The 72089-nt window shown below is 39.1% G+C and overlaps 1 protein-coding gene across 1 annotated transcript; it reads left to right on the plus strand.

Annotated features, from left to right (window-relative positions):
* Nucleotides 1–3634: 3634 nt before the first annotated feature.
* Nucleotides 3635–29587, plus strand: LOC126354859 (major centromere autoantigen B-like). Its single transcript, XM_050004848.1, has 2 exons — nt 3635–3933; nt 29256–29587. The coding sequence occupies exons 1-2, from the start codon at nt 3684–3686 to the stop codon at nt 29510–29512; spliced, it is 507 nt and encodes a 168-aa protein (XP_049860805.1). The 5' UTR covers nt 3635–3683; the 3' UTR covers nt 29513–29587.
* The last annotated feature ends 42502 nt before the right edge of the window (nt 29588–72089 follow it).

Here is a 72089-nt window from a genome sequence, read left to right on the forward strand (position 1 = left end):
GGTTTCAGATGCTGAATGTATCTGATAAGCATTATGAGCCAGATGCAGTCACTTTTCCTCTTTCAGGGAAAGCTTTTCAGCCTGCAAGCTCTGGGCACTCACGGAGAATGAGTTTACTGGTAGTATGGAGCTCCAACATTAGGTGCATAATGAAGCCACCTAAAGATATGGCTGCTAAGAAGGGGAAGGAATCCAGTATGCACTTTGTGGACATACCAGGAAGAGTCATTCCAGATGTGGATGCCATGAAGAGCACAGGGTACAGCCAAATGCAGGTACTGCCTCATATCAGTACTAACAGCTTGTGTCGCTTTGGACTGGAAGAGATTGTCTCTGGTTTCCTCTGGACACTAAAATATGTTGTTATGGCCAATCTACACAGGACAAAATTGTCGCCATAATAAAATAAGATAAATCAGAGCTTGCACAGAAAAATTTAAGTGTTTGTTTTTCCTATGTACTATTTGAGGGTGGAACAGTACAGAAATGGCATGAAGGCAGTTAAGTGAATCGTCTCTGAGGCACCTGATTGTGAATTGCAAAGTAATCATTTAGTTGTAGATACTGTACTAATTGCATCCTGGTCATAAAATGACATGTGTCTCTTCCAAATGTCTTCCACTTATTTTGGAGGTTTCAGGGGGTACACTGGTCAAAAGACTTTTTCAAATGACAGTGAGCTTCAAGAGAGAGTGATGAACTGTTCAGGGAGTACACCACATTTCTGTGAGACTAGAATTTGAAAAAGGCTGTACTTAGGCTCATAAAAATTTTAGATAAAAACTTTGTGAGAAAATAACCGAAGGTGTGGTTACATAGACACCAAGTTAATAAATTTAAAGATGAGCCTCACACATTAAATAAGGGAAAGACTTACAGCATGTCTCGGTAAGAAAGAGAGAGAGAGGGTTGGCACAAATGACAGGCTTGATTAACCCGGTCATTCATTTATACATTGTGTGCCATGAATCCCATCATGCCTTCTGGAATTAAAAATCAGAAGCAATTGCTGAAGACCACTTCTGTAAATTGTACAAATAACAAATTATGACTAACGCAAAATCCACCCATGCCAAAAATTATTGGAATTACTGCTACATTAGTTTTTCAATGTTTATGGAAAATAAAGTGCCATACAGTTAATACTGAAAGGAACTGAAAGCTTGTGACACATTTTTAGGCAAACCAATATTTACTTAGCTATCATTAAAATTTTGCACCTCTCAAAGAACGAGTCAGAACATGAAATTGACTAATTTATATGTGAATTTCACTATAAATACTTCATGTCATGATAAATATTCCATGTCGCTATAAATATTTCAAGCAGCTGCTTCGTCTAAGCACATTGTTCATAAAATGCACACAAATTTCAGATGTGAACCAAGTGAAAGAGGGTCGTAACTTTGGAAAAACTATACTTTCTACAAGCTTGGCATTACCTGCCTGTTCTTCTCACTGAGTGAGTATGGCATACTTTTCCATGTACATAACCACTATATGGTTTCGACATGAACTGGTAAGAATCATGCGTTGTTGCTTATTCCAACATATTATGCTTAAGGTTAAATCTGTTCCAGCGATAGGCATTTCATAAAAGTTGTTCCTCTACATGATTACTCTGCAATCCACATTTAAGTGCTTGGCAGAGGGTTCATCGAACCACAATTATACTATATCTCTACCCTTCCACTCCCGAATAGTGCGCGGGAAAAACGATCACCTAAACCTTTCTGTTTGAGCTCTGATTTCTCTTATTTTATTTTGATGATCATTCCTACCTACGTAGGTTGGGATCAATAAAATATTTTCGCATTCGGAAGAGAAAGATGGTGACTGAAATTTCGTGAATGGATCTCACAGCGTCGAAAAACTTCTTTGCTCTAATGACTTCCATCCCAACTTGTGTATCATATCTGCCACACTCTCTCCCCTATTACATGATAATACAAAACGAGCTGCCCTTTTTTGCACCCTTTCGATGTCCTCCGTCAATCCCATCTGGTAAGGATCCCACACTGCGCAACAATATTCTAACAGAGGACGAACAAGTGTAGTGTAAGCTGTCTCTTTAGTGGACTTGTTGCATCTTCTAAGTGTCCTGCCAATGAAACACAAACTTTGGCTCGCCTTTCCCACAATATTATCTATGTGGCCTTTCCAACTGAAGTTGTTCGTAATTTTAACACCCAGGTACTTAGTTGAATTGACAGCCTTGGGAATTGTACTATTTATTGAGTAATCGAATTCCAACAGATTTATTTTGGAACTCATGTGGATCATCTCACACTTTTCATTATTTAGCGTCAACTGCCATCTGCCACACCATACAGCAATCTTTTCTAAACCGCTTTGCAACTGATACTGATCTTCAGATGACCTTACTATATGGTAAATTACAGCATCATCTGTGAACAACTTTAGAGAACGGCTCAGATTGTCACCCAGGTCATTTATACAGATCAGCAACAGCATAGGTCCCAGGACGCTTCCCTGGGGAACACCTAAACTGTATATTTTGACAGTAACTGTCACAGAAAAGACAAAAAGAACTGTAAGAGGTTTTTGTGTCTGCAAATTATCTACACATTCTGCAGGCAATGTTTCTATGAGAGTAATCCCAAAAGTAAGGTCTCATATTTCTTTATAAGTACATAGACCTGTTTATTTCTCCAATGGTTTACATCAGTTTACAACTTGAACATTTAGCTATTTTTCAACATAATCACAATTTCTGTCGATGCTTTTTGGAGATGCTGTGGCGGTTTTTGTATGCCCATGTCATACCAGCTTGCCGTCATGCTCTTCAGAAAGTTATGAACCTCTTCTATCACCTTGTCGTTGGAGCTGAATTGCTTTCTGTCCAAATGTTCTTCTAACCTAGGGAACAGGTGATAGTCACTGGGTGCCAAGTCAGGACTATAGAGTGGGTGGGTGATTATGTTCCACTGAAACTGTTGCAGCACAGCAACGTTTTGCTGAGTGATGTGTGGGTGAGCATTCTCATAGAGAATGTGTATGCCCTTGCTCAACATTCCTCTTCTCCCATTCTGAATTGCCTGTACAGCAAGGCAGTGAGCTTGTATGACATGGGCATACAAAAACTGCCACAGCATCTACAAAAATGCACCGACAGAAATGGTGATTATGTTGAAAAATAGCTAAATCTTCAAGCTGTAAAGTAATGTTAACCATTGTAGAAATAAAGAGGTCTATGTGCTTATAAAATAATAGGAGACCTTACTTTTGGTATTAGCCTCAAATATGCATCAAATGGTCACCCTGCATATATGTATGTATATTAGAAGAAAAACAGCTTCAGTGAAGAAAGTGACTGCCGCCCCTCCTTTACTACTCAACTGCTGTTTTTTGACTGAGACTTCAAACAAAGCATTTATGTAGCTTTACACAGATCACTTCCAAACTTTCTGTATGCTGCAAAATTAAGATTGGTTTAATGCAAACATCATACATCTTGCATCCTAGAGTCCAAATATTCTGATAAATTGTGGTTATTAAGGTAGTCCTTTGCTTTTTTTTAATATTTGGAGATTTTTATCTTCTTTACTGATGTCACTTTCTTATCCCATGTACAGGTGTTAATGTGCTTCTTTTCTTTTGTTCCCAGTAATGAGAAACTGGTAATCCAGTTAGACACGACTAACAAGGTACCACTACTTAACATGGCAGCTCTTGGACCATCCTACTTCAGCCTGACACCTGAAGAGGGCATCCGGGATTGTGAATACTTCTTCCCCCCAAAGGAAGAAACATTTGAGGAAGAAGAAGAGGGTGAGGAGGAGGAGGAAGGGGAAAGGGAGGAAGAAGAGGAAGATGAAGAGGCATTCCTGGCAGCTGAGGAGGCTAAACTGAGGGGAGAAGAACCAATTCCAGAAGAAGGAGAAGAAGAAGCCAAGGAAGGAGAAGAGGAAGGTATATTATTACTGCTGTTGTTATTAATTACAACGAATTTTTCATGTTTCTATGGCAACATTTCAGTTAGTGCATTTATAATATACATACTCAATGGTCTTTAGTCCGCTTTGCAGTGTGTCAGGGGAGGACTTTAAGACCTCCCTTAGTAGCGTGAGACATTCCATGTTCACGTTATGTATAAACAAATGTGCACCCACAGATTTTTTTCAGTCTAGCCTCTGGATTTGGTCACCTTCCTCCATTTTCAGTTTTCTTCTAATATCAGCCCATGTCCTGCATCCCTTTCCACAAGAAAATGAACTGTGCATATTTTGGGGTCAGCAGGAAATGGAGAAATGGTGCACCCAATCCAGTGCCCCCAATCCCTGCATTTGCATGAAAATGAAACATCACACAAAAATCTTTTTTTTATCTCAATACATTGATCAGAAGTAGCTGATTACCAAAAACTTGAACATTTGCAATTTAATTATTACTATTAAACAATGGAAAAACCAGGATGGAATAACACTAGTATTAGAAAAAGGAGGATTGATACTCACCACAAAGGAAATGTGTAGAAGTGCACACAGGCTGAGTGAAAAGACTGCTAAGCATTTAAGCTTTCAAACAAAAATGCTTTTTTATCAGAAAAAGAAAACAAACACACATTCACAAAAGCAAAACTGACCCACACGTGACCACTGTCCCCAGCCACTGTGGCTAGTTGTTGGACCACAGCAGCTGCAGACAGTGGTCATGTGTGTGTCAGTTGTGCTTTTGTGTGTGTGTGTGTGTGTGTGTGTGTGTGTGTGTGTGTGTGTGTGTGTGTGCGTGTGTGTGTGTGATTTCTGCTTCTTAAGGAGGACTTTTTCATCTGAAACCTTAAATGCTTAGCAGTCTTTGTTATAACCTTTAATCACCAATAATTGCATGGATATTCAAACACTCTCACTTAGGAACAATAGCTGGTTACATGATAACAACTCAGTATCTCGTATTCGACTGCTATGCTGTGACATGCGGCCAGCTCAGTTTGTAGCTAGGTGGCACTCCCGTGCTCAGGTGAGTTGCGGAGCGCCTCTATCGCCGTTTGCGCTTACTGTGGTGGCGGCACTGTTAAATGTCATGGCACTGTCACAACATTTTTGCCACCTTGAAAAAAAGAAAAACTCACTCCCTTGGAGACATGGACAGTGCGGAGACATCCATGGCCTCTTGTGAGACCCCAAGAAGATCCCGCGGAGAGACACAAGAGTATGGTCGAAAATGTCCAGGAAGGAAGCTCGTGCATGGAACGTACCTCCTGGACGAGATGATGGGTGGAAACTCTGGAGCAGCATCCATAGGTGTCGTGGACCTGGGGGTGTACTCCCGCGAGACGGGACCCGGAGAAGGCGGCATCGAGACTGGGGCCGGTTCTGGCGTACTCGGAAGCGGTAGCGTTGTTGGCTGCATCAACATGTATGGTAGATTAGCAGCAGCGACAGGACTGGCTTCTCAGGCTGGTGGAGGCAAAGGATGGGGTGGTGGCACCAGCGTGGCCACCACTCGTGGGCGCATCTGGTCATAATGGCGAACAACCATGCCGTCGTCTGTACGTATTTCACAAAGCCGGCGGCCGCGAAGAGCCTTGACCACCCCTGGAATCCATTTAGGGCAAGATCAATACCCTCGTGCCCATACGTCGGCACCCACTGAGTATTTTCCCGCACTAGGGGACACAGCACAAGGCCTGACAGGGTGAAGCAGGTGCAGTAGAGTGCACGGTTGGCGGCCATGCAAGAGTTCAGCAGGGCTGCGATCACCCAGAGGCATGAAGCGATAAGAACTCAGAAATTGCAGCAGAGCGTCATCTGTGGAAATATCACTAAGGAATTTTTTCATCTGGCTTTTGAAAGTGCAGACAAGGCGTTCAACCTCCTCATTCGATTGCGGATGGAAGGGCGGTACTGTAACATGATGAATCCCTTGTCCAGTACAAAAATCACGGAAGGCCTGCGAAGAGAACTGAGGGCTATTGTCCATGATGATCATGGATGGAAGACTGTCTAGCGCAAAGATTTTGGACAAAGCCAGCATTGTCGCCACAGTGGTGGGTGATGGACATCGAACAACAAATGGAAACTTCGAGAAGGTGTCAATCAACAGTAGCCAATAAGCGCCGCGGAAGGGGCCGGCAAAGTCAGCGTGCACCCGTTCCCATGACTGCGCCAGATCAGGCCACAGAGAGGGCATTGTGCGAGGTGCAGTCAGTTGTTGAGCACACTGACCACACGCAGCAACCATGTGAGTGATGTCCGAATCAACACCGGGCCAATAAACGAGCCTGTGGGCCACGGAATTAGGCCGAGAAATACCCCAATGGCCTTCATGCAACAGTTTGAGAACATCTTTGCAAAGAGAGGCTGGCACCATGACCCGTGGAGATGCACCATCCGTGGCCAGAAGAACAACATCAATATGAACAGACAGACGAAGGCACAAGGAATGGTAGTTGCGGAGGGGATCCGATGCCCGGTCCTTGGTCCTGTCCGGCCAACCCTGTTGAACAAAACGAATCACCTGATGCAGGACCGGGTCCCGCACAGTAGCCGAAGCGACCTGCAAACCTGTAAGTGGAAAACTCTCGACCGCATGACGTTCTTCCTCATCAATGTGGAAACAAAGTAGTTCATCATGATCGAAAACCAGGTCGGGGCCCATCGGCAATCGCAACAATGCGTCAGCATTGGTGTGCTGGGCTTTGGGGCAATAGTGAATCTCATAGTGAAAACAAGACAAGTATAAGGCCCAATGTTACAGGCGGTGAGCTGCCTTATCCGAAAGCGATGCCGATGGGCTGAACAGAGAGACCAGCGGATTGTGGTCGGTGATGAGGTGAAACTTAGAACCATACAAAAATATGCTGAACTTTTTTAGAGCATAAATGATAGCGAGCGCCTCCTGTTTGATTTGAGAGTAATGCCATTGCGCATCGTTGAGGGTCTTGGAAGCATAGGCGATGGGTCGTTCCGACCCATCTCATACTGATGGGTGAGAACAGCCCCTAGGCCATACTGTGACATGTCAGTCGCCAGAACCAAGTGCTGACCTGGACGGAATGTGGCAAGACAAGGCTCTGACTGCAAATGAGCCTTCAGGTGGACAAAAGCCTGCTCTCAGGTGGACAAAAGCCTGCTCACATTCGTCGGACCAACAGAAAGGAACGTTTTTGCGTAACAGCTGATGCAGAGGATGAGCTACTGCCGCTGGGGATGGAATGAATTTGTGATAATAAGCAATCTTGCCTAGAAACGCCTGAAGTTCTTCGACCATAGACGGCCGGGGTAGAGTGTTAATGGCCGCAGTGTGCTGACGTAGAGGACGTATACCCTCATGGGACAAGTGGAAACCAAGATACACAATGGAGGGTTGGAAGAACTGTGACTTCTCCAGATTGCACCTCAACCCAGCCAAATTGTGAAGGTGCTCCTCAGTGGAGGCCCCCGTGACAACAATGTCATCCAGATAGTTTATGCATCTGGGAACGGAAGCCGTGAGCTGTTCCAAAAACCGCTGAAAAATGGCTGGCGCACTAGCGACGCCAAATGGTAACCACTGGTACTGATACAACCCACAAGGAGTGTTGATGACGAGAAATTCCTTGGAAGAAGCATCCAATGGCAACTGATGGTATGCCTCCAATAAATCAAGTTTGGAAAAGAACTGGCCCCCAGTGAGCTTGGTAAATAATTCCTCAGGACGAGGAAGAGGATAAGTGTCAATGACGCTCTTAGCGTAGACAGTAGCTTTAAAATCACCACACAATCACAGACTCCCATTTGGTTTAGAAACCACCACAATTGGCGATGCCCATTCGCTGGAGGTAACAGGAAGGAGAATCCCTGAAGCTGTTAACCTGTCTATCTCAGCCTTGACAAGTGCACACAATGCCACGAGAATAGGGCGAGCTGTAGGTTAAGGAGTAATGTGGGCTTCAAAATCCTTGGCACGACCCAGACCAGCAGAGAACATGGACGAAAATTCAGAACACAATCCATCCAGCTGTTGATACGGAATATCCTCAGATGTGAGGTGCACATCATCATCAATGGAGAACCCGAACAACTGGAAAGCATCATAACCGAACAGTTTTTCAGTGCCCGCATGATCCACCACATAAAACTGAGGGCCCTAACAACAGACTCGTAGGCAGTGGAAGCATCAAACTGGCCAATGATAGGAATTTTCTGTTTATTATAAGTTCTCAGATTTCACGTAACTGGAGACAAAGGAGGGGAGCCCAACTCCAAATACGTGCGAGAATTAATGAGAGTTATTGCAGAACCAGTGTCCACTTGCATGCAGATGTCTTTATCCAGAACATGAACAGTAACAAACAACTTATTTGTTTGAGAAAGCACGCAGTGAACATCCATGTCCGATGCCTCATCCTCGTCGACAGGAACTTTAGTGGACTAACACACAGAAGCTATGTGGCCTTTCTTCCTACATGAATTACAAATGGTCCAATGTTTTGGACACGCGGCCCTGTCATGCTGTATGAAACAATGTGGTCAAGAAGGAAGTGCGGAACGAACATGCTTCTGTGGTTGCTGGTTTTGCTGCGAGCGTTGTGGCCCAACACAATGTTGTTTACATGAGTGAACCGCTGCCACATCTTCATTCTCCTGTGAAACAGGCAAATTGTCCGTGTCAAAAGTTGACTGTACAGCACCTACATCACACCACACATCTATTTGCGTGCCAGCAGAGTGAGACACTTCAAAGGATTGAGCGATGCTTAGAACTTCCGACAACGATGGGTTTGGCAGTTGTAGGGCACGTTGCCAAATTTCCTTATCAGGAGCAAGCCATAAAATAGCATCCATAACCATTGAATCAGCACACGACTCATAATGAGTGTCCATGACAAACTGACATTTCCTACTCAGACCGTGTAGTTCCACCGCCCAAGCTCGGTAAGATTGATGGGGCTGTTTATGACACTGGTAGAATGCCACGCGGGCGTCAACGACGTGGGTGTTTTTTCGGTAATAGTTAGACAATAAGTCACACATTTCTTGGAAGAACAGAGAGGCAGGTTCCCACAGAGGGGCTAACTGAGATAGCAGCTGATAGATCTGTGGGGAAATCCAAGATAGAAATAGCGACTTACACATAGGAGCATTGACAATGCCGAAAGCAAACAAGTGTTGCTGCAAACGCTTCTCATAATCCTCCCAGTGTTCAGCGGCCTCTAGGGAATGGAGGCGGAGAAGAGGAAGACAGACGATGAGTAAGCGACATCGACAATGCCTGAATCGCAGGCGTCAGCTGTGTTTGTTGAGCCTACAGCTGTGTTTGTTGTGCCTGAATAGCAGCCGTCATCTGTGTTTATTGTTCAATGAGCGCTTGCATAAGCTGTTCAATGTCTGCCCCATCACAAACACATAAATCCACAATGCAGTGAAAATATCCCATCCTCATTGCCAAAAAGTGTTATAACCTTTAATCGGCAATAATTGCGAGGATATTCAAACACTCTCACTTAGGAACAATAGCTGGTTACATGGTAACAACTCAGTATCTCGTATTCGACTGCCATGTGTTGACATGCGGCCAGTGCTATTCATAGCTAGGTGGCACTCCCGCGCTCAGCCGAGTGGCGGAGCGCCTCTATCGCTGTTTGCGCGTACTGTTGTGGCGGCACTGTTAAATGTCATGGCACTGTCATAACAGTCTTTTCCTGGTGCCCTTCTGCAACTTAATGCCTCTCTATGTGGTGAGTAGCAATCTATCCTTTTCATAATATTGCAATTGTCACTATTGCTGTATTAGCATTAATAATGAAAGTTATAAATATATTGTGTGCAATGTTTTTGAGGCAAATTTAACGAGAAAATCACATTTTCTTTTAAAAATCCTGGTGCTTCACCATAGACCTGAACTCCCCATTCAGGGAGAGCTTCACTACTGCATACTCTTTTTTCCATAATAAATTAAATTACTCAAATAAGGTATAAAAATCTCCACTGCTAAGAAAAGGCAGCTACATAATGAACTAAGATATAATAAAAGTACTGACTCTGTTGAATATGTTAGACAATGCAAAATAACCTCTAGAAAAGTTGTCAATGGAGCAAAGCAAATGGAAAATACTACTTTAATTCTATGACATGAGAATAAACCAGAGGCAATGTGGTCAGTTGTGAAATCTGCATTAGGTATTAAAGCATCTAGTCATGAAATTTGTAAAATCAAACTTGAAAATAAGGTTATTGTGAATCCAGCTCAGATTTCACTATGCTTCAGTTAATTATTCATTAATGCAGCAAAATCAGATGTCAGTGTTGCAGATTATGACAGCAAAGCAGGTCTCTTCAGACTTGATCAAATGTTGGAATGCTTCACAAAATTTAAAGCAGGATCAGCAACGGAAGTAGAAAACATTATATTAACACTGAAAAAGTGTTGGGATGGGATACCCACATAAGTTCTCACATTTGTGCATAAAATAATAGGGTGCACCCTATCTTTAATAATAAAGGGCACCCACTATCTTTAATAATAAACCAGTCTTTTGAACATGGATGTTTGCCAGTGCTGCTTAAGTATGCAGAAGTAAAACTGTTGTTGAAAAATGGGTCAAGAGAGGACATGGGAAATTATCAGCATATCTCTTCTCCCAGTACTGGTAAAAGTATTTGAAAAAGTTACTGCCATCCAGATTCAAACTATTATTGAAAAATATGAGATTATTTTGAAAACTCAATTTGACTTCCAACACAGAAAAAGTGCTACAGATGCAATAAACAAGTTTGTGGATAAGATTAGCACAACATTAGACAGTAACAATAAAGTTGCACGGGTCATTGCAGGGATCATTTTTGATCTCAGAAAAGCTTTTGACTCAGTAAATTATGCACTTCTTATCCACAAACTTGACAAGTATGGAATTAGGGGTAGTGCTTTACAGTGGCTTATTTTATAGCTGTGCAATAGGAAACAAAGAGTGGTTGTCTCTAAAAATGCAGAAAATTACTTTCCCAAATGCAAGACAGTTACACAAGGTGTCCTTCAAGGTTCTATCCTAGGACCAATTTCGTTTCTATTCTACATTAAAAACCTATCAATCAATATAAATTCCCCATTGGTCTTCTTTGCAAATGTCTGTATTAATTGAAGAACAGGAGCCAGAAAGTATTCATATCAGCATCATCAATAGAACAGATCATTTATCAACATCCCAGGAAATTAAAATAAATCACAAAAATCAAAATCTAAAAGAATTGGACTCTGTGAAATTTTTAGGATTATACCAAGACAGGAATTTAAATTGAAATAGAAGAGTTGAATATCTGTTAAACAAACTATGTATCTTTGCATTTGCAATGCAAATATTAGCTAATGCCACTGACATGGTACAAGAAAAATTGCATAGTCTAGCTACTTCCAGTCAGTTATAAGGTACAGTATTTTTTGGGAGGAAATTTGAGCAACTTGATGTGCATATTGAAATTACAGAAAAGAACTGTTAGAAAGATGTGAGCTGAACATCCAAGAAAATCGTGTCGTTCATTATTTAAAAATCTGAAATTATTAACAGTGCCTATATATAACAATTTTAATGTAACAATTTATAATTATTCCAGGAAAACTGCTTTGATCACACTTACAATACAAGAAATAAAGAAAATTTTATGCTGCCTGCTCATCGTTTAAAACTCTATGCTCATACTCCACAGTATACGGGAATTAAAATTTACAACTGACTAAAAGCCAAGAACATTCTGAGAATGAACCTAGATTCACTAGAAATATAGCTGCTTGATACTTTACTTCAGCAATGCTACTACTCAGTTTAAGTATTCAAGAATGATGAACTGAATATTTGAGCAGGATGTAGTTTATAAATTGTCTTATTATATAAATATGTGAAGGTATCTTTTCACAAAAAGTTACATTAATGTTTAAATCATGTTTTATGTCAATGAAATTGTATAAACCATACTTTGATGTGTCTCCTGTACTCTAATCAAATGATTAGTCACTGCATTTTGTGACTTTCACAGGTAATTCCTGATGGTGTGTGTGATCACCATGAGTGGGAATACATGAACTGCAAAATGCTTCCATGCTGGCCACGAGCATGCATCACTAGCATAGTTGACAACTGCTTAAGGGTCACTGGTGAATATGAACATGCTGAAACACCTCTTCCCAATGCATCCCACTAATGCTCAATGGGATTATAGTTGGGTGGGAGGGGGGGTGTGGGTGCCAAATATCCACTCAGCTCTTCCATGCATGCTGTTCAGAGCAGTCATGCACTGTCATCCTTAAAAATTTAAAAATAAAGTCAGGACCAAATGCACTACTGACTACTGAAAAGATACACATGGCGATGGACTACATGGCATTTGCCAGCTTTACTTCTTCGCTGATGGTCCTCAGTGTCAACATACTGTGTTGTGATACTGGCTGAAAAAATAGGGGGTGGAAGGACAGTACAGACTACCGAAAATAATGTAGCCGACAGGTACACAGTTGAATTTCACAGTTCTTTACTTCCACTGTTCACAACCCCACTATATTACACAGTTATATGGTCAGTGCAGTACTGTTTAACTTTAGATAAGCCTCATTAATAGTTTGCAGGCAAACATCCACATACTGCTACAATAGTTTACTGTTGAACACCTACGATCAGTAAAAGCCTAACCACAAAGTTCACAGTTCTTGAAGAATAGAAAGGTATGTATGGAATAGACACTGTCATTGTTTTAACACACAGCCTAATTGTATTACACTTATTTCACAGTTAAGTTGAAGCACTGTTGTTAATCTAACCAACACAGGTTTCTTGTCTGAAACTCAGCCACACAATAATAGATACTGAAACTACACATTGTTTAAGTTAAATTTATAGAAATTACAGTTAAAACTTAACTCATTAAATTAACTGAATACATCGAAAAATTGGATCTTTTTAACAGTTTCACCTACTACAAGAGTTAGCCCCAATTATTTGTTTAAATCATGAAAGTAACAAATATCATTACACACACAATACTTTTGACAAAACTGTTAATTACTTTGGAATTAATTAAGAGCTGACTTTGCTAACATGTTTTCGAATAGAGCCAAATAGATCCTTTAAGAATACTGTTAGTTGTTCCTTCAAATATTTATAATTAGTACAGACTTTCTATTTGTTTGTAAGTCAACAATAGAATTTAAGTTACAAAACCATTACTGATTTCACCCTATAACAAAAGATACTAACTAGTAATAGTCAAAATAAATTAGAAAACCAATTACATACATAAAACTAAGCACAGCATTATATCTGGTGGTATATTCTTTAAAACTGAAGGCCAACCTTTCTCTTTTATGGAAATGCAAATTATACTCTTGTATGTTAATGGTCATTAGTCAGACATCGAAAAAATAAATTTTAAGGAGACAGATAGGAAAACAGGAGGGGAAATAAAAATACCCTACTTGCTTCTTCACAACTAAAGTGTCAAAATAACACTGACAGATGAGTGTGCCATCATCAACAATTTGGAGGTCATAATGCCCATACAAAATTACACTTCGTCACACAATAACACCTGGACCAGCAAATGCTCAGGTTTGACAATGTTCCTATGTGGGTCATGTGTTCCCACCTCTTTCTGAGAGTACGTCCAGCATTGTCAAACACGATCATTTTGGTGGTGCAGATTTTACTGTGTGGGTGAAAGGTACGTGTTAATGTCAGTGGATGAGCTCTATTGCTGCCAAAGGAAGTGGGTGATGATATTTTTGGCTCAAGTGGTTCAGATCAATGCACATAGGCAAAAGAGAGAGGCTCATACTAGAGCTGTGTCCTTATTTACAAAGGGCCGGTGTGCTCTGGATCTATTCCATGTGTGATTCCAAGGTGACTACTGCAAGTTGTACAAACAAAGGAGGCTCTGTGACACTGTACTGCTGGAGCTACACTGAAGTGAACTGTTGATTAATGGTATAACTTGCAACATTATGAAGTCAACATTTCATTTTCTAGCTATCATATCATTACTGAGGTCACCACTATAAATATGACACAGTCTTCATTGTACTGGCTGGGTAGATAGCTGGAATTGCTCCTAACCCAGAATCAGACCTACATCGTAAATATCCTGGGACCCTATCTTATCCATTCCATTGACAAACTTACAGCTACATGAGAGGGACAGTTTTCTGTAGAGTAGTTGTTTCAACAAGTACAATAATACTGAGTAAACAGTATCATACAGTTGTAACCATGAATGTAACAATACTGGGCATCTTGCTAGCTCTGCCTCTGCTGTGCTCAGCCTTCACCTATGTTAGGCAGAGAACTGTCGACCTGACTGAATCTTCAGTACATCAGTTGCCAGTAGACTGTTGCTAGTGGGCTGGATTACCCATAGCTGATATGGAATAATTAGGTGAAATTTGGTATGGACATTGCTTTGATAACTGTAAGGAATTCATTGAGAGAATTTGTTTCCTGTAAGTAGTTATTAGATAATGCAGAGTAAATAATCTGGTAATATTACTGTGCTAGTCTGTAAGTGGTCATATGGTGGGATAAATATTCATAAAAGCCAGTGGACGAATGCCATTTAAGTGTACAGCCAATGAACCTTATGATTTAAGCTGGGTACTTGTAAGGAAACATTACTGTACACAGTTATCAGTTTGTAGGATGTATGCTGAGTCTTTCCAGAATTACCATGAGCTAAGATGTGGGGATCGCATCTACAGGAGGGTGGAGTTATGTAATGCCACCACTATTTACCAGCACTGCTGAATACAATAACAATGCTGCCACAGCTTTGGCAAGAGGCCATGGGAGCAAGCCAGGCTGTAGCTGGCCAAATGTAGTTATGTCAGGGACTTCTTGTCAATACAAGAACTGCCACTATGACACTGACCAATTATCACATTGCGGGCCAGGTGAGTGATGCCACTGTAATAATGACGACACAGCACAAAGACAGAACTGTTGCCATGCATGGCCTGATTACTTCACGACAATGCTATAGGCTCTGTTGGGGCTTTGGGACAAGAATGGATGCTTTGGCAAAACAAGTGTGCACCAGTCAAGTGTAAAGATCCCTTTTTTTAGTTAGATGGATGCAGTCTGGAGCCACAAGCCACAAGTGGAGATCAATGCTGGTCTATGAGTTGACATGTTTCTACAAGCTGCCACCACAAGACCTGGCGTCTACTAACTGTGGGCCTGCTGCTGGCTCTGAATCTGATGCTGCAGATTTAGGCCCTTGCAGCTGGTGGGCCACCCCTGGACCACTCTCAGCCTCATATCGAGGAAGATAGCTGCCCAAGGCGATGGCAATGCAGAGGACTCACTGCCACTGCCTGCATTCACTTGTGGGCACTACAGCTGAGAGCTGTCTTCCTATGTGATGTTCACAGTGGATTCCATGTCCAGGTGCACCTCATTCCAGCATTCCCAATGAGTTTCTGGCTTTACTGCAAGCTGTGGACTGCCTGCTTGCATCAGTGCCTTCACACTTGCTGTCTTCAGCACATGTCTTGGAGGGAGTTACCATCACTGAGCGTCTCCACAACTGTTGTCATTGGTTCAGAAAAAAACTTCTGATTAATAATGATGTTTCCTCCTGTGATCAACCATCAGTCAAGATCCAAACAACAGCCCAGCTCCTCATCACAACTACACCAGCATAGAGATCACCCACCACCAACTTCTACAGTGCAAAGGTTCTGATTTTGATACATAATTTCCCACATCTTGTGTTGTAATTTGTGTCTTTTCACAGTAAATCATCAATTCTCATACAGTTAATTGATGCTATCTGATGCTGAGTTAATTTATACACCTGCAGATTATAAAGAAAAGAATTAATATTTGTCTGACAGACAGCATTTACTTCCAGTTATCTCATGCAACTGTAACCAAGCCATCAACATGTGCTGTAGTGAATCACCACTTACTGTGACACAAGATCTTTGCACTCATGAAGGACTCCAAACTTACCAGCTTGATGTTAGCCTTGCTATAGAATTGCAGGTTTTCTGATTGTTTTCAAGGTCAACAAAGGAATTGTGCAGGCTCCATCCATCTCAGGAATAGAGAGGCTTTGCCAAAATTGCATTTCTTCTGGAATGAATCCTTTTGCACATGCTTTCACCCCAAAGTGCATAGGGATAATGTTGGATCACTTCCCCACTTCTAGAACACATTACTCTAATATAAACCATAAAGTCAGTGCCAGAAATAATATCATGAGGAAGCTAAATTGGGGTGCAAAATTACAAGTTCTTATAACCACAGCATTGCTACTCTGCTGCAGAATATCTGTCCCCTGTGTGGTACAGGTCAACTAGTGCCAAGTCTGTTGACCCTGCCTTGAACGAAGCTTGCAGGTCAATTGCCATGTGTCTAAAACTCACTGATAGGAAGATATACTGTCTTGATGGAACTGTTCCTCCAAGTGCTTGCCAAGAAGTTAATGCCAATCAAGAACAACTGAAGGTTAACAACATTGAAGCACACCCTACATTTAGCCTTCAACAGTCTCAACTTAGGCTGTAACTGAGGAAGAATTTCCTCTAGATGTCAAACACTTTGGAACTACATACACATAAGGCAAAACTACCATTGTTAAAATCTAAGCATGCAGACTTTACTACAGAGCTGCATGTGAATATCTTCCAGATGGTTATAATGAGGACTGTGGTGTTTGGAGGACCCTTAACCAAGTAAGAACTGGTATTAGTTGGGCTAAGTCATTGCTTTTGACATGGGGCTCCACATCAGCGAAGAGCAAATGCAAATGTGGCTGACACAAACAGAATGCCTTATGTGTCAATGCCTTCTCTGTCCACTTTCATGCTCACAACAAGGTTTGTTGGTTGCCATAACCAATGCCCTAGGTGTGGCTCAGTTTTGGAGAATTGTTATCTGAATGTAGATTTGACCAATTCCTTCATATTATTAACCTTTTTTTGTTTTTAATCTATTTTCCAGGTGAGTATAATTAAGGTGCAGCTACTCCAGAGGGCAAGCGTGAACTGTAATTATTATATGGCAGCAAAACTTGGTAGATATACAAATATGTTAATGTGGAACAGTTTCACACTGGAAAAAAAAATTAGTTCCAATTTTGGCCACCAGGTGCTAATCTGGCACTGTACATTGTTTGTATGGTGGTATGAAAGCCAAACTGTAATTTGACAATCTATAATGTGCATGAACAGTATGACTATCAAGAAGAAAGACTATGTGCTGTTAGTGAAACTGTTTTGTGTGAACAGGAGAAATTAACTGATGACATTACTTTGTACTATAATTATTAATAAAGGGTGATCCATAGCATCAGCCGAGAACCAGTAGATGTACATCTGGTAATCGGGAGCTCAAGGATGCAACAGTTTGAAAAAATTCAAAAACATGGTGCCGCACTGCCCGCTGAGCACATAGCCAGCCGGTTACGCAACCTGCCTGGCTCGGCGCTAGGTCGGTGCACCAGCAGATGCGTGCTGTCAGTGAGACAGCAGATGCGTGCTGTCAGTGAGACAGCAGACACGCGCTGTCAGTGAGACTACAGTGTGTGTACGCTATAATGGTCTCCCACTGGTGTGCACTGAGTCTAAGTCTGTTATCAGCACGTTATGTAACCAAGGTCACCCATTCTCTATATAAGTGGGCAGTGCACACCAGTGGAATCATTCTGCTACGAGCTCTATTTGCAACAGCATTGAAGCACTATGCCTCATCGACGTGTGTATCATCAACACCGCCACCGCATGCCTGTCTATAAACATATTAGTAGTCTTGAAAATAAACTTGGCATAAATGGCACCGCACAATCTGTTATTCTCAATGGACCTATATTCTTCTGTGGTTGTCGAGTTAATTTCTCACTTGATGTCACCACTGGAGCAGCTGCCAGTGGGTGGTTTACACTCGCTATTGTCCGCTGTGAAAACGCTTCCCTTCCAGGACTTGAATCTTTTGCTGACAGAGATGTCATCACCTACAAGTCCTGGCACTGTGGAATCGACCAAAGACCCAAATTAGACCTGCATTGAGAGAGTATTGCTGAACAGAAGTTCTGAGGAGAGGCCTGATGTCATTAAATAAAGAAGACAAAAATAAAATTTGAAAATGCAGATGAGCATGGTTGTGGCACCTGGCATAATGTTACAAAGCAATATGGAATGGAATGAGCATGTAAGTATGATTGTAGGGAAGACAAATGGTTGTCTTTGGTTTGTTGGGAGAATATTAGGAAAGTGTTGTTAGCCTGTAAGGGAAACTGCATATAGGATGCTAGTGCAACCTGTTGTTTGAGCATGGCTCAAGTGTTTGGGATCTACACCATGTCAGAATAAAGGAAGACAAATAAGCAATTTAGAGGCGAGCCACTAGATTTGTTACCAATAGGTTTGAACAACATGCAAAGATTCCAAAGAGCCTTCAGGAACTCAAATGGGAAATACTGGAGGCAAGGGAATGTTCTTTTCAAAGAGCACTATTGAGAAAATTTAGAGAATCAGCATTTGAGGCTGACTGCAGAGGAATTCTACTTCCACCAATGTACATTCCACCAAGGTACATTTCAGTTAAGAACCACAAAGACAAGATTAGAGAGATATGGAGGAATACAGATAGCCATTTTTCCCATCACTCTATTTGTGAATGGAGCAGAAAAGGAAATAACTAGTAGGGATACAAGTACCCTTCACCATACAATATATGGTGGCTTGTGGTTTATGTATGTAGATGTACTTGTAAAAGTAGATCCCAGTGAAAGTTATTGATGAGATTGCTGTTGCTCCAGCTGACTGTGTAGTGCATGTCCTAGTTGTGCTAGTGGCCATGCAATGTCATGAGAATTGTACATCCTTTGGTTAACAGTACAGAATTTTTTGCAGTCTGTTTTACACTGGTTCCTGTATAAGATCCACATGGTGCAGCAAGTGAGACCTCATGATATGCAGCAAAGTTCCAAATTTTCTCTTCGGTTTCTTGCATGGATCAAGCTGATGACATGTGGTTGGGCAATATTCTGTGGAATTCAAGACACATTTTACACTACAGTGTGCAGTGTATACACAGAACAGTGGAATATGAGGTACCGTTAAACCACATGTTGTGCATGAAGAGCCATTGCACTTACCGAATGTGACTGTGTGGTGTGCATTCACAAGCACCTTTATTCTCACTCCATTTGTCTTTGAAGAGAATTCCTCCAGAGGGCCTGTGTGGTGATCTGTGATGTTTGCATGTTATTGAGGCCTCATCATACAACTGTATTTCTTGCTTTTGAAGTGCACATCTGTCTGGAAACAACTGTTTTCATGCAAAGATGGGGCAACACCTCATGTTGCTCATCCAATGAAAGTCTGGTTAATGCTACCTTTCACGTTGAGTTCACCTGATCTGAATCCAAATGACTTTTGGTTCTTTCTACATGATTCAAACGTCAATATGCTCAAGCACTTTGCTCAGATTCCACCACAACTCCTGCAAGGAAATGTTGACCACATCATGTTATGGATGCAGCATCTTGTTGATATCTCTGATGCTCACAGTGAGCAAGTTGTGTAAGCAGCAGTTAATAATAAAATCAATATTAAGCTTTTCTCACTTCTTTGATCTTTTCTGCCTTCGTTCTGTCCCTAATCCATTACATATGGAAACATTTCTACACATCCTTCTTATATTCACAGTGCCAAGTTTCCAACTGGTGGCCACAACTGGAACTAATTTTCTTCCATTGTAAATTGATTGCACATTAGCAGTTAACAGATTAGTATATCCATTGTGTTTCACTGCCATACGATAATTACAGTGCTACACTGGACTTCTGTAAATAGTTGCATTTTAATTATAACCACCCAGCATATATAACTACTGTTGTTTTGTAATCATGTATATATTTAATTGTATATATTTAGCATGCTTCTGGTAGGTGATTTAAAAAATAAAATAAAATAAACATTAATCTATATCCCACAAATAAATAGAATACAGAGACATTGTACTTGCTATGACTGCTACATTCCCCTGAAAGTGAAAGAGTATTGAATCAGTCCAGTTTATGTCACAAAGAAGAACAGCTTAGATTGTTCTTCCCCCTCTCTACCTGTGTTGGGGTCACTGACCTGTTCCATCAGTGGCCAATATGATCTGTGAAATGAAAGCATATTCAATTATAGAAATAGATGTAAATAGTCTGCCTATATCAGATAGAGAGTGAATCAATCTTGCAAAAGAAATATTCTGCAAAGTTGACAAGTCTTTTCTGGAATTTCTAGTCTTAAAAGTGTGTGTGCACCTTTCCTACATATCCCAGTAATCCCTAATTTCACACAGCTCAATTTTATTGGGAATGGAACCTAAGTGAGGGGAAGTCCAAGAAAAATAATATTTTTTTTATAAAAAAGGTGCCACCCTCATGTACATATTCAGGAACTGAAATCAGATATGGACCTATTGTGGTGTGAATCCTATGCAGAGTACTCCAGAAAACGCCTAACCAACGAACAGGGTGCCTATTCCCTTTATTTCCTTTATCAGTCCTTTAAAAGCTTCATTACTTGTTAGAAGACATTGTTTGCCTTGCAGACTGCACTCTACATACGTATACTTTGAAATAAAATGTCACCTCTAGGTACTTGATTCCTCCTAGATTTTAATGAAATGGTGCCTTGAATCTTCTATTAAAAAAAAAGCTTACCAACAGGTTCTTTTAACATTCCTTCTCATCCCATAATTGATAACCCTCTTCTCTATTGTACTATGGTCATTCTTGGGAGTTTTGCAATCTCCTAACTGCTTTATGCTGCTTTACGTCATGTCTGAGATTTTATTATTGATGTAGGGAGGTATATCTGTGAAATGCTACCAGGTTAAATTGGCACACTTCAATACTTAGCTTGTTACCCATTAAATAGTTGATGGTAAAATTCAATAAATTTAAAGTTTCTCCATTAAAAATGTTGCTTGTAGTGGTTATCCTCACATTGTCATGCAATTTGAGATGCAGTAACTACAAAATTACTTGTTCAAAATACAGGATGTAACTTTAAAACATTAAACATATATTACAAATGTCTAGCATCACATAACAGTTGTGAGACCACAAAATCTGTTACAATATTGCCTGTCTTGTAGCTTCCACCACACTTCTTATATAACTTTATAATAATGAATGTCAAAACATACGTATTTTATTCGAGGACATTTTACAAATTACAATTAAGGTTTTACACTTTTGGATAGCTGATTGGTAAATGTTACTTAACCTATCTTTGGCACAGAAAGGGGTAAAATATGTTGCTATAAAACTTTTTGATAAATTACCAGATGAAATAAAATGTCTGACAGACAGTAGTAATAATTTCAAAAACAAACTGAAATCATACCTCCTTGACAACTCCTCCTATACCATAGATGAATTCTTGAAAATGAATAAATAAATAAGGAGATATAATATATGCATTTTATGCCATTTAAGGGAACGGGATAGATAATAGAAATATTTAGGTATAACACTATAATGTAAACAAAAAAAGAAAGGAAAGAAAGAAAAAAAAATTTGTTTCCTGTGCACATTTCTTGTGCATATGACACGTTCCTCATCATAACGGTTTTTCTGTGCTATTGATCAATGGAGCACGTAGATAACTAACTAACTAATGCGTTTTGTATGGACTTTCGTAAGTGATAATATTTTAATAGACTTTCACTAGTTAACTTTTGTAAATATGAGGTCTTATTTGTACATACAATGGTTTACATAAAAACATTAATTACTACAATATTACCAAAAGTAAATATTTGTAGCATATTTTACTGTAATCTTGTGCTGTCTTATTTGATACAATTATTACTTTTACATGAGTATTCGAAATATGTCTATAACTGTGTTTGTTTACATTACTTAGCAACTACAAAGATCTTTACAGTGCTGCATTCACACAGCGTTATTGAAATTACAAAGAGAGTTAACTAATTACAACCCAAACTGTTTGTTTTGTATAAACAATGCAAATACAAAACATTGAAGCTATAAAACATAGGAGTTGTATATGAAAATCTGTCAAGATATAACAGATTTTGGTTGACCTGATGATCTGTTCTTAACGTGTTGTCTCATTCTGGTACATTACAACAGGATGATACTGTCAAATTTTGAAGGGTTATAAAAACTGTCTTTAGGAAAACATTGAGGACAGGAACCTCTGTATAGTAACAGCATAGAATAATGCTACAGAATGTCAAAGTTACAGGGACTAACACTTGTTGCTAGGCGACCTCTTCAGCAACAGTTACACGCTGGTGGATTGCAACTGAAACTACTTGTAAGGAGCCTGACAGCATTCAGGGTGGAAATGGTATTGCACATGTTAATGCCTGTCACAATAACACACACTTGCTGCCAATGCTCTTTAGCATCTCATTGGATGACATTTCCACCAGATGAATGATGCTGTCCACAATTTGTTCCTTGAGATTCCCTCTATATCACCTTTATGTCTGTTAGTATTGTTTTACATCATTTATGTTCTAAATTACACTGCATTGTGGCACACACTGACATGGATGGATGCCAAAGAGAATGAGAGTGTAGACAGCATCTGGCTACTAAAAGGATTTCTACCCCTACATCTACATGGATAATCTGCAAATCACATTTAAATGCCTGGCAGAAGGTTCATCAAACCACCTTCACAATTCTCACTGATTCCAATCTCATACAGCACATGGAAAAACGAACACCTATATCTTTCCGTGCGGGCTCTGATGTCCCTTATTTTATTATGTTGATTTAGGAGTGATATTAAGGCAATTAAAAGTGTGAGAACTGCAGGTGTCTTGAGGAGGAAGAAGAGATGCCTTGTGGAAAGATGGGTGTTTGGAGACAAAGAGAAGCACAGGAGGTCTTTTTGGTACAGCGAGTAGGGTAAGGGTAACGCTTTCTAGATGTGGTAAGGGTGTTCAGAAAACATGAACAGAAGGACATAAAACAAGGTACAACTAATAAGAAAAGGAGGAAAAACAAGAGAGAAGGAAAGAGGCAGGGGAACTGTTGTTGTGTGCAAAGACAGTAAAAGTTGAAACTGCAGGGGTAAGGCTGAGGAAAGAAGAAAATGATGCAGTGAAAGAAGGGGGTTCAGCAAGATGGAATGATAAACTAGATGAGCTAGAAAAAAGAACATGCAGAAAAATAAACAAAACACACGATGATACTTGAAATGATAAAGTTGTGCAGAACGGTAAAACACTTTTGTGCAATTTCATTTTTAGATTAATTTATCTTTTCAATGTCTGTCTGATGTGGTTGGTGGGGACAAAACCTAGTGAAATTTTTATGATTAATCACTTTTCATTGTCTTTCTGTCCTAAACTTCGCATCTAACATCAGCAACCCAATCCAGCTGATATTTTTAGTGTATAATCTTGTTCTAATCTTAGAATGACTTGACAATTGCACTTAACACAGATAAGGAGGGAGCTATGGGTGAAAACCATGCATGGAGACAGGTCAGCCAAATATGGCACAAGTGGCAACAATTCATGCAGTTTTGAAGCGACAACTCCGGATGAATATTCTGGTCCATTGTCATGGTGAAACAGCAGTTCCTAATTTGGCAAGTGAGATTGTGTTGACTTAAATTACTCGTCAATATCTCACTGTAGTGGTGTCAACCAATATTCTCCTTCTGCTTTTTCTATAGATTATGTGATTATCAGACACTTTGCACTTAAAACATCACTGCCATAACTTTTCCAACCAATAGGATGTTTTTTGTCCTCTTTGGAAAAGATTCACTGGAAGCAACTCCTTTTTTTAAATTTTTGCTTCACTTCTGGGTATAATGATGAATTCAAGTGTCATTAGTGTTGTCAACTTGATGCAAAAGTCCTTCAGAACTCTGCAACTCTGCTTATATTGCTCAGATCACAGTGTGAAAGCTGACTTTTTTTTAAATTTTATGTTTGAGCCTCAGGTCGCAAAATTAACACTCTCAACTTATTATCAAGTCATCATCAGAAGGTCTATTCAAAAAGAAAGAAAAGGAGAAGTAAAATACTAGCAAATGAAATTACAGGCCATATTAAGTTCTACAGTCAACTATATGCGCTGTAATATGTTACATAATAAATTGTCAATGTAAATAAAATAGAAAGAAACTTCCACATGGGAAAAATATATTAAAAACAAAGATTCCAAGACTTACCAAGCGGGAAAGCGCCGGCAGACAGGCACATGAACAAAACACACAAACACACACACAGAATTACGAGCTTTTGCAACTGGCAGTTGCTTCGTCAGGAAAGAGGGAAGGAGAGGGAAAAATGAAAGGATGTGGGTTTTAAGGGAGAGGGTAAGGAGTCATTCCAATCCCGGGAGCGGAAATACTTCCCTTAGGGGAAAAAAAGGACAGGTGTACACTCGCACACGTGACTCCTTACCCTCTCCCTTAAAACCCACATCCTTTCATTTTTCCCTCTCCTTCCCTCTTTCCTGACGAAGCAACTGCCAGTTGCGAAAGCTCGTAATTCTGTGTGTGTGTTTGTGTGTTTTGTTCATGTGCCTGTCTGCCGGCGCTTTCCCGCTTGGTAAGTCTTGGAATCTTTGTTTTTAATATAATAAATTGTCAACTGCAGATGCACACAGAAGCACTCAAATGTAAACATATCTGCACTCTGATTGTTGGAAATGAAGGCTATAGTTGACTATCTAAAATGGTAATTCTTAAACCAGAAGCACATGATTAAAATATTCACAATCTATATTTTAAAATTACCTCTCTTATATCATTATGCAGTCAATTGTAGCTTTCAGTTCCAGCTGTCAGAGCACAGGTATGTTTCCTTTGTGAGTGCCTCTCAAACCCTTTACAACTGTTGCATAATGTACTGCAGTGTGTGTGGTTGTCTATAGAACTAAATTTGGTATGTAATTTAGTTTGTTAGGATTTTACTACACCCTTTCTTTTATTTTTCAAACAATTCATCTGATGTTCAATGTGACAGAATCACCAGCTGCAATGAATTTTTAAAATTATTTCATGATGTCTAAAGCTGACATTCTCTTAATATGATGTACAGTTGCACAATTTTGTCCTTAGGCCATTTTGAGGTATCTAAAATGGAAGCATTATGTACTGGATACATTAGTATCAGTTATGAATTTAACACAGGAACAAGTCATATCCCAAAATATGCTAGCAGAGTTATAAATTACTTTAAGGTCAATTCTTTAATGGAATATTATGCCATGTATGGCTTTGCTTCTATGGCTGCTTGTAATTCATATAAAACAAATTAGAAATAGTTTTTCATTATTTTAGGAGCAAGTTCCATTTGCACAATTGTTCCAGATCTCTTATATATAAGGTTGATGTTTTTAATTTATTTACATAGGAAGATTATAATTATTTTACAGAAATTCATTAATTAATCTATGCAAGTCTTTGTTATTTATTATATTTGACTACAGTTCATTGTTGGTGTAAATATGATTGTATGTAATTTCTTTTAAAAACTTGTAAATATTTGTTCTATCATTGTGTGAGCATGTCATTTTTAATAGTTCTTACAAAGGTCCAACCACAAAACTGTAATGAACCAATACTGAAAACCATGAAAATTGAGTAAAATCTTTCGTAATCTGATTTATGGTTGTATGATCTTTCATATTTATCAATAAGAATAGCAATACTTATTCATTCTATGGTGCTACAATGCTTTGCTGCATGACATAAATAGCTGTCTAGGAATTTTCCATTTTTCACATCTTTTTGTTCTTTTAAAACTCTGTCCAATGTATACTGCTTCTGTTTTAGATTCTTGAAAATGACCTGTGGTCAAAATTGTACGATTGTACATCAGACAAAGAGAATGTCAGCTGAAAGCATCACAAAATCAGTTTTTAAAAATCATCTGATGATGATTTGGTAATAAGTTGAAACCATTAATTATATCACTTGTGTGACCAGAGGTTTTAATACATAATTTAAAAAAAAATAACCAAACAATCGCTGTATCTCCCTAAGGCAGTATGAAATGCCTTTGCTGTCAAAACTGAAAGGCCCACGCAAATGTTTTTCTTCATCAACCACATAGAATATTAGGTAACATTCTTGTTGACATGCACAGGAGCTCTGCTATTCAGTTCATTTCCATCCATCAGTCAGGAAGAATCATGTTTTGGACTTTATCTATCATTTTTTCAGTAACCACTTCTGTTGGACGTCTTAGCTGGCCTCTATCAAATGTAGATTGGAACAATATTTAACTGTTGTCATTGATTGTGGATGTTTACCATCAGTAGTATCCAATTTCATTTTTACCCTGTCACTCTTTTCTGAATTCAAAAACGAAAAGCAAATCACTGAACAATATGTTATATCTTCCATCTCAGCAATAATCACATAGCCCAATTTGCTGATATGGCTGACAAATCCAATCGCATCTACTGATTTTGTTCCAATAAGATCAATGTCTTGAGTTCTGTCTGTGAAGAAATCCTGAATGCAGTGACAAATCTTGTCCAGTGTTCAGTAACCTCATATTATTTCACTAAATGATAGTGCAAAACTGTTTCAACTACCTTCTTACAATCAAGAAACATGGCATCAACCTGGAAGCCAATGTGTACTGTTCTCTGGTATGTTGATCAAATGGAGTCAGCTGAGTTATGCAACATCTCTGTTTTCATAATCCATGTTTGTTGTTATAGAAGAGGTGCTCCAAAATTGTCAAAATATGTAAACATACAACATGTTCCACAATTACACAACAGATTGCTATCAGTGTATAGGCCTACAATTATATGCATCTGTCCTACAACCCATCTTGAAAGCAAGGGTGACCTGGTTTTATCTCCCCCCCCCCCCCCCCCCCCCAGCCGCTAAGTACACTTCGTTGACCTAGTGATCTCTTGCTAGAAAGGGAGCAAGCTCTTTCACATAATCTCTATAGAATCTACTAATCAGTGTCATTTTTGTTTTACAGTCATCTAATACGTGGTGGAATACAACAGTAAAACCAGCATCTGTTCTTCAGCCATAGATACCAACTGAACTAACATCATAAGCACATTACATCATTCTAAAATGTGGTCACATCTTGCACTGTCATTATTTTAGGGAACCTTTCATTAGCTGTTACTTAACTGTATTTGTACTGTCATGATTTTTCATGAGCATAGCACTTAAAAACCAAACCTTACAATTCTCTCATTCTCAGGACGTTAGTCTGGTGACAAGACCTGTCAGAATTTCTACAGAGGTTCAGCCAATCACTGAACTTGTACGTTTTATTTTTAAGCAAATTCCATTCTTTATGCATAGTTAGATTATGAAAGAAATTTTAAAACCCACTTATTCTGATGAATATAAACAAGGCGACCTTTCTGGCTGTCAATTATTTTACCCTGTTACTAACTTTATCATTTAATAGTGACAATATTATGAAAAGGACAGATTACTACTCACCATGTAGAGGAGGTGCCGAGCCAAGTCAAGCAATAGATATAGTCTGCAACACATTTATGATTCCAGCTGTGATGAAGCAATCTGGGATCTTTTTTTTATCTCTTGTTTGCCATCTGCCTCCTTAAATTTGTCTTTTCACATTTAACTAATTTCCATTCACTTACATGAGTATAATCTGCATTTTCATAAAAGAGAAAGGTTGGCCTTCAGTTTTAAAGAATATAACACCAGATCTAGTTTCGTGCTTAGTTTTGTGTATGCCATCAATTTCCTAATTTATTTTGACTATTCCTAGTTAATAACTTTTGTTATAGTGTGAAATCAGAAATTGTTTTGTAACTTAAATTCTATTGTTGACTTATAAACAAACATAAATTCTGTAATAATTTTAAACATTTGGAAGACAAAACACTGGCATTCTTTAAGTATATATTTGGCTCTATTGAAAAAACATATTAGCAAAGCCATCTCTTAATTAATTCCAAAGCAATAACCAGTTTCATCAAAATTATTGTTTGTATAACTATATCTGTTAATTTCATCATTTAAACAAATAATTCAGCTTAACCCTCGTGGTAGAAGAAACTGTTAACAAAGAACCAATTTTTCAATGTATTCACTTAATTTAATGAGTTAAGTTTTAATTGTAATTTCTGTAACTTAAACATCAAACAATGTATAGTTCCTGTATCCATTATTGTGATAATATATAAAGGCCTAATTTTTGGTCCCGAGACAGGCAGTCCATTGCCGATTTTCAAGTGAGAAACCCATGCTGGTTAGGTCAACAACAATGCATCAACTTAACTGCAAAAGAAGTGTAACCCAATTACGCTGTTTGTTAAAACAATGTCAGTATCTGTTCAATATGTACTGTGTTATTCTGCAAGAACTGTGAATTGTGTGGTTAAGTTTTTACTGCTCATAGATATTCAAGAGTAAACCATTGTACCAGTATGCTGATGTTTGCCTGTGACCTATTAATGAGGCTTAGCAAAATTTGCCAATAGTTAACTGGCCACATAACTGTGTAATATTGGGGGGCAGGGGGGGGGGGGGAGTGAACACTGAAAGTAAAGAACTATGAAATGCAACTGTGCATCTGTTGGCTACATCATTTACAGTTATCAGTGTTGAACTTCTCACCCCCCCCCTCCCCCCCCCCCCCCCCCCCATTTTTTTCAGCCAGTATCACAATGCAGTATGTTGACACTTAGGACCATCAGTGAAGAAATAAAGCCGGTGAATGTCACATGGCCAGAAGGCTTCCTTCTAAAGCAGAACACACACACAAGCACAACTCACACATACAAGAACATCATCTCTGCCCTCAGCAGCCGGAGTGCCTGTTTAACGAGGTGTAGGTTACCCAATTACAAATAAATAAAAAAATTCACTGTTAGTATGATGTAGTACTCCCTTTTTTCCAGAATATGCTGAACTTCCCTCCTTATTCCCTGGTACATGTGTATTAAACCAGTCAACAAGTTTTGTGAGTGACCTCTTTCATCTTTAAAGCATTTGTGCAATATAATGTACAGAAATAAAGCTACACAAATAGATCATAAAATGACTTTTCCCTCTTTTTCCTCCCTGTGATCTTCAATTGACAACTTGTGGGAGGGAGGAGGGGTGGCTCCTGAAAATATGCTGTCTGCTGTAAAATGTGTTCGATAAACCCTCTGCCAGACACTTAAATGGGATTTGCAGAGTATCCATGTACATGTAGATGTTAAATCATCTGGCAGCTGGTATGTTTGTGTGTAAGGCTTTCTTTCACATGATATCATTTTGCAAAAATGACTTGCCATTAACAAATGAGCATTTGCTGGGTCAAGGTGCAGAGGAGGGCGCAGCCACAGACGAAGGCACGGCTGCAGAAGACGGTGCAGCAGCTGCACCAGAGGAAGGTGGAGTGCTGGCTGCAGAGGTGCCTGCAGGAATGGAGCAGGAGGCAGCCCCAGCCCCTGCCCCTGCCGCAGACACGGCTCCGGCAACAGAACCGAGCTCCGAGGCAGGAGATGGTCCGGAGGCGGCAGCTGCCACTCCACAGGAGGAGGACCAAAAGGCTGAAGGAGAGGCACCGCCAGCCTAGCTTCTCTGTTTGTCTGTGCTGGCTATTGTTACATGTGATCTGTCAGTATAATAGAAAATAAACTGTTTGACAGTATGGGTTCAGAGTTCATGATGGCAGCACTGTGTATTTATATTTTTTCTGTGTACAAGTGTACAAGTCTACATCTACATCTGCATCTACAATTTATACTCCACAAGCCACCCAACGGTGTGTGGCAGAGGGCACATTATGTGCCACTGTCATTACCTCCCTTTTCTGTTCCAGAGAACGACTGCCGGAAAGCCTCCATGCGTGCTCGAATCTCTCTAATTTTACATTCGTGATCTCCTCGGGAGGTATAAGTAGGGGGAAGCAATATATTCGATACCTCATCCAGAAACGCAACCTCTTGAAACCTAGACAGCAAGCTACACCGCGATGCAGAGCGCCTCTCTTGCAGAGTCTGCCACTTGAGTTTGCTAAACATCTCCGTAACGCTATCATGCTTACCAAATAACCCTGTGACGAAATGCGCCGCTTTTCTTTGGATCTTCTCTATCTACTCTGTCAACCCGACCTGGTACGAATCCCACTCTGATGAGCAATACTCAAGTATAGGTCGAACGAGTGTTTTGTAAGCCACCTCCTTTGTTGATGGGCTACATTTTCTAAGGACTCTCCCAATAAATCTCAACCTGGCACCCACCTTACCAACAATTAATTTTATATGATCATTCCACTTCAAATCATTCTGTACGCATACTCCCAGATATTTTACAGAAGTAACTGCTACCAGTGTTTGTTCTGCTATCATATACTCATACAATAAATGATCCTTCTTTCTATATATTTGCAATACATTACATTTGTCTATGTTAAGGATCAGTTGCCACTCCCTGCACCAAGTGCCTATTTGCTGCAGATCTTCCCGCATTTCGCTGCTATTTTCTATTGCTGCAAATTTTCTGTATACTACAGCATCATCCGCGTAAAGCCGCATGGAACTTCTGACACTATCTACTAGGTCATTTATATATATTGTGAAAAGCAATGGTCCCCTGTGGCACGCCAGAGGTTACTTTAATGTCTGTAGATGTTTCTCCATTGAGAACAACATGCTGTGTTCTGTTTGCTAAAAACTCTTCAGTCCAGCCACACAGCTGGTCTAATATTCTGTAGGCTCTTACTTTGATTATCATGCGACAGTGCGGAACTGTATCGAATGCATTCCGGAAGTCAAGGAAAATGGCATCTACCTGGGAACCTGTATCTCATATTTTCTGGGTCTCATGAACAAATAAAGCAAGGTGGGTCTCACATGATCGCTGTTTCCGGAATCCGTGTTGATTCCTACATAGTAGATTCTGGGTTTCTAGAAATGACATGATACATGAGCAAAAAACATGTTCTAAAATTCTATGACAGATTGTCATCAGAGATATAGGCCTATATTTTTGCGCATCTGCTCGACAACACTTCTTGAAAACTGGGACTACCTGTGCTCTTTTCCAATCATTTGGAACCTTCCATTCTTCTAGAGACTTGCTGTTAGAAGGGGGGCGAGCTCTTTTGCGTACTCTGTGTAGAATCGAATTGGCATCCCACAGGTCCAGTGGACTTTCCTCTGTTGAGTGATTTCAGTTGCTTTTCTATTCCCTGGACACTTATTTCAATGTCAGCCATTTTCTTGTTCATGCGAGGATTTAGAGAATGAACTGCAGTGCAGTCTTCCTCTGTGAAACAGCTTTGGAAAAAGGTATTTAGTATTTCAGCTTTACGCGTGTCATCCTCTATTTCAATGCCATCACCATCCCAGAGTGTCTGGATATGTTGTTTTGATCCACTTACTGATTTAACGTAAGACCTGAACTCCCTAGGATTTTCTGTCAAGTCGTTACATAGAATTTTAGTTTCGAATTCACTGAACGCTTCACGCATAGTCCTCCTTATGCTAACTTTGACATTGTTTAGCTTCTGTTTGTCTGAGAGGTTTTGGTGCATTTAAACTTGCAGCGAAGCTCTCTTTGCTTTCGCAGTAGTTTCCTTACTTTGTTGTTGAATCACAGTAGGTTTTTCCTCACAGTTTTACTCAGCACATACCTGTCTAAAACACATTTTACGATTGCCTTGAACTTTTTCCATAAAGTCATGTCGTCCTTCAGTAAGGAAACAAGCTTTCAAACATGTTTAACCTTTTCATCATAAGGACTGAGATTATCTGAGGGCAGATTTAGTTTAACAGGGAAGCAAGGCTTCCATTATTCACAGAATAATGATAAACTGTTACACAACCTAGGCAATTGCAGGTCCAGCTGTAGAGAAAACTGATTGTCATCCAACTAGCGATAGCCAGATTCCAGTTAAAAGTATGGCATGTCATTTCCTTGCAATGCAAACACAGAGTAATCGTGGAAAATGCCATTGCAGGCAGCTGTGATGTCTTACTGTGAATGTAATTAAATTTATTTAGGATGCAAATAAGTAGCAGCTCTGAAAGAAAAAATAGTGGAATGTGCCAACAATTCTTGTGGTCTAATTGATCTAAATAAATTTTAAGAATATCAGTACAGAATTTTTGTTTATTTAGGTTGCATTTTACTATATCACACCGTCTTTTGAATTTTCACATCAACAAAACCAAAATTATGTTTTTTGTCCATAATACAAAAATAAATTGGATCACATCAGAAACATGCCCACTACTACCTCACTCTGCTGCAATAACAATATTCCAAAGGGTATACAATTTTTTTTGACAAACGAATTTCTAGTAGTTCATATTGTTATTTTATAAATGAATCCAGACTAAACATAACAAATAGTACCAAATTGTGCAATTAATTTTAAGTGTGCCAAATATTTTGTAATTTCAAATGTTTCTAAAAAAAAATGAAACTGCACGTTTGGAGCTATTACATATAGATTAAAACAACAAAAATACAGTAATTCCTTTTCATAAATTTTAGCTTGAAGTATAACATATTGCGTATAAAATTATATGAAATGTTTCAGAAAAACAACTGAGATAACACTGACCTGTCCAAAATTTGAAAAACATTTCTGGTATTGACTACTTCTGTTGAGGAAAATTAATGCTAGAGGAGGATGTCCCTTTACAATACCCCTCCCACAAAATTTGGAAACAATGTGTAGGATTGCCAAATGGTGTACAAAATGATGCCAATAGATAGAAATATCTGATGCATAACATATTGCTGAAAACATAACAAAAATATCTATTCCACAAGTCATAATTTATACATATGTCAGTACATTGCATTCAGATTTTCAGATCTGTGGAACATTCTGTCACAAGACAAAATGATACAAAGTCAAAACTACAACATTACAACATTAAAATAGAGAAAGAAGTGCAGAGAGAATGTAAATTATTAGGATTACAAATTACAAGTTTCCATCTATAAAGTCACACCTTCAAAATCATCAAAAGAAAAGAAAAAAAAAATCTGACCATAAGTGTACGACGATTGAGCTGACAAGAAAAACTCACAGCGACAGGCACTGACTAGAAGAATATACTCAATCATGAGTACGAATATAACACAAAATCAATCAAGGATTTAAGGATATGTTGACTCGTGAAACGAGAAAATAATGAAAAAATATTAGGGTCTAAGATTACGATGTGGGGACTGACCTATGAATCCAAACCACAAGGGTACAAACCAGCAAAAAATGTTTCAATGCAACAAAATGAATAAAGTTCACAATCATATATCAATAAGTTAAATCATATGTAAAGATTAATTAGAGGAAGCATCTATCCTCAATTAATAGTTGCATGCTCTTCTTGAGTGTACACACAGTCGCGATGACCTGGGGTACCCGAAACAGAGTTACACGGAAGTTTGCCCAAAAGTCAAGTTCCGCATGAGATTCAATAATGCAGTACTCAAGATAAATATAGGTAATCAGTTGTGATGAAGCAATCTGGGATATTATTACTTCCCGTCTTGTTTTTCCATCTGCCTCCTTAAAATTAGTTTTTCCAATTTTAACTAATTAGCATTAACATATGTGACTATAATCTGCATTTTCATAAAAGAGAAAGACTGACCCTCAGTTTTAAAGAACGTAACACCAGATCTAATTTTATGCTTAGTTTTATGTATATAATTGATTTTCTAATTTATTTTGACTATTCCTAGTTAGTATCTTTTGTTATAGGGTGAAATCAGTAATTGTTTCGTAACTTAAATTCTATTGTTTATTATTTGTCTATTATTGTCTATTATTTTACTGTTTGGATCATTACTCTGCATGACATTAATGAAAAACTGTTCTGACTGGACTGGTATTCCATGACTCTCAGTTACAGCATAACACTCATCACTTACTTTACCTGTATTGTCAACATCATTCACAAATATCTCTGAAACTTCATTATTTTTAAACTCCGCAAATACCTGATACTCATATTCCTCAAAAATTGCTTCATCAACAACATTTTTAACAATACAAGTTTCACCTCCATCAAAGTCATATACCTCACCTACATTCATTTGCAATAAGTCGTCAGTCTCAGTCTTACCAACATCAGTTATTTCACATCTCTCATTCACATCTATACCAAAAATATCACCTAGTCCAGATCTAATACAGTCATCACTTGATTTACGTACATCAATAACACAGTTTTCTGACCATGAGAAGAAATCATTAGTACATACTCAATCAAAATTCTCACTACTCTCACATTCTCATTTGTAATTATCTCCTACATCACCATAATTGAACATAGTATCTCAAAACTTTTAATCAAAACACAAATCAGAGATCTGGTATTTCTTCTGTGCAATTTCAGATACATGTGCCATATAATTAACATTGTTATTACTGTCTAATTGCAAGTGTAACTTTGAGGTCCTGTGCTTATTATGTTTAATCTCCCCAAAACTGTGGATCTTCATTGAGGTAAACTGCTGTTAACTGAGTTGTTACTTCTATGATTGGTTCTTCTATTAAAATATGCATGGTTATCTCAAACCAAAGAATGGAAAATTATTCCTATTGTGCTGATGTTCAGAATTTCTCTCTATTGACAATTTGATCCTGATAGAAGTTACCATTATCTCTCTTTCTTTAATTACTACCTTTTGATTTCTATCGTCGTGATTATTATGGTACACACTTCTTTCTACTACCCTATCCAGTCTGTCAACATATCATAAAAAATGTTCAAGACAATTGTCAGGTTCGTGTACTAAATCCCACTGCAATCTTTCTGGCGATCTCCTTTTAAGGGCATCAATCAAGGTCATTTCATCAAATGGTTTGTCCAAGTGCTAATGTTTTTAAGTTGGTTCTTACAAACTCTTTCAAAGTGCCATCCCCATTCCTATAATTAGGACCATTCAAAAATTTACTTTTGATTCTCTCCTGTGCTTCCAACCAATATTTATTTTGAAAACTTTACTGAAAACTCTGGTATGTTTCACACTAACTTAAATTTAAATGTACCCATGACAGAGCATCACCATCAAGAAATCTTTTAATAAATTTAATTTTTTGATTGTCATTCATTCCTGACACAAAACTATCTTCACAGTGGTGCAGAAATTCCATTGGATGTAAATTATCTGATGGAAAACTTTTGATAGGAGTGCTGGATCATGCAATACCATTGTTTGCACACAGCTTTTGGTTCATATAAATTTCCTTAAATGCTGAAATTTTTTCCTCTGAAACAGTTACATTATTTTGCATACTGCTTTCAACATTTAAATTTTTTTGGGTTAGGCTGCTGATGTTTTGTTCCATTTTTTTTCTGCTACAGCCTTCTATTCAACTTTGACATCATCAACATTCTTCAGTTGTCCTATTAATTCAATTACTAGCTCATTTTCCAAAAGAATAAATTTATTTCCTAAAATATCACCTCTTTTATTCACATTTTAACCCCTCTAACAAGCCATTTTTTAGCTCTGATACTTGATTACTTAGTTGACCTACCTGATCTTGTACTATATCCATTTTACTATTGTTATCTGTCTTCATTTCCTCTAGTTTTGCCAAAATTAACTGCAGAATATCAGTTTTTACTGTTTCTTTACTGACTATGACTTCAATCATCTCAAACCTGCCCTGACTGGATCCTATAGCTTTCATTTCTACCTCACTCCTGCCCTCGTCTCTAGTAATTTTGTTAACAAGCACATGAGTCCACAAACAAATTAAGTTCACAAATATTTTGTACTTATCTTTCCTTTTTGATGTCACTGGTTGTGGTTGTGAAGCCCTTTTCCTTTCATTTGATCCAGTCCATCATTATTGATAGTACATCATCACTGTTGGTATAGTTTGCTTTGTTGGGCAGGTTTTAGATTTCTTGCTTCATGTGATTGAAAATTTATTCATACATAAATTGTAAATGACATAAATCATTTTCTTTCCTGCAACAGACAAAAGGTCATTATTTGTCAATAGCCCTGGATGACACACACACTTGTAATCTACCCCTCCCTCCTTTGTTGTCACTACTGTCTGCTATGGTGTAGTCTTTGCATAATATTTGAAAGGAGTAAGATTTACAATAAACTTCTTATTTATCTTTTCTTGTTTAGTTGGCTCCTGTTCTTTGTGTCTAGGTGCTGATTTTTGTAGCTGAAATTTTCACATTTTATGTTCTCATGGTCCAATTGATCTAAATAAATTTGAAGAATGTCTGTGCAGACTTTTTGTTTTTTCAATGTTTATTTCCATCTCATTTTACTATATCACACTGTCTTTTGGATTTTCACATTAACTGAGTTGAAATTAAATTTTTTGTGCAAACTACACCAATATGTCCGATCACATCGGAGGCATGCTTACTACTCCTGCAGTCTGCGGTAATAACAGTATTCCAAAGGGTTTACAATTTTTCTTGACAAATGAATTTGTATTAGTTTAATATTATTATTTTATAAATGAATCCAGAAATAAACATAATAATCAGTATTAGATTGCATAATTAATAATAGAAATTGTAAGTGTGACAAATATTTCTTAATTTCAAATGTTTCCAAAAACAATTTTAACTGTACATTCAGAGCTAGCACATATTGATTGTAACAATGAGAATAAATTAATTCCTTTCCATAGATTTTAGCTTGAAATATAACACATTGTGTTTAAAATTAAATTAAATTTTTCAGAGAAATAGCTGAGATAATATCGATCTGTCCAAAATTCAAAAAACATTTCTGGTATTGACTAGGCCTTCTTCTGTTGAGGAAAAGTAATGCTAGAGGAAGTTGTCCCTTTACAACCTTGCAGCCAAACTGTCTCCTTTCAGCATAACTTGTACCTTTGGCTACATTACATATCATTCATCATTACAAATGTGTATTCAATCTTGTTATGTCATGTTGTGCATCATTACAAATTGTGAGAGTTGCTTCTAAAGGGCATTGAATATATGTCTTTATTATTTTCAATTATCTGTTCCTATTTTCAATATTTAGTATCAACAAGCATTTGATATAATAGCCAATGGATACAGAACCATTTACAGCATGATTCCAACATGTTCAAGGAAATATTAATTTCATTTTAATTGTGTTCTGACCAAAGGAAACTAGGGTGCTACTGTCTTGTATATGTTCCTCAGTGTATTCTATAACTCACAGAATTCAGCATGTTTACATAAAAAACATTAAATACAAAATAATATTTAATCATTATGGGCTCCTAATATTTAGGTTTTCTTTGAAATATTATCACTCCTAGCAGATTTGTATGTTTGCAATATTTTTTATTTCAATGTTACAATGTCACTGATTAAAAACTGGCTATTTAGAAATTCCTTTATTAAATATGCTATGTGAGCAAAAGTATTCGGACATCTCCAAAAACATACATTTTTCATATTAGGTGCATCATGCTGCCACCTACTGCCAGGTACTCCACATCAGCGACCTCAGTAGTCATTAGACATCATGAGAGAGCAGAATGTGGCCCTCCACAAAACTCATGGACCATAAACATTGGACAATTTAACTGTGGAAAAATGTTGTGCAGAGTTAATTATCACGCTAAACAATGTAATGATCCAATGGCAGGGTGTGGTTATGGTGAATGCCCAGTGAATGTCATCTGCCAGTGTTTGTAGTGCTAAGAGTAAAATTCGGAGGCGGTGGTGTTATGGTGTGGTCATGTTTTTCATGGAGGAGCTTGCACCCCTTGTTGTTTTGCATGACACTTTCACAACACAGTCCTACACTAATGTTTTAAGCAGCTTCGTGCTTCTCATTGTTGAAGAGCAATTTGGGGATGGCGATTGTTCATAATACATGGCCTGTGGCAGAGTGGTTACATGACGATAACATCCCTGTAATGGATTGGCCTACACAGAATCCTCACCTTAATCCTATGGAGCACCTTTGGGATGTTATGGAATGCCAACTTCATGCCAGGCCTCACTGACTCACATTGATACCTCTCCTCAGTGCAGCTCTCTGTGAAGAATGGGCTGTCATTCCCCAAGAAACCTTCCAGCACCTGACTGAACATGTGCCTGTGAGAGTGGAAGCTGTCATGAAGGCTAAGGGTGGGCCAACACCTTACTGAATTCCAGCATTATCAATGGAGGGTGCCACAAACTTGTAAGTAATTTTCAGCCAGGTGTCGGGATACTTTTGACCACACAGTGTGCATATTTCGACACAGGAGCAAACTATACAGGATAGTCCCTGAAGACAAAATTCACATCCTTCGGCAGTACTGTGTCAATGGTGTTACTGACACAATACACCTTATGCCCTTGGTCCCTGCAAACCAAGTTTAACCTGAAATATTAGACAATGAAATTCAGTATAATAAAATCTCAATCAATTCTGTAATGTATAAGACAATTACAATTCTACATTTTGCTCATCTTTACCCTTGGTGCAGTTCCCTTGCCACAACTCAGAAATTTATTATTTATCGTATGGCAATATAGACACATAAGAAAGAAACAGACATATCACTAATATAACAAATGTTAATAATTGCAAACAAACATCACTAATATAACAAAGTTTAAGGATTAGAAACAAACATCAAGTCTATTAATATAATCTACCGACTCTGGAGTTGCGAGCGGGAAGTCGTCGGGGTTCCCATTATAGGCTCCTCTGGCTGATGGTCTGATTTTCTCTGCAGTCACACTGAGGGGATGGTATTTTACCACATTTATACAGGGAGTAAGCACATCTGCCATGACGAGTTCGAATCCTATTTAGAGTGGACCACGTTTTGCGTGGTAGGTCAAAACCAGGTGGCTTTTCTGTGATGCAAGGCATGTTCTGATTTTGCCATGCATTCCATTTTTCAGACCATGTGTTTGTGATACTGAAACCTTCTTGTATACAGGTCCTTGCTGTTCTTGTTGGCGGGTTCCTAGATTGAAACCTATTACTGTTTGCAGCCTCAATGTCTTGGTGGATTAGCAGGCTTTGATTTCCCATGATGTTTTTGTATTCACGTACAAGGGCGTCAGTATGTTGCAAGTGTGGCAGCAGGATGTGGCTTAATATTGGGATTCATTATGTTGGAGTGGTTTTAATTACTCCAGAAATCATTCTTTGAGTGATATGCAACTGGACATCAACCTTTTTTACATGTGGGCTATTTAGCCAAATTGGAGCACAGCATTCAGCAGCCGAGAATACAATTGCTAAATCAGAGGTGCGGAGAGTGGAGGCCATTGCTCCACAGGTAGTACCACATAGCTTTTGAATGGTGTTGTTTCTTGTCTTTAATTTTTTAGCAGTCTTTGTTAGGTGCTGTTTAAAAGATAGTGTTCTGTTCAGCATCATCCCCAAGTACTTTGGAGTTTTATTGTGCCTGAGAACGGTGTTTTCAAATCGAATATTGAGTTCCTTTCCAGCAAATTTGTTGTTGAGATGGAAGCAACTAACCTCTGTTTTGGAAGCATTTGGTTGAAGTCTCCATTTACGGAAATATTCACCCATTATCTTCAGGTCTTTCATTAGGATGTCCTCAGATGCTTCAATTGTGCTACATCTTCCAGCAAGGGCCCAATCATCAGCATACTCGAACATTCTTGGTTGTGTTTCTGGCAGGTCTGCAATATAGAGGCTAAACAGCAGTGGTGTGAGCCCTGATCCTTATGGTAAGCCATTCTTTAGTTTTTTGTTAGAGCTGTAGTCAGTGCCCATACTTATTTGGAACACCCTATCATTGAGCATGTTGTCTATTAAGCGTGCTGTAGATTTGCAAGGAATTACTCAGAGAATTTTGTACAGGATGCCTTCTCTCCACACAGTGTCATAAGCTGCTGAGAGGTCAATAAAGGCCACTAATGTTTTCAATTTTCTCTGAAATCTCGCCTCAATGTAAGTAGTGACTGACAACACATGGTCAGTCCAACTTCTTCCTTGCCGATAGCCTGCCTGTTCAACTGGGATCACCCTGAACAATTCTGGACTAATTCTGTTATATGTAAGCCTCTCTAGTAATTTGTAAATTACAGACAGCAGGGCAATTGGTCTGTAGCTTTTTGGGTTGTCAGCTGGCTTCCCAGGCTTTAGAATAGCTATTACCTTAGAGCATTTGAGTTCCTGTGGGATATTGCCAGTTTGCATGATGTTTGTGAAAAATCGAGCCGGCCATACTTTTGTATACTTGCCACAGTTTATTATAAATGCAGGGTGAATGTTGTTGAAACCTGGTGCCTTTGTTGGTTTGACATCTTTCAGAGCTTTTTCTATGTCTTTGCTAGAGAAAGGGGTGAGAGTGTTCAGATTCTGTGGCTTCATTTTTTAAGGTTTTGAGTTCGCCCTTCACTTGAATTATATGTATTTTATCGTTTGGTGTCCTAGACGTGTTAACTAGATGTTCAGCTATGACATTTGGTCTTACAGCTGCTTTTTGTCATTGTGCTGGTGGGTAACTCCCTAGTTTTCTCAGCAGTGACCATTCTAGGGGTGTAAAGCTAGTTCGCATCCATAGTATAACAATACACGTGCACCCTGGGTAACGCTAAACAAACTAGCACATACTGGCAGTCAGATAATCTGAGGATCTCCTGACAATAAGACACTTTCAGAAAGAGTTATGTCACCAGACAAACTCAGAAATAAATCTGTGACAATGTAATTGTAAAGATAGCAGTACTGCATGTACATATACTACCAATACTGTACTGCAGTGCTTAAAAATGCACTTTTATGCAGGACTTCGGTGGATACTGATACTTAACTTATGGAAAGTAGCAAAACTATTAAACTTGATAAATTGTACAGAGGCCAGATAGTATCAAAATAATTTATTTATTTTATTTATTTACATGTCAAGTTCCGTAGGACCGAATAGAGGAGCAAATCTCCAAGGTCATGGGATGTGTGAGTACATGAAATTACAACGTAAAAGTGATAACAGATAAAAAATAAAATGTTTATAAACCTGAAAAAAGTCAAACCATAAGTTTAAGTAAATGCAATCAACAGCACAACAAGAATCGTCTTAATTTTTCAAGGAACTCCTCAACAGAATAGAAGGAGTGACACATTAGGAAACTCTACAGTTTCAATTTGAAAGCACATTGATAACTGCTAAGATTTTTGAGTTCTTGTGGTAATTTATTGACTATAGATGCAGCAGTATACTGCACACCTTTCTGCACAAGAGTTAAGGACGTCTGATACAAATGCAAGATTTGATTTTTGCTGAGTATTAATTGAGTGGAAGCTGCATGTTCTTGGGAATAAGCTAATATTGTTAACAAGAAATGGCAGTAAGGAATATATGTATAAATTGAGAAGCAAATGTCTAAACACCCAGACTCATGAACAGGGATCAACAAGAGGTTTGTAAATTTAAGCCACTTATTGCACAAACCACCCACTTCTGAGCCAAAAATCCTTTTCGAATGGGAAGAGTTACCCCAAAATATAATATCATATGACTTAAGCAAATGAAAATAAGACTAATGTTTGTGTCAAATGATCACTCTCTTAATATGCCATTCGAATAGTAAAAAATGATAGCATTAAGTCTTTGAACAAGATCCTGAATGCGGGCTTTCCATGACAGTTTACTATCTATCTGAACAGCTATAAATTATAACTGTTTTGTTTCACTAATCATATGCCCATTCTGTGAAATTAAAACATCAGGTTTTGTTGTACTGTGTGTTAGAAACTGTAAAAACTGAGACTGTTATTTAGCGTTAGTTTATTTTCTACGAGCCATGAATTTATGTGCTGACGGGAGTGGTCGAGCGGTTCTAGGCACTACAGTCTGGAACCACAGGACCGCTATGGTCGCAGGTTCGAATCCTGCCTCGGACATGGATGTATGTGATGTCCTTAGGTAGTTAGGTGTAAGTAGTTCTAAGTTCTAGGGGACTGATGACCTCAGAAGTTAAGTCCCATAGTACTCTGAGCCATTTGAACCATGAATTTATGTCATGAACTACACTATTTGAAACTGAGCCAATGTTGCATACAACATCCTTCACTACCAAGCTTGTGTCATCAGAAAACAGAAATATTTTGGAGTTACCCGTAATACTAGAGGGCATATCATTAAGTAAATAAGGAACAGGAGTAATCCCAACACTGATCCCTGCCCCCCCCCCTCCCCTCCCCCCCCTCACTTGGCTGTACCCCACTGAGACACTACATCACAGCCAATTTCAACACTGTGAATAATGACCTTTTCCTGTCTGTTGCTACAGCAAGAGGTGAACCAATTGTGAGCTACTCCCCGTATTCCATACTGGGCCAATGTATGGAGCAATATTCTGTGATCAACACAATCAAACACCTTAGTTAAATCAGAAATTATGCCTAGTGTTCAACACCTTTTGTTTAACCCATCCAGTACCTCACAGAGAAAGGGGAATATAGTATTTTCAGTTCTTAAACAATTTCTAAAGCCAAACTGTACATTTGATAGCAAATTGTGTGATATAAAATGATCAATTCCTTACATACACAGCCTTTTTAATAACTTTAGCAAACATTGATTATCTAAAATTGTCTATATTATCCCTTTCTCCCTTTTCATAAAATGGCTTTACAACTGAGTACATTAATCGTTCAGGAAACTGACCATTCCTGGATGAAAAATTACAAATGTGGCTAAACACAGGCTAACATGTGCAGCAGAGTACTTTAATATTCTGCTAGGCACTCCATCATATCCATGAGAGTCATTAGTCTTCAGTGATTAATTATTGACTCAATCTCCCTCCTGTCTGTATCACAGAGGAATATTTCAGACATCAATCTTGAAAAGAAATTTGCCAAGAGTTATATGATTCCCTATAGAAACTAAATTTTTATTTAATTCACCAGCAATGTTCCGAAAATGATTATTAAATACTGTACATATATCTGATTTAGCAGTAACGTAAATATTTTTACTACAAATTGACTTTATGTTGTCGACCTTGTACTGTTGACCACCTTACAGTACTGTTTGTAATGGGCTACTGCAGCTTGATTGTGACTACTTCTAACATTTTTATATAATTCCCACTTTGTTCTACATGATATTCTTACCCCACTAGTCAGCCTCCCGGCCTGCCCATTACTGTTAGTACCCCATTTAGAATGTTCTAATGGAAAGAAACTCTCAAAGAGCATGACAAATGTGTTAAGGAAAGCATTATATTTGTTATCTATGTTATTGGCATTATAAACATCCTGCCACTCTTGTTCCTTGACAAGGTTTAAAAAACTCTCTATTGCTGTTGGATTAACTTTTTTTACATAGTTTGCAATTGTATGTGACATTTGTTTGAGCACATAAGCCTTTTAGTGTTAAAATTTGTGCATCATAGTCTGAAAGGCTATTCAGCCTTTTACTAACAGAATGCCCATCTAATAATGAAGAATGAATAAAAATATTGTCTATGACTGTGCTACTGTTCACCTGCACCCTAGTTGGAAAAAACACAGTCTGCATCAGATCATATGAATTTAGGAGATCTACCAATATGCTTTTCCTTTGCACCACCCTATTCAAAATTTATATTGAAGTCACCACATATAACTAAGTTTTGGTACTTCACATCATGTGAACAATTATGTGCCAAGCAAGATCGTAAGAGATGGAGAAGAGCCACCCTGGTTCAACAACCGAGATAGAGAACTGCTACGGAAGCAAAGGGAAATTCACAGCAAACATAAGCATAGCCAAAGCCTTGCAGACAAACAAAAATTATGCAAAGTGAAACGTAGTGTGAGGAGGGCTATGCAAGATGTGTTCAATGAATTTGAAAGTAAAGTTCTGTGTGATGACTTGGCAGAAAATCCTAAGAAATTTTGGTCTTATGTCAAAGTGGTAGGTGGATCAAAACAAAATGTCCAGATACTCTGTGACCAAAATGGTACTGAAACAGAGGATGACAGACTACAGGCCGAAATACTAAATGTCTTTTTCCAAAGCTGTTTCACATAGGAGGACTGTACTGTAGTTCCTTCTCTAGATTGTCGCACAAATGACAAAATGGTAGATATCAGAATAGATTACAGAGGGATAGAAAAACAATTAAAATCGCTCAAAAGAGGAAAGGATACTGGACTTGATGGGATACCAGTTTGGTTTTACACAGAGTATGCGAATGAACTTGCCCCCCTTCTTGCAGCGGTGTACCGTAGGTCACTAGAAGAGTGTAGCATTCCAAATGATTCGAAAAGAGCACAGGTCATCACCATTTTCAAGAGGGGACATCAAACAGATGTGCAGAACTATAGACCTATATCTCTAACATCGATCAGTTGTAGAAATTTGGAACACGTATTATGTTTGAGTATAATGACATTCCTGGAGACTAGAAATCTACTTTGTAGGAATCAGCATGGGTTTAGAAAAAGATAGTAGTGTGAAACCTAGCTCGTGGTATTCGTCCATGAGACTCAGAGGGCCATAGACACGGGTTCCCAGGTAGATGCCGTGTTTCTTGACTTCCGCAAGGCGTTCGATACAGTTCCCCACAGTCGTTTAATGAACAAAGTAAGAACATATGGACTATCAGACCAATTGTGTGATTGGATTGAAGAGTTCCTAGATAACAGAACACAGCATGTCATTCTCAGTGGAGAGAAGTCTTCCAAAGTAAGAATGACTTCAGGTGTGCCGCAGGGGAGTGTTGTAGAACTGTTGCTATTCACAGTATACATAAATGACCTTGTGGATAACATCGGAAGTTCACTGAGACTTTTTGTGGATGATGCTGTAGTATATCAAGAGGTTGTAACAATGGAAAATTGTACTGAAATGCAGGAGGACCTGCAACGAATTGATGCTTGGTGCAGGGAATGGCAATTCAATCTCAATGTAGACAAGTGTAATGTACTGCAAATACATAGAAAGTAAGATCCTTTATCATTTAGCTACAATATAGCGGTCAGCAGCTGGAAGCAGTTAACTCCATAAATTATCTGGGAGTAGGCATTAGAAGTGACATAAAATGGAATGATCGTATAAAGTTGATCGTCGGTAAAGCAGATGCCAGACTGAGATTCATTGGAAGAATCCTAAGGAAATGTAGTCCAAAAACAAGGGAAGTAGGTTCCAGTACACTTGTTTGCCCATTGCTTGAATATTGCTCACCAGTGTGGGATCTGTACCAGATAGGGTTGATAGAAGAGATAGAGAAGATCCAATGGAGAGCAGCGCGCTTCGTTACAGGATCATTTAGTAATCGCAAAAGCATTACAGTGATGATAAATAAACTCCAGTGGAAGACTCTGCAGGAGAGATGCTCAGTAGCTTGGTACAGGGTTTTGTTGAAGTTTTGAGAACATACCTTCACTGAGGAGTCAAGTAGTATATTGCTCCCTCCTGTGTACATCTTGCAAAGAGACCATGAGGATAAAATCAGAGAGATTAGAGCCCACAGAGAGGCATACTGATAATCTTTCTTTCCACGAACAATACAAGACTGGAATAGAAGGGGGAACCATTAGAGGTACTCAAAGTACCCTCTGCCACACACCATCAGGCGGCTTGCGGAGTATGGATGTAGATGTAGATGTAGATGTAGAACCCTCTCTAGCTTGAGCAGAAATGCTCTGAAGTCAGAGTTAGGGGTCCTATAAAAAAACAATGATTAGAAGTTCAGTTTCACTAAATTCAAGTGCCCCTGCACAACATTCAAATATCTGTTCAGTGCAGTGTCATGATACATCTATGGACTCAAATGAAATACTGGTTTTTATGCACATGGCTACTCCACCACCCCGCAAGAAACTCCTTGAAAAACAGCCAGCTAATCTGTATCCTGGTAAAGGATGCTTTTGATTGTCAAATTACTTAAGTGGTGCTTTGATGTACCAATATTTTCAGAGTCAACATCTGTAAGCAGTGCACTAACTTTATCTCTAACACGTCTTATTTTTTGATGAAATATGCTAATTCCTTCTATACTTGGAAACATGATAACCTCTGAAGGTAAGCCCTCACTTAGAGGGGCTTCCTTTAAGCAGGTACACCTATCAGCTGATTCAATCTAAAAAAGGTGCAACTCTAACACCAATTTTTCCATGAGTGATCCCACCACCACCCACTACAGTGTCATATATAAGCTTTGCCAGCCTACCCTTCCCATACCCACTGAGGTGCAGACCCTGCCTAGTGAAACCTGATCTACTGATAGACTCAACTGGCACTGCTGAAATGTGACCCATGCCATCTGCCATCAGTGCCTTCTCCAGCCCCATGTTGATGCACCTAGTGATGACATTTGCCCTCTTTTATTTCTCCTTTTGTTGTCCTCAGTGTCAACGTACTGACTGAAAAAATAGAGCATGGAAATGCAGTACCATCTACTGTCGCCAACAGGTACACACTTATGTCTCAGAGTTGTTTACTTTCATTTTTCACAACCCCCTATATACACACTTAATATGGCCAGTGCACTACTGATTAACTTTCGGTAAGTCTCATTAATAGTTTTCAGGCGAACATCCACATACTGCTACAATAATTCACTGTTGAATATCTATGAGCAGTAAAACCATACCCACTTAATAAACAGTTCTTTTGGAATTATCAGGTATGTATGGAACTGACATTGTCATTGTTTTAATACACAGCCTAATTGTGTTACAGTTATTTCACAGTTAAGTGGATGCATTGTTGTTGTTCTAGCCAACACAGGTTCCTCATCTTAAACTCATCCATGTACTGATAGTCTTGGGACCAAAAATCAGGCCTTTATACATCATCACAGAAATAGGTACTGAAACTACACATTGTTTGAAGTTAAATTTACAGAAATTACAATTAAAACTCACTTCATTCAATTAACTGCATACATCAAAACATTCCTTCTTTTTAACAGTTCTTGCTAGTATAAGCGTTAGGCCAAATTATTTTTTTAAATGCTGAAATGAACAGATATCATTATGCAAACAATACTTTTGACAATACTGTTAATCACTTTGGAATTTATTACAGTCTGGCTTTGCTAACATGTTTTCGAATAGAGCCAAAAAGATCCTATAAGAATACTATTAGTTGTTCCTCCAAATGTCTATAATTATTATAAAATTTATATTTGTTTATAAGTCATCAATAGAATTTAAGTTATGAAACAATTACTGATTTCATCATGTAATGAAAGATACTAACTAGGAATAGTCAAAATAAACTAGAAAATCAGTTACACACATAAAACTAAGCAGAAAATTAGACCCAGTGTTATATTCTTTAAGACTAATGGCCAACCTTTGTCTTTTATGGAAATACCTATGTATGTCAATGGTAATTAGTTATGAAGAAAATGAATTTTAAGGAGTTGAAGTAAAATTGTGCCCACTTGCTTCATCACATCGCCCCCTTATTGGATTAACCTAATAGATATTGCAAATAGCTAACTGGGCAATTCAATGACTATAAGTGATCCCAAAAAGTGGGTTAAAATTCTACATACAAAAAATATTAAGTATGAAATCTTATCAAAACTACAGTACATATGGTTTTTTTTTTTTCAAATTTATACTTACATGGACTGGCTATATGAAATTCCCATACAAAATATTTACATGCAGTGCAAAATATTTGCAAGTTATACTTTTAACAAAAATTAGGCATCCTCATCATAAGTGATGTCCTTGTTAGGTAAACAAAGATTACATTTAAAGATATATATTATTTGATACAATTCCTATCTTGCTTTAAAAAAATAATAAATCCTTGTGTGTTGCAAAAAGTTAATTTACACTGCACATTGCAGTTGATTTTTAAGGCAGAAAATTTCACTTTGTCTCTCTCTTCTACACATTTACTACTCAATGTTGATTTCTCATTAGTATTATCACAATCTTTAACTACCACATTGAACTTCTTATTTAATTCTGAAAGATTATAGCTGACTACCTTAATCTCCTTTTTAATTTCTTTCTTCAGTTTATCCTTTAAGCTAACCATGTCAGTTCTAATGATATCAGTTTTCTTTTCCACCCTGCTAGTGTCTTATTTCATCCTACTTTCCATACTATTCAAACTACTCATAATTTGCCTAAACATTGCTTCCACTTTTCCATCTGCCATACACTTCTGCTCTTGATAATTTTCACTACTAGGTTCCTCCTCCTTAACTCTAATGACCTCATCCACTTCAGTACTGTTTTTGTCCATTTCACTCACATCATTGCACACTGTATGTAACACTATTATCATGCAATCTACAGTAGGATTTTCGTCCCCATCATTCAAAGTTATGTTCATGCCAGATTGAATAGCACTGTTGTCTACAGCACCAGACTCCTGTTGTCCCTTCACACTGTATTTCATTTAAGTCATTCATTATGTATCGCTTAATACAAAACAGCTTTTGCTATGAAATTACCTTTATCTCATTCACTGCTCTTCTGCTGCTGCTGTTGTGGTTGTTATCTGGGTCTGCATGTCTGCAGCAAATTGTAATTCTCTTGGTGAAGTGTCTTGTTTATCCTGGTCAGCTGTGTCCACTTGTGTGCTGATTGGCTGCTCCTGTACTCAATGGCTGCTTCCATAGAATCCACTCACTGATTGGCTGCTGTCATGCTTTGGCCATGAAACCTAAATGCTGATTGGCTGTTGCATCACTGCACTGTAAACCACTCTTAATATATCCTTCACTGTCAAAGTTCGTTAGTCCTAATTTATTGTGCCCACATAAAATAGTCCTCATGTCATGGCACCATGTGTGATGACATTCCCTGCATTCTTTTATTTCTTTGTTTGTTGTTCTTGGTGTAAGCATACTGGCTGTAAAAAGAGTATCTAGCTCATCATGTTCATTCTGAGAGCTAGTCTCTCTTGCACACGCTGAACCTCTATTAATGACTTCATATTCCTCAATCTCCATGTTATTACGTTTAGCCACATTTTCTATACAGCACTCATCACTATGAGCATCGTCAAATTTGACATCTGACATGTTGATGTCAAGATTCGACCTCAGCTGATAAATATGCTTCAGTTTGTTTTACACCAAACACAAGTATGAAAATCACTATTATTACATCACTAACTACTAAGCCACAGATCTGCCTCACTCAAACACAGTATTATGACTAAATAAGCACTATGAAGAACTGTGTTTTAGATCAAAATGATTCTATTACTCAACCCAAAATCTATGCCACAGGAACTGGAGAGAACTGTTTCCTAACTGAGCTACTTCACGGCTTCCGACATCACTTAGCAACGACTTGAAGAGATGGCACCGCTTTGTCAGCAACCCCTCACAGAGATGACAGCGCCAACAGAAGACAGCACGCTGTTTGGTGGTTATCCATCAGACTCGTGATGATCAGCGTGCGTTATGACTGAGTCACAACCACGTAATGGAGTCGTTGTTGAAGCAGTCGGTGGTAATGGTAGTAACTCCAGTTACTCTCATCGATAGTAACGTTGATATTCCTAATTTTCATGTGCCTTTATATCTGTTTGCAGGCCCCACGCTGACTGTGCCAGTTTATGCCTGCACACCCACTGTCATCGTGACTGCACTGATATTACTTCGCTGCTTCCCCCTGGCAGCAGAGGTGATCTCAAAGCTTTGTGTATATATTGTCCTGGCTAGTTAAGAACCATTCCCTGCCATGTGGGTTGGGCATAAAACATCTCTGAATCATGTTATGTATCTAATTGTGTGAACTAGCAGTTGAAAATTGATCTCATTTTCTATTTCCAGTTCATACACTTTCAACCACAATGGATCCAAATACAGTGATTTTATTTATTACTTGGGAATAACATAGCAATCGGGTTCCAGTCTGTTTTTTCTAACTTTTGTTCCCCAAATAATTTGATTTAGTTGCCTTTGTAATCAATATGCCTTCATTAAATCCTGTTATCTGTTTGTAACAGGTTGATCAGCTTTTCTTAATAACCCTTGAATATTAACAGATATAACTGTCTATGCACTAGCTGATTTTTGGTATTTAGAAAACACAGAGAAAGTCTCATATATATTCTGTTCTATTGACACAATTCACTTTTTAAATTAATGAGAGATGGCACTGGGGAATCAATAAAGAAGGAGTTGATCCTCATGTGTATCATTTCGATATAATAACAGTCAGTTCATACCACATTCCTTTGTGTTCCTATCACCAAAGATATGATTTCCCATGAAACTGTCCTTTACCATTAATATCTGATAAATCATAAATATGTCTCTGGCTTTACAATGTCTAAGCTTCTTAATTCTCACAACATGATATTAATTATAGGTTTGAATACTTTCAGTGTCTGTTCAGCTCAAATTTAGTCTTTTCACGGGCACTACATCTCACGTCTTGTTTATTAGCAGAATCACGTTGATAACAATCGGCAAAGATATTTGTATGATAAGGTCCAACTATTGTCTGTCCCTATATCTCAAAATAATCTATTATCCACCACTCCAATGCCTAATCCAGTTATCAGAATTATATTTAATTAGGCTTATAATCCCCAACTCCCGACTAAGATGGAAGACTGTGAATGTGCACCATTGAAAACAAAGAGTCAAGAGAGCTAACAATGCTGCACATCAGTTTATATACTATATCCAAAACAAAATGCAGCTCTGTTATGTCTTCCTTGGGTTCCCTTTGTACTACTTTGCATTACTCTATTTCAAATATCTGCTATTTGTAAAATTTTAACTAACTATTACTTCGAAATACAAATGCCGTTTTTTGGCCCTTGGGTCATTTCGTATTAGAGAATTTAATCTAATATTCTTTTCTGAATACCCACTCTCTAAAGAGCAGTTACAAATGGCAATGAAAAATTTGGTTGTCCTAACATCTTATTATTTACTAACTCTTTTTTCGAACTCTGAAATGCCTCCTCACACTCCTCTGTCCAATTTCACACCACATTCTTTTTGAACAAATTATGAAGGCAAGGAAGGTTAAATGACTGATCTGATAAGAACTTTCAGTACAAGCCCAACATATCTTTAAGATCCTTCTTGTTCTTCAGAAGTGGGAAATCCACAATAGCAGAGAGCTTTTCTGCATCGGGCTGTATATCGTCCTCATTAATCCAGTGACCCATAAATGAGATTTCCTTGTTTACAAATTCAAATTTACTTAATTTTAGTTTCATACCTCCCCTATACATAGCTCTCAGTACTTCTTTCAGAATCTTACAATGATTGATCCATTTGCACTCACTACTAGGACATTGTCTACATAGACCATTATTTCATTGGTTAATATCTCACCTAGCACCTTGTCAAATGCACGCACACAGACAAGTTCAGGCCAAATGGCACTACACAGTATTGGTAAAAATGCTGTACATGGCCTAGATTCTGTGGCCAAAGTGATATTCCAATAGCCAAAAGTCATATCAAAAGAAATCAGAAACATACATCCATGGAACTTTTGCAAAATTTCATATATGTTAGCTGGTCTGTCACTCTCCCCTACTATGATTTCATTTAACTTCCTGGCATCCAGAAACAACCTGACATCACTGTTCTTCTTTACCACCACAATTGGGTTATTATACCTGCTGGTTGACCTTTCAATAATTCCCCTGGAGACCATCTTTTGAATTTCTTGTTCATGATCCTTAAACTTTAATTTTCACTCAAAATCTTTTATCAAATGTGGCCTGTCTGAAAATGCCTCACAGTTGCTCAGGAGAATACCTTTTAATTCCTCCCTTTGATTTTTTGTATTACCCTCAATATCCTGAGGTCCCTTTATTATTTCCAACCTTACTCTCTCCTCCTCTTCTTCCTCAGTAACCTACCCAGTGGTCAAAACTCTTAATGGCAAATCTAATTTGGTTTTGCACACACTTGTCCATACCTTCCAAAAATGGTACTTCATACCTACTTTTGTCGTACTTAAAACTAAACTTACCACTAGCAAAGTCAATATTTACACGCGATTTGCACAAGAAATTAGTCCCAAATATTACATCAATGCTGAGATTTTGAATGACCAAGAAATTGCACTCCAACAGCTGTCCTGCCAGTTCCACAGTTAATAGTACTTCTCGTTTCACACTCTTTGATAGCTTACCAGTAGCACCAATAATTTTTATTCCAGAGACATGCATCACTACTATATCCTTCGTGTTCTTAACGGATTCAGAAAATGCATGTGAAATGCCATTCAAATCACTACCACTTTCCTGTAAACCCTTAACATGTATACCTTGTACTCTTTCTGTTATTACAGAGTGCCACACTTCATTTTTACTTACCATGCGGTCTTCTTCATACAATAAATCCTCATTAATCCTTTTCCTGGATAAACTATCATCCTGCTTATCAAAATGATTTTCAGGCACAGTCAAATGACAGATAGCATGGTCCTCTTCCTCATTACCACTCTCGTTAAACTCTAACTCTTCATTAGGCCTAATATTATCCTCCTTTATTCTTTCTTTACTTAACACATTGCCATCATTATCAATGATAAAATCAAAAACCTCATCCTCATCACTACTGGATTCATCATTACTATCATCATTACAGTTACTGTCAGAATCAGACCCTCTGTCATTTTCATTTTCCTCATATACTTTGCTGATTAGTTGATCCTTGTTTTCAGTACTAGGCCACAAAGCAAAACACCTGAATTGCTTATATTCTCTTAGAAACTTATCATTCATTTTGGCACTTTGGACATCCTGAGCAACAGCAACACATTCTGTTTCATTTTTTAAATTTATAATAGTAACTTCCTCCTCTCTTTTTACAGGATAAGCATTGCTACATACGCCCACCATTCAGCATCTCACCAGAATTATAATTTCCACTTATCTTACTACTATCATTTACATTACCCTTACCTGTGATTACAGTACATTTATATACATGTGGCTCTTCATCACTACCTGCTCTGGAGTGAGCTAAAACTGGAGCATTATCTTGTTTAAATGGTTTGATCCAGAATTACCATCTTCTCCTCCGTTTCTGTTCCTTGAATTTCTCCTACCATTTCTGTGCCCATTCTGGCTATCCTCCACCCAATCATTCCTTGAATTTCTACTATAATTAGTGCTGTTCATCCTATTTACCTAAAACTCTCTCTTGACTGATTATTATCATCAAAATTCCTCCTACGATCTTCCACTGGGGGTTTCAGCCTCTCCACTTTATCATCATAATTCAAAAACTCACTAATATTACCCTTAGGGGCAGGTACAAGCAATTCTCTAACTTTCTGAGGCAACTTAGTTTCTAAACCCATAGTTATTGATTCACTACTTAGCTCTTTGTATAAATATTTCAGTTTGCTTATCCAAAACTGACAGAAACCTTTCAGAGTGCCCTTCCTGGAGTCAAGTCTCTCTCCTCCCCAAAACTCACTCAAAATTCTGTGCTGCTTCTCTTTGGTCCAACATACATCTAAAAATGCTTTCTTAAATCTATGCCACAAAGTACAACTATCAGCTACCTGAGCTGCCCATACATAATCATCCCCTTTCAACAAACGTTTCGCAAGTGACATTTTCTCTTTGTCATCCCATGTTTCAGGCAAATCATTAAATTCCCTAATGAAACCAAGTGGATGCACTTACCCATATGGTTTTAAATTATTAAATTTCTTACAAGTAACAAATGAAGGGTTGTTTGGGACACTACACACACTATGCTTTAGACTTTGTACCACTTTCACCTTATTCATTGCAGCAAATTTTGAATCTACATTTTTATTTACTTTTACAAGTCTTTCCTCTATCACTACTGCACACTTGGTTTCTACCTCAATTTCTAAATCATTTTTAATCTGATCGATTTGGTTCTCAAGTTTAACCCTATTTTCAACACAAAATTTCCTGGCTGCTTTCACTTCATCTTCACACTGTTTCTCATAAGTGTCCATCCTCCTACTATAGTATTCACCAAGTTTCTTTCTCTCTTCTGCACATTTACTCCTCATTAATGTTAATTTCCCATTAGTATTCTGTATTACTTTCTTTATTTTTTCATCACAATCTTTCAGTACTGCCTCAGCCTTCTTTTTTAATTCTGAAAGGTTAGAGATAGCTACCTTAACTTCTTATAAAATGTAAACTTTCACCTTAACTTCCTTTCTAATTTCTTTCTTCAGTTCATTCTTTAAGCTAGCCATGTCAGTTTCAATGCTATCAGTTTTATTCTCCACCCTACAAATGTCTTCTTTCATACTATTATCCACCCTACTAATGCCTTCTTTCACACTATTTTCCACCCTACTAATGTCTTCTTTTATACTACTTTCCACCAATCTAATGTCTTCTTCCATAGTCATACTATTCAACCTACTCATAACTTGCCTTAACATCACTTCCAATTTTCCGTGTGCCATAAACTTTTGTCTTTGCTGACTTTTGCTAATAGATTCTTCCTCCTTAGCCTTAACAATTTCATCCACTTCAGTACTGTTTTCATCCATTTCACCACACAATGTAGATGACAATTTCACCATCTCATCTACAACATGACTTTTGTCCCCATCATTCAAAGTTACATTCATATCTGATTTACGCTACTGGCCATTAATATTGCTACACCAAGAAGAAATGCAGATGATAAATGGGTATTCATTGGACAAATACATTATACTAGAACTGACATGTGATTACATTTTCACGCAATTAGGGTGCATAGATCCTGAGAAATCAGTGCCCAGAACAACCACCTCTGGCCATAATAATGGCCTTGATACGCCTGGGGATTGAGTCAAACAGAGTTTGGATGGCGTATACAGGTAAAGCTGTCCATGCAGCTTCAACACAATACCACAGTTCATCAAGAGTAGTGACTGGCGTATTGTGATGAGTCAGTTGCTTGGCCACCATTGACCAGACATTTTCAATTGGTGAGAGATTTGGAGGGCCAGGGCAGCAGTCGAACATTTTCTGTATCCAGAAAGGCCCGTACAGGACCTGCAACATGCGGTCGTGCATTATCCTGCTGAAATTGTGCATTCACCGTGATGTCACCAAACACAGATGCGACCATCATGATGCTGTAAAGAGAATCTGGATTCATCTGAAACAAAGGCTGTTTTGCCATTCGTGCACCAAGGTTCGTCGTTGAGTGCACCATCGCAGGAGCTCCTGTCTGTGATGCAGCGTCAAGAGTAACTGCAGCCATGGTCTCAGAGCTGATAGTCCATGCTGCTGCAAATGTTGTGAAACTGTTCATGCAGATGGTAGTCGTCTTGCAAATGTCCCCATATGTTGACTCAGGGATCGAGACGTGGGTGCACGATCTGTTACAGCCATGCAGATAAGATGCCTGTCATCTCGACTGCTAGTGATATGAGGCCATTGGGATCCAGCACAGTGTTCCGTATTACTCTCCTGAACCCACCGATTCCATATTCTGCTAACAGTCATTGGATCTCTACCAACATGAGCAGCAATGTCGTGATACGATAAACCGCAATCATGATAGGCTACAATCCACCCTTCATCAAAGTTGGAAACGTGACGGTGCACATTCCTCCTCCTTATGCAAAGCATCACAACAACATTTACCAGGCAACGCCGGTCAACTGCTGTTAGTGTATGGGAAATCGGTTGGAAACTTTTCTCATGTCAGCATGTTGTAGGTGTTGCCACCGGCGCCAACTTTGTATGAGTGCTCTGAAAAGCTAATCATTTGCATATCACAGCATCTTCTTCCTGTAGGTTAAATTTCGAATCTGAAGCACGTCATCTACATGATGTAGCAATTTTAATGGCCAGTAGTGTAGAACCACTATCATCTACCGAATCAGTCCCCATCAAGTCTTTTTGTTCATTTAAAAACTTAACCTCTACAGCTTTGTCATCAGTCACATCACTCCCCTGTTGTCCATTCTCTCCCATCACACTGTCTTGTTTGTTAAGGCCACTCATTATGTATCAGTTAATATAAAACGGCTTTTGCTATGAATTACTTTATTTTTATTCACTCATCTCCTGCTGCTTCTGCAGTTACTCTCACTCATTTAAAACCCGCTTATTTACATCAGGTGGGTTGAGTCCAGCTGGTGTGCTGCAGCAGTAGCTTCCCCTCACAATGGCTACCCTGACAAGATTGATTCCTGGTTGGCTGCTCCGGCTGTCCTCCACAATGGGGTGCTCTGATGAGCTTGATTCTAGACTGGCAGCTGTGTTCAACATTTGTAATGGGTGCCTCCATAACCTCGGCCAACGATCTTCAGTTGTTATGCTGTGTTGTTGATACTTCCTATTGCATCACATGTTCACATACGATCAAACTTTCAGAATACTGTAACTACTTTTCACTGTCAATTAGTCTGTTCACTATTCTCAATAATACTGGTGCCACACATACTTTTAACTCAGTCACTCTGTTCAGACTGCTCTTTTCACTGTTCAAAGTTCACAAGTCCTTGTTTATTGTGTCCAAATACAATATTCCTCACCTTATAGGGCACCATATGTGACATTCACCTGCTTTATTTCTTCATTGATAGCCTTCAGTGTCAACGTGCTGCATTGTTATACTGGCTGAAAAATGAGGGTAGGAAGTTCAACACTGACTACTGTAAATGATGTAACCAACAATTGCACAATTGTGTTTCACAATTCTTTACTGTCACTGTTCACAACCCCTCAATATTAAACAATTATATGGCTAGTTTCCTATTGGTAAATGTTAATAAGTCTGATTAATAGGTTGCATGCAATATCAGCATACTGCAACATTAATTTGCTGTTGAACATCTAGGAGCAGTAAAGACCTAACCACACAGTCCACATTTCTTGCAGAATAATGTGGTAAGTGTGACGCTATTTTTCAAATAAATTAAACAAACATTGTCATTAATTGTTCTAACACATGGCTTATTTGTGTTACACTTATTCCACTGTTAAGTCGATGCATTGTTGTTAATCTAACCAGTATATGTCCCTCGTCTGAAAATCAACTGTGAACTGACTTTCTCAAGACAAAAAAATTGCTCCTTTATATATCTTCACAATAATAGGCACTGAAATTATACATTGTTTACTGTTTAAGTTACAGTAATTACAATTAAAACATAACTCAAACATCAATAAAATTCCTTCTTTTTACAGTTCCTTCTACCACAAAGGTCGGGCCGAATTATTTGTTTAAATAATGAAATTAACAGATATAGTTATACGAACATTACTTTTAACAAACACGGTCATTATTTTGGAATTAATTAAAGCCTGGATTTGCTAATATGTATTCAAATAGAAGCAAGTAAATACTTTAAGAAACCTCTTCTTCCAAATGTTTATAATTAGTTGTTGTTGTTGTTGTCTTCAGTCCTGAGACTGGTTTGATGCAGCTCTCCATGCTACTCTATCCTGTGCAAGCTGCTTCATCTCCCAGTACCTACTGCAACCTACATCCTTCTGAATCTGCTTAGTGTACTGATCTCTCAGTCTCCCTCTACGATTTTTACCCTCCACGCTGCCCTCCAATGCTAAATTTGTGATCCCTTGATGCCTCAAAACATGTCCTACCAACCGATCCCTTCTTCTAGTCAAGTTGTACCACAAACTTCTCTTCTCCCCAATCCTATTCAATACCTCCTCATTAGTTACATGATCTATCCACCTTATCTTCAGTATTCTTCTGTAGCACCACATTTCAAAAGCTTCTATTCTCTTCTTGTCCAAACTAGTTATCGTCCATGTTTCACTTCCATACATGGCTACACTCCAAACAAATACTTTCAGAAACGACTTCCTGATACATAAATCTATATTCGATGTTAACAAATTTCTCTTCTTCAGAAACGCTTTCCTTGCCATTGCCAGTCTACATTTTATATCCTCTCTACTTCGACCATCATCAGTTATTTTACTTCCTAAATAGCAAAACTCCTTTACTATTTTAAGTGTCTCATTTCCTAATCTAATTCCCTCAGCATCACCCGATTTAATTTGACTACATTCCATTATCCTCGTTTTGCTTTTGTTAATGTTCATCTTATATCCTCCTTTCAAGACACTGTCCATTCCGTTCAACTGCTCTTCCAAGTCCTTTGCCGTCTCTGACAGAATTACAATGTCATCGGCGAACCTCAAAGTTTTTACTTCGTCTCCATGAACTTTAATACCTACTCCAAATTTTTCTTTTGTTTCCTTTACTGCTTGCTCAATATACAGATTGAATAACATCGGGGAGAGGCTACAACCCTGTCTCACTCCTTTCCCAACCACTGCTTCCCTTTCATGCCCCTCGACTCTTATTACTGCCATCTGGTTTCTGTACAAATTATAAATAGCCTTTCGCTCCCTGTATTTTACCCCTGCCACCTTTAGAATTTGAAAAAGAGTATTCCAGTCAACATTGTCAAAAGCTTTCTCTAAGTCTACAAATGCTAGAAACGTAGGTTTGCCTTTTCTTAATCTTTCTTCTAAGGTAAGTCGTAAGGTCAGTATTGCCTCACGTGTTCCAACATTTCGACGGAATCCAAACTGATCCTCCCCGAGGTCTGCATCTACCAGTTTTTCCATTCGTCTGTAAAGAATTCGCGTTAGTATTTTGCAGCCGTGGCTTATTAAACTGATAGTTCGGTAATTTTCACATCTGTCAGCACCTGCTTTCTTTGGGATTGGAATTATTATATTCTTCTTGAAGTCTGAGGGTATTTCGCCTGTCTCATACATCTTGCTCACCAGCTCGTAGAGTTTTGTCAGGACTGGTTCTCCCAAGGCCGTCAGTAGTTCTAATGGAATGTTGTCTACTCCGGGGGCCTTGTTTCGACTCAGGTCTTTCAGTGCTCTGTCAAACTCTTCATGCAGTATCGTATCTCCCATTTCGTCTTCATCTACATCCTCTTCCATTTCCATAATATTGTCCTCAAGTACATCGCCCTTGTATAAACCTTCTATATACTCCTTCCACCTTTCTGCCTTCCCTTCTTTGCTTAGAACTGGGTTGCCATCTGAGCTCTTGATATTCATACACATGGTTCTCTTCTCTCCAAAGGTCTCTTTAATTTTTCTGTAGGCAGTATCTATCTTACCCCTAGTGAGATAAGCTTCTACATCCTTACATTTGTCCTCTAGCCATCCCTGTTTAGCCATTTTGCACTTCCTGTCGATCTCATTTTTGAGACGTTTGTATTCCTTTTTGCCTGCTTCATTTACTGCATTTTTATATTTTCTCCTTTCATCAATTAAATTCAATATTTCTTCTGTTACCCAAGGATTTCTAGCAGCCCTCGTCTTTGTACCTACTTTATCCTCTGCTGCCTTCACTACTTCATCCCTCAGAGCTACCCATTCTTCTTCTACTGTATTTCTTTCCCCTATTCCTGTCAATTGTTCCCTTATCCTCTCCCTGAAACTCTGTACAACCTCTGGTTCTTTCAGTTTATCCAGGTCCCATCTCCTTAATTTCCCACATTTTTGCAGTTTCTTCAGTTTTAATCTTTATATTTTTTTATAAATCAACAATAGAATCTAGATCACAAAACAATTACTGATTTCACCCTATAATGATTTTTAGCAAAAGATATTAACTAGGAATGGTCTAAATGAATTAGGAAATTAATTACATACACAAAACTAAGCACAAAATTAGACCTGGTGGTATATTCCTTGAGACTTAGGGCCAATCTTTCTCTTTTATGGAAATGCAGATTATGCTCATGCTTGTTAATGGTAATTAGGCAAAAAAAGAAAATAAAATGAGTAAGGAGGCAGATGGCAAAGCAAGAGAGGAAATAAAGAAATCCAAGCCTGCTTCATCAGAAGGTGACATGTGAAAGACTCAAGGAAAAAGAACTGAACACATGACAAATACAATGTTAGAATTGGCTCGTTATACCTTATTCTAGATATGCACACTGAATTTTTGATGAGGTTTCTAGGACAGATGAATATTAAATATTTCTTCATCTGATTCACATTTGGTATTGCTTGGAGTTACGCACTCAAAAGACTGGTTCAGTAATATTTGACTGCAAATCCAAAGCTTTATATTTCCTTGTGATAAGCAAGAAATCTGGGTTCAGTGGGACAATATCACATATGTATGAACCATAATTCCTTTTGTAGCAACCAAATTTATTTTACTGCACTTGTTTTTAACATGTCATATTAAAAAGTCACATTCATTACAACAGTAACTCCAACAGATGAGATACAAGTGTTATCCAGTTCAATAAATATTTTATGACAATGAATTTTCACAGTGGAATGTAAACCATTACATCTTCTTAAAGTGTATCTATGATACTACCATTGAATGTGCCATAATGTTAGTATATTGCCAGACACATTAATTTGACACAGATGGTAAAATAAAAAATAAAAAATGATCTTGGCCTGTCCTTAGTAACCATTCCAAAACATAAAAGGTGGTGACAGAGAAAGTTACAATGAATGAAGTATTGAATATTTTTTGATCAAACCTGTTAGTAATGGAAAGAACACACATAAGTAGAATAATATCACTACATATCAAATTAGAAAAGAATTAAATGGGTACTGATTAGTAACATGAAATTTGTATGTAGCATGCAACACTCCATCACTAACTAGGTGCAATTCAATCTCAAATGAAGTACCTAGAAGTAAAAACTGCATTTGAGGAAATATGAAGTTGTCAAATGGTGAAGTATATAATCAGCTAATCTGATCAGGTATTCCATTCAAACTGCTAGTAGGCAGCTGGAGATAGTGATACTAGTGTTAACCAACAATCATTTTGTAGGTGCATCTTCAAGGCATTAAGCATTCTAACTGCACATTCACAAAATATATATGTTCACTAATGGGGCTTGACATAGAGAAACCATCACAATTTCAAAAGAATCATGATTTCTTCCAGTCACTCCTCTCTCCTCTGTTGTCAAAACAGTCTTCATGGCTAACTCTTTTAATAAGTTTTGAGAGGAGTAGGATTTACAATAAACTTTTTACTTATCTTATTTTCTTGTAGTTGGCTCTAGTTCTCCATGTCTAGGGGTCTGATTCTTGAAGCTGAAAATTTCACATTTTTGGTTCTCATGGTTCCATTTGAGATAAATAATTTTAATGAATGCCTGTGCATAATTTTTGTTTTCACAATAATTGATTCCCTTACATTTTACTATATCACACTGTCTTTTGAATTTTCAACTAACAAAGCCAAAATTACATTTTTCTTCCAAAATACAAAAACATGTCCTATCATATCAGAGGCATGCCCACTACTACTTCCTCACTCTTCAGTAATAACAATAATCCAAAGGTTTTACAGATTTTAATGACAAATGAATTTCTTTAGTTTATAAATGAATCCAGAAATAAACATAATAAACAGTATCAGATTGATAACAGAAATTCTAAGTGTGCCAACTTTGTTGCAATTTCAAATGTTTCCAAAAACAAAAAAAGTATTTTAATTGTATTTACAGAGCTAGTACACATTGAATGTAACAACAAAAGTAAAGAAATTCTATTTCATAGTTTTTAGTTTGAAATATAACATACTGTCAGTAAAATTATATGAAATTTTTGAGATAAAAATTTGTCGCTTGTACAGAAGGGAATAAAATATACTGCTATTAAGACTTTCAATGCACTTCCTACATATATTAGATGTACAAGAGAAAATGAAATGTTATTTAGATGTGAAGAGGATTACCGGGTTGGTTGCACCAATCATCACACCCATTTAGCAATAGTTCATTTATTAACCTTAACACATACAAGGATCACAAGAACTGAACTGAACTGAACATGGCAGAACAGCCAAAGACAATGCTTAGAGTCCAAAGATGAATGGATATCGATGTTGGTGTCGATTTCATCGGCATCACATAGCCCCCCCCCCCCCCTCCCCCCCCAGCATGGAGTACCCTTGAGAGGCCGGGAGGTGGGGGGGTGACTAAGGCATCAGCAGGGTTCATCCGCGAGAGCCGGACCACAATCAGCTCGACAGCGTCATCAGGGAGCTGTGTGGGTAGATGTCATGAAGATGTCATGAAGGTGTCATACTGGGTGTGCTGCTTGTGCGGCGACAGGAAGGCCGGCGGTTTGCGGGTGGAATGGAGCGACGATGACGATGTCTTCAGTGGGCATGACGAACACATGAAGAATGTCCAGGTCAATGTCAGGCGCGAGGGGAACACATTTCACCAGGTGGCAGGGAATGGCAGAGGTTGTGTCATGAGCACTGGATGAAGAGAAACACACGACGAGCAGTGTATAATCGTGCAGTATTATTGAGATGTCATGGATTATGTCAGGGGGGACAGGCACAAATACCTCGAGCAAGGGCACGTTCAGGATGGGAAAGGGGGGGGGGGGGGGGGGTGGGCATGAGAAACCTCGACAGGGTGAGGCAGGCGATGGTGGAGAGGTCAAAGGGACCAGCAAAGGGCCTGGCGGTGAGGGCGTGATCATAGGTAAGCTCGACGTGGGGAGCATGTGGTCACCCAATGGAGTGTGTGTGACCGGAGTAGAGGGTGAGTTCAGAGGAGAGCTCCAGCGTCAGGCAAGTACAGAAAGGGCAACAGCCTCAAAGGGTGCGGGGTAAAGTCAGGACATACAGGGACCAAGCAGCAATCGGTATTGTAATTGTAAACAGTCGAAGCTGCATTGGTAAAGTACCAGAACTTCAAGCGCTGATAGAAAGCACTGAAGCTGAAATCATTATAGGTTCAGAAAGCTGGCTGAAGCCAGAGATAAATTCTGCCGAAATTTTTTCAAAGGCACAGACGGTGTTTGGAATGGATAGATTGCATGCAACCGGTCGTGGCGTGTTTGTCACTGTTAGTAGTAGTTTATCCTGTAGTGAAGTAGAAGTGGATAGTTCTTGTGAATTATTATGGGTGGAAGTTACACTCAACAACCGAGCTAGGTTAATAATTGGCTCCTTTTACCAACCTCCTGACTCAGCAGCATTAGTGGCAGAACAACTGAGAGAAAATCTGGAATACATTTCACATAAATTTTCTCAGCATGTTATAGTCTTAGGTGGAGATTTCAATTTACCAGATATAGACTGGGACACTCAGATGTTTAGGACAGGTGGTAGGGACAGAGCATCGAGTGACAGTATACTGAGTGCACAATCTGAAAATTACCTTGAGCAATTAAACAGAGAACTGACTCATGGAGATAACATCTTGGACCTACTAATAACAAACAGACCCAAACTTTTTGACTCTGTAAGTGCAAAACAGGGAATCAGTGATCATAAGGCCATTCCAGCATCCCTGAATATGGAAGTAAATAGGAACATAAAAAAAGGGAGGAAGGTTTATCTGTTTAGCAAGAGTAATAGGAGACTGATTTCAGACTACCTAACAGACCAAAACAAACGTTTTTGTTCCGGCACTGACAATGTTGTGTGTTTATGGAAAAAGTTCAAGGCAATCGTAAAATGTGTTTTAGACAGGTACGTGCCGAGTAAAACTGTGAGGGATGGAAAAAACCCACCGTGGTTCAACAACAAAGTTAGGAAACTACTGCGAAAGCAAAGAGAGCTTCACTGCAAATTTAAACGCAGTCAAAACCTCTCAGATAGACAGGAGCTAAACGACCTCAAAGTTAGCATAAGGAGGGTTATTCGTGAAGCATTCAGGGAATTCGAAAGTAAAATTCTATGTACCGACTTGACAGAAAATCCTAGGAAGTTCTGGTCTTATGTCAAATCAGTAAGTGGCTCGAAACAGCATATCCAGACACTCTGGGATGATGACGGCATTGAAACTGAGGATGACACGCATAAAGTTGAAATACTAAACACCTTTTTCCAAAGATGTTTCACAGAGGAAGACCGCACTGCAGTTCCTTCTCTAAATCCTCACACAAACGAAAAAATGGCTGACATCGTAATAAGTGTCCAAGGAATAGAAAAGCAACTGAAATCACTCAACAGAGGAAAGTCCACTGGACCTGATAGGACACCAATTCGATTCTACACAGAGAATGCGAAAGAACTTGCACCCCTTCTAACAGCCGTGTACCACAAGTCTCTAGAGGAATGGAAGGTTCCAAATGATTGGAAAAGGGCACAGGTAGTCCCAGTCTTCAAGAAGGGTCGTCGAGCAGATGCGCAAAACTATAGGCCTATATCTCTGACATCGATCTGTTGTAGAATTTTAGAATGTTTCTTGCTGGCGTATCATGTAATTTCTGGAAACCCAGAATCTACTTTGTTGGAATCAACATGAATTCCAGAAACAGTGATTGTGTGAGACCCAACTCGCTTTATTTGTTCATGAGACCCAGAAAATATTAGATACAGGCTCCCAGGTAGATGCTATTTTCCTTGACTTCCAGAAGGCGTTCGATACACTGTCGCCTGATAAGCAAAGTGAGAGTCTACGGAATATCAGACACAGCATGTTGTTCTCAATGGAGAGACGTCTACAGATGTTAAAGTAACCTCTGGCATGCCACAGGGGGGTGTTATGGGACCATCACTTTTCACGATATATATAAATGACCTAGTAGATAGTGTTGGAAGTTCCATGCGGCTTTTTGCAGATGATGTTGTAGTATACAGAGAAGTTGCAGCATTAGAAAATTGCAGCGAAATGCAGGAAGATCTGCAGTGGATAGGCACTTTGTGCAGGGAGTGGCAACTGGCTCTTAACATAGACAAATGTAATGTATTGCGAATACATAGAAAGAAGGATCCTTTATTGTATGATTATATGATAGCAGAAAAAAACACTGGTAGCAGTTACTTCTGTAAAATATCTGGGAGTATGTGTGCGGAACGATTTGAATGGAATGATCATATAAAATTAATTGTAGGTAAGGTGGGTGCCAGGTTGAGATTCATTGGGAGAGTCCTTAGAAAATGTAGTCCATCAACAGAGGAGGTGGCTTACAAAACACTCGTTTGAACTATACTTGAGTATTGCTCATCAGTGTGGGATCCGTACCAGATCAGGTTGACGGAGGAGATAGAGAAGATCCAAAGAAGAGTAGCGCGTTTCGTCACAGGGTTATTTGGTAAGCATGATAGCATTACGGAGATGTTAAACAAACTCAAGTGGCAGACTCTGCAAGAGAGGCGCTCTGCATCACGGTGTAGCTTGCTGTCCAGGTTTCGAGAGGACGCATTTCTGGATGAGGTATCAAATATATTGCTTCCCCCTACTTATACCTCCCAAGGAGATCACGAATGTAAAATTAGAGAGATTCGAGCATGTGGAGGCTTTCCGGCAGTCCCTCTTCCTGCAAACCATATGGGCCTGGAACAGGACAATGGCACGTAAAGTGCCCTCCGCCACACACCATAGGGTGGCTTGCAGAGTATAAATGTATATACAGATGTAGATTGGAGCTGGAAGTCACTCGACAGAGTGTGTGAGATCGGAGTAGAGGGTGAGGTCGGAGGAGAGCTCGATGATTGGAACTGGAAGTCACTCGATCAAGTGTGTAAGTGAAACGTGGAGGGAGTGGTCGGAGTGTCGGGAGCCACGACAGTGACTGGCATGGTCATGGCCTGAAGGGGGGTAGAAGAAGGCTCGACATGAGTAGGCTTAAGTCTGTTGAGAGAGACTATAACAGCTCAATCTTTCATCTGGAGCAGTGTTAGCTGTGGAGTGGTGTTGGGTTGGCTGAGTGCTGGAGAACTCGGTATGGACCGGTATGAACCATGGACCTTGCCGCTGGTGGGGAGGCTTGCGTGCCTCAGCGATACAGATAGCCGTACCGTAGGTGCAACCACAACGGAGGGGTATCTGTTGAGAGGCCAGACAAACGTGTGGTTCCTGAAGAGGGGCAGCAGCCTTTTCAGTAGTTGCAGGGGCAACAGTCTGGATGATGGACTGATCTGGCCTTGTAACAATAACCAAAACAGCCTTGCTGTGCTGGTATTGCGAACGGCTGAAAGCAAGGGGAAACTACAGCCGTAATTTTTCCTGAGGGCATGCAGCTTTACTGTATGATTAAATGATGATGGCATCCTCTTGGGTAAAATATTCCGGAGGTAAAATAGTCCCCCATTCGGATCTCCGGGCGGGGACTACTCAAGAGGATGTCGTTATCAGGAGAAAGAAAACTGGCGTTCTACGGGTCGGAGCGTGGAATGTCAGATCCCTTAATCGGGCAGGTAGGTTAGAAAATTTAAAAAGGGAAATGGATAGGTTAAAGTTAGATATAGTGGGAATTAGTGAAGTTCGGTGGCAAGAGGAACAAGACTTCTGGTCAGGTGACTACAGGGTTATAAACACTAAATCAAATAGGGGTAATGCAGGAGTAGGTTTAATAATGAATAGGAAAATAGGAATCCGGGTAAGCTACTACAAACAGCGTAGTGAACGCGTTATTGTGGCCAAGATAGATACGAAGCCCACACCTACTACAGTAGTACAAGTTTATATGCCAACTAGCTCTGCAGACGATGAAGAAATTGAAGAAATGTATGATCAAATAAAAGAAATTATTCAGATAGTGAAGGGTGACGAAAATTTAATAGTCATGGGTGACTGGAATTCGGTAGTAGGAAAAGGGAGAGAAGGAAACGTAGTAGGTCAATATGGACTGGGGCAAAGAAATGAAAGAGGAAGCCGCATGGTAGAATTTTGCACAGAGCACAACTTAATCATAGGTAACACTTGGTTCAAAAATCATAAAAGAAGGCTGTATACATGGAAGAAGCCTGGAGATACTGACAGGTTTCAGATAGATTATATAATGGTACGACAGAGATTTATGAACCAGGTTTTAAATTGTAAGACATTTCCAGGGGCAGATGTGGACTCTGACCACAATCTATTGGTTATGACCTGTAGATTAAAACTGAAGAAACTGCAAAAAGGTGGGAATTTAAGGAGATGGGACCTGGATAAACTAAAAGAACCAGAGGTTGCACGGAGTTTCAAGGAGAGCATAAGGGAGCAATTGACAGGAATGGGGGAAAGAAATACAATAGAAGAAGAATGGGTAGCTTTGAGGGATGAAGTAGTGAAGGCAGCAGAGGATCAAGTAGGTAAAAAGACTAGGGCTAGTAGAAATCCTTGGGTAGCAGAAGAAATATTGAATTTAATTGATGAAAGGAGAAAATATAAAAATGCAGTAAAAGAAGCAGACAAAAAGGAATACAAACGTCTCAAAAATGAGATCGACAGAAAGTGCAAAATGGCTAACCAGGGATGGTTAGAGGACAAATGTAAGGATGTAGAGGCTTATCTCACTAGAGGTAAGATAGATACTGCCTACAGGAAAATTAAAGAGACCTTTGGAGAAAAGAGGACCACTTGTATGAATATTAAGAGCTCAGATGGAAACCCAGTTCTAACCAAAGAAGGGAAAGCAGAAAGGTGGAAGGAGTATATAGAGGGTCTGTACAAGGGCGATGTACTTGAGGACAATATTATGGAAATATATAGATGAAGATGAAATGGGAGATACGATACTGCGTGAAGAGTTTGACAGAGCACTGAAAGACCTGAGTCGAAAAAAGGCCCCCGGAGTCGACAACATTCCATTGGAACTACTGACGGCCTTGGGAGAGCCAGTCCTGACAAAACTCTACCATCTGGTGAGCAAGATGTATGAGACAGGCGAAATACCCTCAGACTTCAGGAAGAATGTAATAATTCCAATCCCAAAGAAAGCAGGTGTTGACAGATGTGAAAATTACCGAACTATCAGTTTAATAAGTCACAGCTGTAAAATACTAACGCGAGTTCTTTACAGACGAATGGAAAAACTGGTAGAAGCCGACCTCGGGGAGGATCAGTTTGGATTCCGTAGAAATGTTGGAACACGTGAGGCAATACTGACCCTACGGCTTATCTTAGAAGCTAGATTAAGAAAAGGCAAACCTACGTTTCTAGCATTTGTAGACTTAGAGAAAGCTTTTGACAATGTTGACTGGAATACTCTCTTTCAAATTCTGAAGGTGGCAGGGGTAAAATACAGGGAGCGAAAGGCTATTTACAATTTGTACAGAAACCAGATGGCAGTTATAAGAGTCGAGGGACATGAAAGGGAAGCAATGGTTGCGAAGGGAGTGAGACAGGATTGTAGCCTATCCCCGATGCTATTCAATCTGTATATTGAGCAAGCAGTAAAGGAAACAAAAGAAAAATTCGGAGTAGGTATTAAAATCTATGGAGTAGAAATAAAAACTTTGAGGTTCGCCGATGACATCGTAATTCTGTCAGAGACAGCAAAGGACTTGGAAGAGCAGTTGAACGGAATGGATAGTGTCTTGAAAGGAGGATATAAGATGACCATCAACAAAAGCAAAACGAGGATAATGGAATGTAGTCGAATTAAGTCGGGTGATGCTGAGGGAGTTAGATTAGGAAGTGAGACACTTAAAGTTGTAAAGGAGTTTTGCTATTTGGGGAGCAAAATAACTGATGATGGTCGAAGTAGAGAGGATATAAAATGTAGACTGGCAATGGCAAGGAAAGCGTTTCTGAAGAAGAGAAGTGTGTTAACATCGAGTATAGATTTAAGTGTCAGGAAGTCATTTCTGAAAGTATTTGTATGGAGTGTAGCCATGTATGGAAGTGAATCATGGACGATAAATAGTTTGGACAAGAAGAGAATAGAAGCTTTCGAAATGTGGTGCTACAGAAGAATGCTTAAGTTTAGATGGGTAGATCACATAACTAATGAGGAAGTATTGAGTCGGATTGGGGAGAAGAGAAGTTTGTGGCACAACTTGACCAGAAGAAGGGATCGGTTGGTAGGACATGTTCTGAGGCATCAAGGGATCACCAATTTAGTATTGGAGGGCAGCGTGGAGGGTAAAAATCGTAGAGGGAGACCAAGAGATGACTACACTAAGCAGATTCAGAAGGACGTAGGTTGCAGTAGGTACTGGGAGATGAAGAAGCTTGCACAGGTTAGAGTAGCATGGAGAGCTGCATCAAACCAGTTTCAGGACTGAAGACCACAACAACAACAACATGGAGGTTGGAGGGGAGCATGGACAGTGTCATCTCAGAGCATGACATACTTGCAATTGTCCAGAGATTTTGGGATGTGAACCTTAGGGCGGGAATGGCTGGCAGGCGGAGGGATATGGAGGTTGATGAAATGGCATCTGACGCAGTCCGCGAAGGAAGATTAGTCAGACAAGAAGTGGAAGGGCTCTCAAGTTTGCCAGGGAGAACAATGTTCTGGCCGTATACAAACTTGGCTACTGTGCCTTTGAGGCCTTCCTTATAGATCACATGAATGCCGAGTAGCACAAGGGGAAGGCTTCCATCCATAGAGAGTCATGGCATCGAAGAGCTTCCTTGAAAATACAGTACAGTGCCGGCGCTCGACTACCCCGTTACTTTGTGGGTATGTTTGTCGGGATGGATGCCAGGAGAGAAAAATTGGATGTTGCAATAATTAAAAGTAATTAAGCTTGAATGGACCCTATTTATTCATGTAAAGATGGTACATGGGTTCCTACATAGGGTTGAGAAGCCCCAAGAGGTGTTGCCATCTGTTCATCAGGAGGTTTGAGGAGAGAGACAGAGGCTAGAGGAGCGACTACTCGGGGCTGAGGTCTGAAGCTAAGAGGGCACAGAGCTGTTTCCAAGCCACCCTCACCACTCCCAGCTGCATCCCCACGTGATCACACGATTAGTCTCTGAATGGAGGGTTGATTCCGCCAACGTGCCTTGCTAGTAGCGTACCCTCGTCAGTGCAACCAACCCGTGGGGCTAGAGCCTGACTGAGGAGAACATGGCAGGGATGTGCCAACCATGGTCTTCTGGCCAGCACCTTCCACCACAGTATGCCCAAGCCAGCTACGGCCGTACATTATGAATGGAAAAAAATTATCTAATAAAATTTTATCGGCAGTGATCCCTCTTGGCGGGGTCTCCTCCCTGCACATCCTTTCCCCTTCCGAAGAAGGCTCTCTGGATGAAAATGAATGGGGTTATTCTAATTGATTATTTCAGTTTAAAAAAATATATGATCATTATGAAGGGTCACAGAAATTAACATCCATAACATAGTGATATCAATATGTGCAAAAGATACAAAGTGGCCTGAAGGAAGGCTCTTGAATAACAAACTTGTCAATATGGGGCGACAGCAGTAGGGGCGGCGCCATGGTGTGAGTGTGTGTGTTGGCGGTATCAGTGGTGGTGGGTACCCATGCGATGATGAGGGACACCGGAGCACAGCACACTGAAACACTCCACCCTCGTGGGGGTGAGAGAATGCTCCCAGGCCTGACAGTCACAAGGGGGCTTTTGCCCCATAATATTACTTTGAGTTCTTAAATCTGGGATTACAATGGTGATTACCCAAGTGGGTGAATGAGAACATTACAAAATGACAATAATTTAAAGAGAAAACAAAATTACTTACATGAGTGTTAAGACTCGACAATTAAATTGGGATTCCATAGACTTTACATAGAAATACAAATCCATTACAAAATTAGTTCATTGACCTGACACCTAGACTACAACTTAATTCTAAAGGGGGGGGGGGGGGGTCATGCCTGATCACATGCACCAAGTTTGGCAGGTAGGTTCAGGTGTGATATTCACCTTCAGGTTGAGGGGGTGGATATCCTCATAGAAGCAGCATATACATCAAATCTTGAACTATTATACACTAGGCCACTATCATTCACTGTTGCCCGGTATGATTTAGTTTCTGACATTGAACAGTGGCACACCAGTGTGGCGGTGACAGTCTCTGGAACAGTGAATAGAAAACTGTTGCCAACAGGTTGAATTATTGGTTGACAAAGTGAGACTAGAACACTAGGACATGGAGGTGTAGTAGTTTCAGCTAAAAACAGTGACATCTCACACTCAGTAGTGTTAGTGTGTAAAATTAGTGTGGAGCGTAAGTAATGTTTTGTATGGGTGCAACTGGATAGTTCAGCGTGAGAGAGAGTGGCTTGGGTTTGTCGATCCTGACTAACTATTAAAAATTCTTGTGTCTGCCAAACAACATGGTGGTGAAGGGTGGCCCAGGAGACTGGAAAAGTGTGTATTTGATAGCACTCCTATTCACAATTTGCGCACGTGATTGGCAACCTCATTCGTATCCGAATACCATCCAAATTATGGGTAAGTCAGACCTCCAATGCAGCATAGTAAAAAGGGGAGGTTGCTCTCCCACACAGCATAAAGCATTTGTTTAGGGGCCAAAATTTGTGATGACACATTGTGTAGGATGTGCAAGAAGGGCTCTGAGAGTAACGGGCGTGGACTGAATTTTCCTTGCAGTCCGAGTTGAATGGTCGAGTGTAACATGTGTACATGTAACTGTGCTGTGTGTATATTAAATAAAAGAATCTGCATGGTCTTCACAATGTCCAATGTGATAGTCAGATTATGTAATCCTGAGCGAAGATGAGCCCACTCTTGGTTAAAGGATTGTTCAAGTGCACCATAGTGCCGTGTTAATCTATCGGCTACAACTTGTATTTGTCTAGTTGGGGCTAACAGGTTATTCTCAAGATGTGTCAAGTGCACCTGTTGATGTACCAACACTTCGTTATTAACTTGTGTTTCCGAAAGCGCTTGCTGTGTGTCCAAATCCCAGCGTTTTGCATCTGTTCCATCAGAAGTCCCAAAGACAGTTTTTAATAATGTGCATCAAACGGGCAACCAGGCTTGTTTGAAATGAGGCCGTGGTACTGCATCCCTAATACTGTTCAATTGACTTTGAAGGGTTGAAATAATTCTAGTCACTTCCCACAAAGATCGGAGAAACTCATGTTCCCTCATCTGCGTCAGAAAGGTTTCATATTTTGACAATTGCTGAGCTGTATCACAGCACAGTCGTCCTCTTCTAATAATGTTAAGTTAACATCAGCTAACACAATAGCATAATGTGGTGTATGCACCAGATTATGATGACATCCAAAAAGCACGCCAGATGTGGAAGGGTAGACATGAAATGGAGGTGCCTTAACAGCGCCGACGACAACCATTCAGATTCACATGCTTCCCACTGCTGATGGTTAATTTCACAGCCAATTGAACAGAGGTTGCTTTCAGCTTCCAATGTTGATAATGGTCGACTGTGAGAGAAAGTAGTAGTGACCCTAAAAGTAAAAATTTCTTGGCTTACTTGATGAGTAATTCAGAGATGACGGAGGGGGTACAATGTTTTAGCAATAGTTACCTGGCAAGTAGCAATGATGGACCAGTTCAGTCACACTTACTCATGAAGAAGGCCATGAAGTAGAATCAAGGTAGGCAACCAACAGTTTGGCAGCCATGGGGTAGCAAGGCAGCAAGACAATGGTGTAATTCAACACCGAGTATCTGCTGATCAATCACGC

This window comes from Schistocerca gregaria, chromosome 3, assembly GCF_023897955.1.
Source record: "Schistocerca gregaria isolate iqSchGreg1 chromosome 3, iqSchGreg1.2, whole genome shotgun sequence".
Lineage (NCBI taxonomy): Eukaryota > Metazoa > Arthropoda > Insecta > Orthoptera > Acrididae > Schistocerca > Schistocerca gregaria.

Coding starts and splice junctions, on each gene's coding strand:
- LOC126354859 (XM_050004848.1), top strand. CDS start 3,684: ATGGCAGCTCTTGGACCATCCTACTTCAGCCTGACACCTGAAGAGGGC. Junction 3,934..29,255: donor CAAGGAAGGAGAAGAGGAAG/GTATATTATTAC, acceptor TGCTGGGTCAAG/GTGCAGAGGAGGGCGCAGCC.